This window comes from Lissotriton vulgaris, chromosome 2_1 (assembly GCF_964263255.1).
Source record: "Lissotriton vulgaris chromosome 2_1, aLisVul1.2, whole genome shotgun sequence".
Taxonomy (NCBI): domain Eukaryota; kingdom Metazoa; phylum Chordata; class Amphibia; order Caudata; family Salamandridae; genus Lissotriton; species Lissotriton vulgaris.
The window spans coordinates 2,035,712,410-2,035,784,498 of NC_141687.1; the positions used below are offsets into that span (position 1 = coordinate 2,035,712,410).

The 72,089-nt window shown below is 43.2% G+C and overlaps 1 pseudogene; it reads right to left on the minus strand.

Moving 5' to 3' along the window:
• Window positions 1-18,261: 18,261 nt before the first annotated feature.
• On the minus strand, window positions 18,262-58,144 carry LOC147733697 (3-hydroxyisobutyrate dehydrogenase, mitochondrial-like; annotated as a pseudogene).
• Between the last annotated feature and the right edge of the window lie 13,945 nt (window positions 58,145-72,089).

Below are 72,089 nucleotides of genomic sequence, written 5' to 3' on the forward strand. Positions count from 1 at the left end.
GGATCATCCAGGTGGACGTTAAAATCACCTAACCCTGTGAAAGCACTTTTCTCTATGAGCATGCTTGCCAGCAGGTCCGGGGCTGATTCTAGAAACTGCGTACTAGGTTCTGGGGGTCTAAAGATCAGTCCGCCTGAGAAGGAGCATGACGGAGAAAGGAAAATTCCAAAGGTGAGGGCCTCTGATTTGACGATATTAAGAGGAGATATGGTACTCCCTAGCTGAGCCTTATAGATAACTGCAATACCTCCTCCAATGGCTCCAATTCTATCAAGGCGGGAGGTTTCATAGCCAGGAGGTAGAGCCTCTAGCATTTCAGGGGCTGAACTTTCCTTGAGCAAGCTTTCGGTTAGAAACAAAACCCCCAGTTCCTCTTCCTCTATTATTAGTTTAATTTCCACAGCATGCTTGTGGAGGGATCTGCTATTGATTAGTCCCTTTTTCACAACTTTGCAGTGGGCAGCCCTATCATCCGATCTCTGTACGGAAGGCACCCTAGTCACTTCCATGAACCAACAAACCGAGCAACACAATGGCTGTTCTGCTCTCAGAGCATGCTTGCACAGTGGATGGGCTGCTACCTTTAAGGTTAGAAGCTCCGTATTGGTGTAAGTGATTGCTTTTCCAGGGAGGATGGTGATTTGGGCAGGGTTCCTGGCCCCTGGTCACAGAAGGTCGCGGACAGGCACAGACAGGCGTGCCTTAGGTGTGCCGCTGCACGTGTCCGTCGCATCGGTGCCATGCCCAATTTAAGTATAGTCTGACCACTAATTGTGGTGAAAGACTAGAGTGCCAATTTCCATAATGCCAGTTACCTGCTGGCCACTGGGAAGTATGAATGTTTGGAGTATGATCCTCCCTCCACAACAAGCAGCTATGGAAGCTGTGGTGAAGGAGGAGTCACAGAGCGGTTAACCGAGCCAACTGAGGTATTTAAAAGCAAGTTAACAATTTAAAACGAGTGTTTAACAAGCCTTTCTTGTGGACTGGACATAAGATAGGGCTCTACCAAGATGGTGTACTGCAGGTTTAATATAGTGAGAATTATACATTGTTGTATGACAGAAAGACCCTTATTCATAATCGGATTTAAAGAGATCCACCCGGATGAGGTGCTCTGTCAGTTCTGTTCTTCTTTATTAAGAATGGACTCTGTCAGTGGCAACCTAATTCGGTATTTACAGCTTAGCACTTATGGGAGTTAGTGAGTCCTTTGAATTAATTTAATTGACTCCTTCATTCGATTCAACTGACCACCCCAAACAGCGGCCAGCCAATTTTCTGTTTGTTGTCTGAGGTGGTATGGTGGGCAAAAAAAGATGCGCTGCAATGCAATCACATTTAAACATCAAAAGGTAAGATACATTTGAGCATTCCACCAGTCACTTGTTGTATTCCTCAGTCCGACACCCTAAATGCAACAAATATGGTCAGACATGGGTCCGAAGCTCACTGTGTATATGACTTAAGCATATATTTCCTCAAGAAGATTACCTTTTTGGTATAAACGACTGCCAAAAAGCACTCATAAACGGAAGCAAAAAAATTGCTCCAGACATTGTTGTTTACCACATTCTCCATCTTTATCAATTGCTGGGTTACGGAAGGACAGCAACTTCTTATGTATAGTTTTATCACTGCATTGGCAAATGAACTGATTCCTAATAAACTAATCACAGAAATGTTTCAAACTCACATTCAGCCACCAGTTTCCGTAGAGCAGAGCTATTTGTGTCCACATCCTCTTCACATCCCTTATTGGGAACCAATTAATTTGTCAATGCACTTAGAAAAAAACTATATGCCAGAAGCTGTTGTCCTTAGGTAACCCTCCAGTTATTGAATCTATTACAATTTTATTATCTTGGCACACTTTCTGACTATCTTGGCTCGCCTCTACCCTTTCACACTCAGTGTGCACTTATAGGAATGCATTTTGGGCTGATCCCCCTAAGATGTTACTGGAATGGGCAAAGCAAGGGGGTAGCCGACAGACGATGCAAATAGTACGGTAAAACAGAAGAAACTTTAACACATGTCAACTGCATATCTGAAATCCTGAAATCCCATGTGAGGCGGCTGAGATTACCTGCCAACTAGGAAAATCATGGCAGTTATCTGGACACTTTCAATAATTCATGAAATCAGAAACAGAAAAGCTGAAAAATCCATGATGACCACTGACGTGCAGGAATATATTGATGACAAAACCTGCATGAAGAATAATTATATGCGGCTAGAATCATCATAAAAGATTGACTGATGCTGACCTGTCATGTCACTATTCCATGTTAAGGTGGACATTTTAATAAAAAAAGAGATAAAGCATATGCATTTTAAAGTAAAATGAATTATAAACTTGCATCAAAATCCATATTTTACCAATGAAAGCACACGGCACTTTTTTTTAGTCATTGTTGATTGCACATACTGGTCCACAATACTGCAAGTTTAGTTTGTAGGACAGTGCTTTCTGCCTCAGTGGTGTAATTAGACCTTTTTCCGTCCGGGGCAGCCCCTGCATTTGCCTCCCTATGGCGGCCATATGTAGGGGGGAGCGCTGCTTGCGAATCCTGCAGCTGCCACCCTGCAACACCTGCAAGTAAGGGGGTGGAGGCTGCCGTCCCAAAACTCGTGCCTAAAAAACACCCCTCTGCCCGCCTTGGCTGCGCCACTGTTCTGTCTACTGTGTGATTGTGTGACTTTTCTTTGTTTTTATTTCCTTTTTTCGTTCTACTCAAGATGTAACAATTTTAATTATTTGAATATCAATAAACTAAACTTGTGAGTTTGAACATTTCAGTGATCAGCTTATTATTTTCCAATGTACTGATAAAACTATATGCCAGAAGCTGCTGTCCTTAGGTAACCCTTCACTCAATCATTGGATATATTAGACTAGCCAAAATTATAGAAACCTCTTTTTTAAGTCAGTTCATGCACCCGAAGATAAAAGGTCAAAGGTCAATTGAACAGGTCAATCCCATTCATTATAAGGAAGATAAGTAAGATCTAATGAAAGTGTCACAAGAAAATGGTGCAAGTCATTTTTTAATCAGACGAATACATGTTTCAGATGTGGTAATCCATGTCATAAGAAGAGGGGAGACCATGTCCTGCCAAGAATTTCAATTGAAGGTTATGCAACAAAATTGGGCACTTTGCTAAAGTATGCCAACGTACCAAATATACTAAAATTAAAGTTAATAGCAGTGTCTGATGAAGGGGGAAAATTGCCTAAAGATCTTTTTTCTGAAATGCAAGATATGGTTCTAGTAGTGGGTCATAATGAATCCAAAAGTGGTGACCTTTCTGATTGTGTTGACACTTCTGTTGTTATGAAGGTGGGAGACAAAGCAGTGTGTTTACGTGTTGACTCTGGTGCCTGCATTACCATGATTACTAAAGAGTTGGTCCATGCTATCTGGGACGACAAAACACTATTGCCGCCTGATCGCTCACCAGCATCCTACAAATGACAGAAAATCGATTTGTTAGGCTACTTTGAAGTTGTAATGTGTTTCAAAGAGAGATTAATTCAGGGCAAAATTTATGTAGCAGTCAAGGGACTAAATACCCTGGGTTGGTCTCACCAAGGTTTGTTTGGTATGGTGTTGAAGCCCGGGATCAGAGGACAAGTTGTGGTCATAAGAGACTCTAAAGTAGTTGAGCATTTGTTAAAACTTTATTCCAGAGTCTTCGCCAGTGAACATGGAAAGAACAAAGGATTCAAGTGCACAATTAAGGTTAAGGAGGGTGCTATCCCTATAAAACATAAATTCAGAGGAGTGCCTCTCAGAATGAGTAATGATCCTGAGAAGAAACTAGAAATGTTGGCGAAAAAAGGGATTATTGAACAAGCTGAGGATTCACTGTGGTTATCTCCAATTGTAGTCACATGCAAGAGGAATGGGGAGTTGTGAGTTTGTGCTGACCTTCTTGCTCTTGACAAACAGATTTGGGTTGATTCGCATGCTCTTGCTAAAATCAATGAGAAGATTTTTTGGGTTGTAGGAGCTACACTTTTTCCAAACTAGATTTAACTTCAATATATCACAAAATTGTTGGCGTTGGAACCAGAGTCCCATGATTATACATTGTTTGTCTCACCATGGGGTGCTTACCAATACTGTCGGATGGAATTTGGTTCGGCATCAGCAGCTTCAGTTTTCCAGAGAGTGATGGTGACACTTCTCAAAGAAGTAAAAAATGTGGCTATTCTCCAGGATGATGTGTTTGATATTTGCTCATGATCGCAAGACACATAAAGACACACTCAAGTGTTTTCACTCTTCCACGAATTTAGAGTTGTGTTAAAAGAGAGAAGTGTGAGTTTTTGAAAAATTGTGTTGAGCACCTAGTCCATGTGATCTCGAGCTCTGGCATTAGTCCCAATCCACGGCTAATCAATGCTATTTTGCAAGCACCCCCACCCTTGCACAAGAGTGGTCTTTAAGGTTTTCTAGGGTATCTGAATTTTACTCGCAGTTTATCAAGAATTTTACATCTAAGGTTAGACCTAGCCCAAATCTCCGTAAGAGAGTGGTGGAGTTTTGTTGGAGTGAGTCCTGTGTGGTAGCTTTTGAATAGATCAAGTTTCAATTGACAAATGTTAGGATTCTCAGACAATATGATTCTTCACTCAAGTGTGTGCCTGCATTTGAAGCTAGCAATGTAGGCCTGGATGCTATTCTTACCCGAAGAGCAGGAAATGTAGAAAATGCAATTGGTTTTACCTCAAGGGTTCTTCGTGATCTAGAACATCACTACTCAGTCATAGAGAAAGAAATATTGCCGTGCAAGTGTGTTATTGACAAGGTTTTCACCTACTTGTGCTTCAAACTGATCACAAGCTATTAGAATTGCAAGATTTTCTGCCGGATTGATTTGATTTGGAGCATATACCAGGAGGGACAAATGGGAAAGCTGATTATCTTTCTCACTTTTTCCTATCAAATCTAACACAGTGGGTGCTGAATTATATTACCTTGTGGATGACAGTTGCTTGTTAGCCTCAGTTGAACTGGGTAAAGGGGGACCATTTCCTGAATGGGAGTGGAAGGCAAGCACTCATGATGATGTGGTGTTGGGTGAAGTTTCTAAGTTTATCAAGGAAGGTTGGCCAAAGAAATACATTTTGGAGCCAAGTATGCAATCCTTCAGTAAAGTAGCTTAAGAACTGTCCCAAGAATTGTGCTAGATGGGTTGGTTATGAGACTAGACAAACCTTTGCTCCCTGTCACTATGAGAACATACATTTTGGAATAAGCCCATGAGCGGCTTTTGGGAGCCACTTTTACAAAATGTGTGTCATGGTCCACCTTCCGGAGACCACAAACGGACAAAGAAATTGACATGTTTGTCAAAGATCGTGTTGTGTATTCCACCAGCGACAAGGCATTGAAAACAACCACTCCTCCCTTAACTCCCATTGAACTTTCTTCTGGACCATGGTTAAAACTTGGATTTGACTTGATGGGGCCTTTTAATTCTCTTCCTTCTCATTCTAGGTTTGGTGCTTATTGATTATTACACAAAATGGCCAGAAGTAAGATTCATTGGGAAACCTGATTCTAAAACAGTGATAACATGTTAAGAGGATGTTTGTATGAGAGGGGTTTCCTTGAGTGTTTAGTTTCAGATACTGGTGTTCAATTTGTCGTCCCTGCAGTACATGAATTTTTTGATGCTAGCAGCATTAAACATCTCAGAAGCCCACTATACCACTCTTAAATGAATGGACTTGTTGAGAGTATGAACAGTGTTTAGTGAGTGTGTATGTTGGCATTGCACACCATGTGTGTTGTCAGTATGGCTATCCAAACCATGTTGTGGTTTTAAAGGACTACACCTTAGTCCTCTACTTTGGTTTCTCTTTTGAGCTTCTGATGGGCAGGAAACCTGCTGCTGATATCAGGCCTGCAAGGATGTCAAGATGGTTGAAACAAAAGGTAGATGTGGAAAGCAAGGATGCTCTGGTGAGGAAGAATGTGTCCTTTGCTCAGCATAAACAGAAAATCTATTATGATACTAGGGAAAACATTTTGGACAAACCCATTGTTGGTGGTGCCCATGTGAGAATAAATATTGGTTCCCAGGTACAGAAAAAGGAGATTCAAAATTTACCACACCAATAAAAGTTCACAGGGTTTGGTGCAAAGCTGTCTGTGTGGAATGTGGTCATTGGTGGAATTGATCTTGAATTGTTAAGGTCTTTCTCCTACAGTATAGTTCATATTCTAATGCTGGTCAAGATACTGCAGTAAAGCAGTTCCAAGCACAGAAAGGCAGTGTACATGATGTTTCCCAAAGTGTTCATATTGAATCTTTGCCTGTACTGAGGAGTGTATGCCAACATAGAATATTGGTTAGGTAGAGATGAATTCTTCAGATTTTATAATTTGCTTTAGCAAAGATAATAGAAATGTTCTTGTTTTGTAAGCTTGTTATCTGTATCTCATATTGACTATAGTTGTTTGTCAACTTAAGCCTACAAAGCTGTATTAGGAGAAGGCTATCTCCCACTGCCCCGTGGTTCTCTAAAGCCCTTAGGGAGCACAAGAGTAGGTGCCAGAAGTTGGAATGCAAATGGAGGCTGAGTTACTGTGAAAAAATGAAAGCAAACTATAAAGAAGCCTTAAAAGTGTTTCATAAGGAGTTAAAAACAGCTAGACAAAATTATATTGCGTCAAGCATCCGAAATGCTAAGCAGTAGAGCAGTGAGATCTTTAAGGTTGTTCAATTCTTTTTTAAGCCCCGGGTACTGGAGATAGAAGTTACTTCATCCCCAGCCCTGTGCGATAGAATTGCGAACTATTTTAACCGCATCGCTGCGGCGGCTTTTCCCGCTGTGTGAGTCAATTTTCAAAAAGCTGCGTTACATGACGAGCTCAGCTCGTCATCAGCATACGAGCGCCGTAGCTGATGACGAGCTCAGCTCAGCTCGTCATCAGCAGCGAAGAGGTTAACAACAAGATCGTAAAGGTCTATGAGTCGTTTCGGGCCCCAGAAGCCACTGTGAAAGAGGATAAATCTCCACTCCGGTGGGACCTACTTAGGCTTAGCGAACTTTCTCCTATTATGCCACAGGATGCTCAAATTGAAATTCAGAGATGCCATTCGGGAGCCCCAGATTAGCCATGCCCGCCCAAATTATGGAAGGTGCTAGCACCCTCGTTGGTGGATGGGTTGCTACATATTTGGAACACCTCCTTGAAAACTGGCATCTTTCTAGATAAATGGAAGCATGCAACACTTCTCCCACTGAAAAAATGGAAAAAATGGAGACCCGGGCGATTTAAAAAACCTGTGTCCTATTTCTCTTCTACCTGCTCCAGGAAAAATGCTGGAAAAACTTTTCAACGTCAATTGACGAGCTTCATTGAGCAGAATGTGATTTTGCATGATACTCAATCAGGCTTTCAAGCAGGGTTTATCACAGAGTCTGCGCTGTTGGAGGTGGGAGAGTCGATTAGATGGTCACTGGATTCAGGAGCACGGACGCTGGTGGTGCTCCTGGATCTGTCATCAGCTTTTGATACTGTTGGCCATTCTATCCTTGGTGAGCGCCTAAAAGAAGCCGAGGATCACTGACAGAATATCGAAAGTCAAAATATCGACTTGCCAAAATATCGAGGTAAAAATATAGAATGCCAGAATATCGATTTCCTATCTACAAACAGGTAAGTACAAAAATATCGACTCCAAAATATCGATAGGAAAAAATATATACAGGCAAAATATCGAATTTTTTAAATATCTTAAAAGTAATATAATAATAAATATAATTAATTTAAACATGCTTAAAATACTTAAATAAACTCAAAATTAATAAATAATTAATGTAACTTTAAAAAACAAAATTAAAACATATTTATATATATGTATATATATATACATATTATTAACAAAACCCATACACTATTACACAATTTTTTCCATAGAATAGCGAGAGGGTTAAATTTACTATTCACACTCCAGAGGGTGCAACAGTAGGGAAAGCGTTGGATAGCGTAGGGGTAAAAATTACTATTCCCACTCCAGAGAGTGCAACAGTAGGGAAAGCATTGGATAGCGTAAGGTAAAAAATTACTATTCCCACTCCAGTGAGCGCAACAGTAGGGAAAGCGTTGGATAGCATAGGGGTCAAAATTGCTATTCCAACTCCAGAGAGTAAAACAGTAGGGAAAGCATTGGATAGTGTAGGGATAAAAACTACTATTCCCACTCCAGTGAGTGCAACAGTAGGGAAAGCGTTGGATAGCTTAGGGGTAAAAATTACTATACCAAATCCAGAGAGTGCATCAGTAGGAAAAGCGTTGGATAGCGTAGGGATAACAATTACTATTCCTACTCCAAAAAGTGCAACAGTAGAGAAAGCGTTGGATAGCGTAGAGATAAAAATTACTATTCCCACTCAAGTGAGTGCAACAGTAGGGAAAGCGTTGGATAGCGTAGGGGTAAAAATTACTATTCCAACTCCAGAGAGTGCAACAATAGGGAAAGCGTTGGATAGCGTAGGGGTAAAAATTTCTAATCCCACTCCAGTGAGTGCAACAGTAGGAAAAGCGTTGGATAGCGTAAGGGTAAAAATTACTATTCGTACTCCAGAGAGTGCAACAGTAGGGAAAGCGTTGGATAGCATAGGGGTAAAAATTACTATTCCCACGCCACAGAGTGCAACAGTAGGGAAAGCGTTGGATAGCGTAGGGGAAAAAATTACTATTCCCACTCCAGTGAGTGCAACAGTAGGGAAAGCGTTGGATAGCGTAGGGGTAAAAATTGCTATCCCCACTCCAGTGAGTGCAATAGTATGGAAAGTAAATACTTCATATATAAATATAAATAACATAAATATTAATACCAACTACAAAATAATTAATATATTTTAAAAAAAATGTAAATACATTAATTAATCAATTAAAATTACAAATAAAAATGAACTAATAATAAAAATTACCTACTAATACTAATTATTTACCAATTACCAATACATTAATTTACAATATAAAAATAAATAAAATGTAGACACAAAAAATATTTAAAAAATGTAATTACTTACAATTAAATTACTTCCCAAGCTATTCCCCTATAAACACACAACCCACTACAGAAAATAAATTACTAAAATTAACATACTTATCAATTAATCAATTAAAATTAATTGCCAATTATATTTTAATTAATTACCAATTAATAATTAATTAACAATTAATTCTAAATAAATACTAATAAATAAAATAACATATTTAATTATAATTAAATTATTTCCCACCCTATTCCCCTATAAACCCAAAACCCGCTACAGAAAATAAATCACTAAAATTAACATATTTAATAATTAATCAATTAAAATTAATTACCAATTATATTTTAAATAATTACCAATTAATAATTAATTAACAATTAATTCTAAATAAATACCAATAAATAAAATATCATTTTTCATTAATTATAATTAAATTACTTCCCACCATATTCCCTATAAACCCACAACCCGCTACAGAATTATATTACACAAAAATTAAAAATTAATATTAACTTACCTTAAATTCGATATTTTTGTTGTCTATATTATGTCTAGTCGATATTATGTCCATTCTATATTTTTGATTCAATATTATGTCTAGTCGATAATAAAAACTCAATATTTTTACTTTATACCAGAAGCCGGACTGGAGGGAAATGTTTTCACATGGTTGACCTCCTATTTGAGTGGACGCACTCAGAAAGTCGCCCTCACGCCATATGAATCCCAACCGAATCAACTCTTGTGTGGGGTACCCCAGGGCTCAGCACTTAGCCCTTTACTTTTTAACCTTTACCTAGCTCCTCTGTTTTCTCTGATTGCCAACTTTGGGGTGAAGGCTATTTCCTATGCTGACGACACCCAGCTGTTATTTTCCTTTAAAGAGCAGACCGTGGATGGTTTAAAAAATTTCAAGGGGTGCTTACGCGATATAGCTATATGGATGAATTCTAATAAACTAAAGCTAAAGGCAGAAAAAACAGAGGTTCTGCTTTTTTGGCAAGGTAATGTGCCCGAGTCAGAGCTTTGGTGGCCATCTGAAATGGGCACTCCTCCATCCCTAGCCACTATGATTCGAAACCTAGGAGTGAAATGAGAAGCAAATCTGACCTTCTCTGCCCAAATACAGCAAATCTCTGCGACCTGTTTTAGTAAGTTAAAAAATCTCCAGAAAATCCTGCACCTGTTACCGGAAGATTGCAGCAAAACAGTTGTACACGCTACAGTTACATCAAGGTTAGATTATGCTACTGCGTTGTACCTTGGCCTTCCTAAATATGCTATCCATCGCCTTCAAATGATTCAAAATGCGACTGCAAGACTGGTTTGCCGGATTCCATTCCGACAACATGTATCTCCGCATTTACACAAACTCCACTGGTTACCAGTAGCAAAAAGAATCATATTTAAGGCCATGACAATGGCCTATCGGGCTCTAAATGGAAACTGCCCGAAGTATCTGAAGGAAAGACTCTGCCCCTACAAACAAAACCGGGTGTTGCGTTCTAACTCCTTCAACTGGCTGCAGACTCCGCGCTTTGAGAAAGCACGACTGGGTGGAAGAGCATTCACGGTAAAAACAGCCGTATTGTGGAACACCCTCCCAGCCACTCTCCGAAGTGCCAAGTCAGAATTCTGTTTGAAGAAAACCCTTGAAGACATGGCTTTTCAAGACATTGTAGACCTAAAATACGCACTCTTGCCTCTGACGCCTATCTACCTAGTGTTTTTAGCGCCGGGACACCCCTGTGTTGGGGGTCGCTGTCGCGCTTAATAAATCACAGTGTTATTATAATTATTATTATTATACTGTTGCTGTCTTGATTTCATTTTGTTATTGGTTTCAATGTCATTTTTAGACTGCATAGCTGTATAAGGGGAAGTATTTATGATTATGTTTATTTTATTATATATGTATATTTATTCTTTGCTCATTTCTTTTTGTTACCTGTTTGCTTAGTTTTGTTTAAAAAGAAAAGTGAATGTAGTATTCAGGACTTCACACACGCTCGCTACACAGCTTGTAGGCTTGCAGCACTTCTTGTGGAATGCTATTGTGAATTCAGTATTCTGTTAAGGACGGTTAGAACCATCACTCCGCCCGTGATCGTGAGGCTGACATTGCTGTAGTGAAATAAACGTATCACTCAATAAATCTGACTCCAGCATTTTTCTTTACCGCAAACAGTTACTGCTAATCCCACTAGATACACCGTTGAAGACTATACTTTTTTTGCAGTAAAAGAAAAGATGGGCAATAATAATAGTTTCTTCCTAGAAATTCTGTTGTCATTCATATTCTCTACACCAGTTTCGCAAGGCGGAAGAGCTTTTCAAGAGAAAATATTGTCAATTTGGTTTGAATATATTCTTGATATTGCCCCTTTGTGTTCTTTCCATGTATCTTTTTGATGAAGAATGAGCTTTTAGGAGATCATATATGTGTTGTATGCCCTTTTCTTTCCATAGTGGCCAATCAATTTCTTTTCCGCCTGGTAAAATGGCTATGTTCCTCTACAGGGGAGCCTTTGAATGCATAGTTCTTGGTATTGTTAACATTTTATGTGCCCTTCTTCATACATACTGTGTATACACAAGTCGGGAATTATCATTGTGTTTATAGCATGCATATTTCAGTATCCAGTTGGTCGGCTAACTGATTCGATTCCAAATGTGGCAGTCCTCCTGCTGTAAATCTTATAACAGTACCTGAGCATTTAATTAGGTGCAAAATCTTTTCTTTAATCTCTTACATTTCTTCATTTCTACAACTTTTGTAGGTACACATGTTGTGGTGTTTCTCCTTAGACCCTGATTCCGATCCGGTTGGGAAAGCATTCCCACCTAGGGCCCGATTATGATCTTTTTAGGAAGGCCTCCTAACGGCATTTGGTCCTTCCAAATTTGATCAGGAACAGGTCTTCCCGACAAAGGGCCAGATTATGATGCGGTAAGAAACATAGGCTTCCATAGAAGTTAATGGGAGTCCAACCAAATCGTATCTGGAAGCATCCAGATGCATCATACTCGGTCGGTCGGACTCTCCCGAGCCGAGTCAGTCGGGAAAACATTTCCAAACCGATTAGATCAGGAAGATTTCCTAACCGCATCAGAATCAGCCCTAAGTAGTGATGAATAGTCAAATAATTTTGTTGACTAGGTCATCCGTACAACTCACAGTGTATGGGACTGACTCAGAGGTGGTGCTGTGTGCCCAGGAGAAACGGGCATGCGCCTAACACAAAGTAGAAAGAACTGTTTTTATCTTTATTCTTTTTAGTATAATGGTGTATCTATCAGATTATTCCCAAAATCCATGCAGTTGCAATTGAACATGAAACAAAACCTAATTATCGTATGTAAAAAGAATTCTTTTTATCTTTTGGGCATCTGGCTTGGAGCCATTGGTTCAGCTCCAAAATATTGTCACATAAATAGAGGCACTGGGTGTGTGGGTAAATATTTATATCTTTCAAACTAAGGAAATAATTTTGAATAATTTGTTGTGATATATTTGATGTTGTTCAAATTAATCATGTCTGTTTATATTTGTAAATGTGATTTATTATTAACTGTTATCAGTTTTTATATCATGAAACTATTATAATGAATTTTAATATAAATACAATACATTCTCGAAGTGACTTTACTCAACATGTTCAATTAATCATTTCACTCCAGAAACAAGAAATGATAGCTTAAGAGCTTAAATATCTAAGACCCCTACATCAGGCAACACTCTGAACTTCACGTTAAAATATTTTTTTATATTTTAGCTGTGTATTCTGAATATTCAGCAATTTTTTTTCACACTTTTTATTTATGCCTGATTACTCCAGACCAGCGCTACATCAGAAACATGTTGCTGAAAGTTTTCTATTCAAAATCTATACAAATGATTACAATTAGATGTCTGCTCTCAATGATGCATGTGTAATTAATTATTTCTAGCCTAGCAAGGAAGACCAGGATTACCTATACGATCGAATCGCTGATAGTTTTGTAGCCCTCTTCTGGAGCATTCATCATAACGTAAAAGATATTTTTTTCAAGGTAAAAGGAAGTTATTGTTTACATTATTCAAGTACTTTTTTTAAAATGTATGCAGTTAATTCAAATGTCTTTCTATATTGAAGTTTAATGCCATTCTACCTCGCCAATATGTGACACAAAGAAATGAAATTGTACGTCTGTTTAAATTTGTAGATAGTCCTGCTATTCATTTTCCAATTACAGGTGCTGGAAGATTACGGAACATAACTGTTCTAAGAAAAGAGTGTCACTATTAATCTGTCATAGTATTAAACAAGCATTGGAAATGCAATCAGTCTTGCATTTGTTTAAGTTAGCGGTATTGCCATTGTAAATTGCAGTCTTTTATTTATGTGTTACGGAGTGTATGCATGTGGTGTGTGGTGGAATTATGTGGGTTGGATTAATTAGTTAGTTGTGTAATTGTGTGGCATGGAATTGTGTGGAGTGGAGTGGATGTGTGCAGTGGAATTATGTAGCGTGGTGTGCTGTGGAAGGATGTATGACGTTACAACGCATACTATTACAACTACCTACCGTTACAACGCGACCATTACAACGCATACCATTACAACGCATAGCGCTTTGAGGTGCTGGATAGTGGTAAGTATAATTTACTATTCTAACTCCAGTCCCCGTGGACCCTAGGGAAGGTGTTGGATAGTAAATTATACTTATTCCCTACCCTAGAGCGCCCCCCAGCGCAATGCGTTGTAATGGTATGCGTTGTAAAAGTCGCGTTGTAATGGTAGTGCGGAGTAAAAGATGCGTTGTAACGGGTGTATACCGCTGTGGAAATATGTGGATAGTAATGATGTGGTATTGAGGGGAGTGGAAATATTTGGAGTGGGATTGTGTGTTATGGAGTGTAATTATGTAGAATTAAATTTTGTGTTGTGGAGTGGTATGTAGTGGAGGTTAATTATTGGTGTACTGTTTTGTGGCACAATGTGAAATTGCGTGGTGTGGATTGGATGTATTTTGTGTAATTGTGCTGTTGAGTGTTGTATTATGTGGTTTGGTGTTGAATTAGGTGGTGTGCATTGGAAATGTGTCAAGTTGATTGGTGTTGTAAATGCAAATGTGTTTTACCTGTGTGTTATGGAGTGTAGTGGATGTATGTGGTGTATAGTGGAATTATGTTACTGTTTTGAAATTGTTAGTTGTTGAATTGTGTGGCATGGAATTGTGTGGTGTAGAGTGGATTTGTGTAGTGGTATGTACCATGATGTGTAGTTGAATTATGTGGATAGTAATTGTGGTGTATCTGAGGATATTGTAGGTATGCTCAGTGGCGTTGTGTACTATGGGGTGTAATCATGTGCTATGTTAGTTTGTGTTGTGGAGTAGTATGTAATGTTATGTAGTGGAGATTAAATATATGGTGTTTTGTAGAATTTTGTGGTATGATGTGTGATTATGAGATCCGTATTGGATGTATGTAGTTTATATTATTGTGCTGTTGATTAGAATTATGTGGTTTGTTGTCAAATTATGTGGTGTGAAATAGAAATGTGTTGAGTTGAATTGTGTGGCATGGAACATTGTGGGATGGAGTGAAAATATGCTAATGAGGTTATGTGGCAATGAAGTGTTTTTATGTGAATTGTTTCTATGTGGTATATTTTGATTTATGTGGTGTATAATTATGTGGTAGTGCGTTGAGTGTTATTATGTGGTGTTGAATTATGTAGTGCTGAGTGGTATTATGTGGAGTGTAAATATGCTGGGTTGTGTTGATTTGTGTGTTGGCGGATCTCGGTGTCATCAAGCAGTAAGGTGGCATAACTAGTGGTGTGGTATTTACAAAAGCGCAGCTGCCTGTGGTCAGGCTCTGCCTCTTTTTAAGCCTCATTTAAACTTCTGATCTAAATAAGTGGTAAAACCCAGTATGATGCTTACAGGACAACAATCGGACATACAGTATTACGAATAATTAGTGTATTCTACACATGGATTGTGAAGAACTTGCTCAAATGATTTTAACTACTAATTTTCAATAGGACCATAGAGAACCATAACATTTTAGTATTTTTGTTGCAATAAGTGCAATATTCTAAGGCAGCAGAACTCAATGCTAGAGCGGTACTCCAATTAACCCTAGCTTTCCTTCATTTTTCCAGCATTAAACATGAGGGTTCTCTGTCATGGGTGATCTAGCATTGTAGTGTAATTCCTATATCCCTAATAGGCTCTGCTTATTGGAATAACATACACTATAGATTTGACATAGGACTGAGGTCTGTATGTCTCTATCGAGTATATTAAACTTAATTGTGTGTGTGCCAGCTAACTCAGAGGTGACTTTCTTGAATAAACAAGAAGGGATTAGTCGCTGACAACCGCAAAAACATGACAACTTTATTTCCCCTAGAATCAGAACAATACCTTCAGAGTCGCGGAAATAATAGATAACTATTTAACTCAGTCAATCGTGCATGCTTCATTTCTACAGAGTTGCATAGAAATAGAGAGACGGGCGTTTCAATAAAAGGGGTTTATTGAACAGTGTTATTTCTCATGCAAGAGCTATGAACTGCTACAATCCTTAGACAGAATGTAAAGTATAATACGTACAGCGTAAACAGTAATTTAAAGTAATACTATAATAGCATTGTCTGTTGTTATGATATATATAAAAATACATACATAAATAACTTAGGCTAAAATACTCAACTGGTGCTTCTAAAATACGCCTACCCCAGTGTACCTAACCTAGGTCTAGTACGAGGGAAGAAGTAGGTGCTGCTTTAGCATAAGTTAATTTTTGCCAAGATTTGCCAAAGGTTTCTCTAGGTTCTAATCAGCTCCATACCTTAGAATGAGAGAGGTTTGTATCTCTTTCCTGGGACTCGATTTCCCAACACCCCACAAGGGGAGTCAGAAACACTGGAGCTGGATTCTCTGCAGGAGGATGACAGCATCTAGTCAGTGCGTCAGCTGGGGAGTTGGCTTCCTTCGGTACTTGCTGTGGTGAGCTGCGTCGTGCATAGCAAGTGAAGGTATATTTATACCTTGAAGGTGTTTAGGAATGCCGATATTGACGTAAAAGTCGGGCATATGAACGTCATGAATGAACCCCTAAGGAATAGATGTTCATGCATAATAAATGAGTTCTTGGAGTAATCAATATACAAGCAAGGGGAAGACCCTATCGGCTTAATAGTCTGGTTTTCCAAGAACTCGTTGTGACGTAGATGAACGGATGGATGTAGCCATGCCTGTATTTGGGTAGCATGGACTATGCCTAAATAAGGACTGGATTTCTATGCCTATATAAGAGCAATGTGAATTATACCTATATAAGGGCATTAATCGGGAAATTCCTACGTAATCTAAAACGATACACAACAGCCTGAGCAACATACACAAGCACTGAAAGAGATACCTGGTGGCTGAGGGTACAAGCAGTTGGGAGCAGTCTTAGGATGTACTACAGAATGCAAAAAGCAAACACAGCACACATTCTAAACTGAATCATTTAATTGAATTATTTTAAAACAAATGTGATTATCAAGGATAAGTGATGTGTTAAACATGCATTTGCACTGAATATTTTTATAAGCAGATCCTGCTCTGTGAAAGGCCTGCCAAATGCTAAAATCCAGGGTATTGTGCTCTCTAGCCACGCATTGACACTGGCATAGTGACCCAACCCCTTGTGTCACCACTCCTGAATGATCTTCCCCGTCTCCTCTAATGACATTTTACCCTTTACTAACAAACGGTGGTGCTTGCATCGGTATTCATAGCCTAAGCACCCAGAGCAATGAAAGGGAAATGCTGAGGACCCCTCTCCTTTAACCAGCATGTTGTGTTACACCCTCTATGTGTGCTGCCCATGTGTGTGGTGAGTGAAAGGGGTGCAAATAGAGCAACCGTAGGGAAGGAGGAGGAAATATTGGGTAGGGGGGGGCTGGTGGAATGCAAAAGGAGAGGAGGACATCAAAAGGAGCAGGTGGGAGAGCAGAAAGAGGCAATACATTATGAAACAAGTGGGGCTGCTGTAGAGTGAGCAAGCGCGCCGTGCAGCACTAGGCAGGGTTGCACCCCACAATAGTGAGCTTGGTGGAGCAGGCAGCTCTAAATGACAGACACTACCTAATGCAGCAAACTGCAGAGACTAGAATCACGGGACAATAAGGGAAACAGTAGCACTGCAAGTGATTGTCAATGTACTGCAGAAACAAAAGTTAGAGAGAGAGGAAAAAGAGCAGCGCCGGAACCTCCTGCTGGTGAAAGGAAAACCGGTATCAGCTGAAGTGGTTGACACCATTGGGTCATGTGATAATGTGGGAAACAGAAGAGCTAGACTGCACAACACCGTCTGACAGCCCTGACATCAGAGGGAAGCTCAGAAATGCCGCTGATGTCCAAACGTAGAAAATAAGGCAAGCTCCTATTTTAAGGTTTCGGCACTCAGCTCATCTGCTCTGAGGTTCTGTAAATCGAGTCCTATTATTCCGTCAGCGGAGGGCATGGGTGGCGTCTTGGTATCGACTCTCCCTTATAAGATGTAAGGTAAAAAGATGTAGGGTAAAACATCCCTCTGTATTACAAGTGCACAGTGGTCAGGAGATAGGAGAAACAGTAGGTAAAGTGTCTATGTAATTCGATATTCTTTTCTAATATTTCTTTATTAATGTTGACATTTTCTCCATAAAATAGAAGGGAAAAATTTATGTCCCCCTTAAGGAGGCAACTTAAGAAAATAAGGCTAGTAAGAGAAATGCTTATATATATACTGCACCTTAACTGACCACCCCCAAATAATTGGACTATTTTGTAATGATCACATAAAATACATGTGGCTAAAAATACACCAAATAGGGTGGTCTTCGATTTTTCACATTTTTGTCCATGATTCAACCAGTTGTGAGTGGCTACCATATTATAAAGTGGAGGGAAAACACGTTCGTAAACAAAAAAGGACAATCATTTTGACATATCATTCCTAGTCCTTTCATTGTTATTTCAAAGAATATGATAGGTGCATTTGCAACAATTCAAGACTGAGTCTTTCACAATTGTCACCACGTACCATTTATAGTGACATTAACAAATAGAAAAATATTATTTTAGCTGTGATGAAGACACATGGGTCTTACTATAAAACCCTAAGCCTTTTTATAGGCATTGAGGAGGGTCCCAAAAGGAGGCAAAGATTCTAGGTCTAACAGTGTCTTTCAGAAAAAAAACGCTTACAAATTCTTTGCTTCACATAAAAACTGGAAATAGCTGTAAAATCCTTCTGGAAATAGCACTTGGCGCACATATTTCTGTATATCTGCTGTGCTACGAAGGCCAAATACATTGCTATTTTAGTGTTGGTGTTAGAGTTGTGTGCCAAGCCTAGGTCCTTAGCCATCCGCATTGTCCCAAAGCCACTTTGGGAATTATTGCTGGAGGGAACCCTTTCATCATGCCTGCAACAGGATTATAGGTGTCACTTGACCAGCAATGACCTGAGCTCATGTTCAGAATTTTGGACAAGAGCTTTGGGTTACTCCCTAACCTGAAACCGAGTTTCATTGCTTCCGCTGTTCCAGTCATACAATGGCTAACAGCATGTTGTTCTAGATGTTGTCCAGTTTCAACTTATCCGCAATAGACGCATTCACTCCCATGCAGCTCAATAGTTGCTAAGCAGCATAAAACTCCTGCTCAGCCCGACCAACTATAAATGTAAGGTTTCCAGCTGCAACTCCCCCAGAAACAGTATCATCAATTTCAATTATTTTATTATGATTTGTAACTCTGGAGAGTTCCACATAAAACATATATCCAAGTTATCAATACAACCAACACATTAGAGAGGAAGGATTTTTTTTCGTAAAATAAAAAAAGATTTATCATTACACAATAAAAACAAGGAGAAGCAATGTAGACACGAATTCGGATTACAGAGTCCTTTCAAATACAAAGCTAGCGGGGCAGAATTAGAGTTAAAATATAGAAAAATAATAAATAAATAAGAAATTCTGGCTTCAGAGTACAATAAGAAGCAGCATACAAGAAAACGAGAAAGTGCTCGTGCTCAGATATTAAAAACATGGATTGATAGATATACAATTGTATTTGACTGTAGCTGTATACAAAGAATCAAGGAGCAAGGACGCACTTATAGCACACAATAGCTAGCAGCACACAATAGCTAGCAGCATAGAGGGAAACATGAAAATGCAAGTGCTCAAATATCAAAATCTTGGATTAATTGATATACAATTGTGCATGACTACAGCAGCATAGGAGGAATCAAAGTGTAACTATAGCATCCATATTAGAAACAAAGAACAAAAAGAAAACCCTTTTCAGATGCAACCATGACAAAATGAATAACAGACATATTATAGCAATAACACTTTAACAATTACAACCCTCTGTTAAAGGCTAGCCAGAAACCCTACCTGTAAAATTCATGAGGATTCAAACTAAAGGGAACCTTTATGGCCTTCTACGGTTAAACGAGGCAAACAGGTTTCTCCGCTAGTATATATTTAAGAATTGTTTAAAAAAATGAACATTTTTAAAACAGACCTGTTTAGAGGGGGTTTCGGGGGAGAGGGCAGAACACAGTTACGGGCCTCCTCGGCTGTGAAAATATTGTACTTTAGGAAAAAAAGGTCTTAAATATCTACGATATAAAGGTTTTAGTGTCGTAAATGTAAATGTAGTGTATTTTGTAAAGCGCACAGCTGCCCCAACGGGGTGTCCCGGCGCTGTATAACGCTGTGGAACCCTTCCTGGCGCTCCCTGTGAGATGCCCCTCCTGGGCACCCCCAAGGTGTAGCCAGGCATCCCAGTGTTGTGGAGGCCGTTGTGGAGAATAAGCAAGCTATTGCCCAGAGTTGCAGCATGGGACCCATGATTAGAGTTGGCGCTGAGGCAAGAATGATCAAATCCGCGGACATTGAGCCCAAGACCCTGCTGCGTCGGGACTTGAACCTTGGTCCCAGGCCTGATCTCTGCTTCAGAGTTTGCCGCTCTAACCAGTGAGCCACACTTCTCCATCTCGTACAAGCAAATAGGACGTGATACAAGTCCTGTACACAAGTACCACATAAGTGACAAAGTCTTTCCTTCCTAGCAAGACCCTCCCAAGCTCCCATTACAATTCTTAAGGGAAGTAAATTCAACCGGAGCAGCAGGTTATTCTGCGCACCCCGTGGAGTTTCCATATAAGGTAAGGGTGAGGCTTTTTATAAGGTCATTATTGCGATGTTCTGCGCACAGTGCTGTATCTCTTTTGCGTGATACGTCGTAAATAGTTTTTTTTATTCTAGATTTCAAAACTTTTTTAAGAAGAACACCAGTTCTAACAGACTCAAAATCGTACAATTTTAAGGCTTTCTGGAAATTCCTAAAAAATATACTTTTTTCCTTCATGGTGTCAAAACTTTCCTCACGCATTGCTACCCGTAAGGGGTTCTCAAAACTGTTCAATAGTGCATTGCTCCATCTTAAGCATGCAGCCACAAAGAACAGGTCAGTGTTGAATAGCTAAACTTCGATCTGAATCGCCACTATGGTGCTGCGTGATTCAAATTACACATTTGGTGCCAAATACACCCCTCTACTTTCTCAAAGACATCACACTGCTTGGCATCTACTGTTCACAGCTATAACTCAATGCTGTAGGTATTTTAATTTTATAAACTGATAAAAACATATGAAAAATGTATTTTCCCGCAATGCTTATAAAGTTTGGTAATTGCAGAAGCCTGGGAGATTGCCTTACCTCCTCATCGGTTAAGGGGATTGCTAGTGGAGCACGTGTTTGTGAAAATTCTCCCTAAATATGAGTATTACTTCTCGACGGAAAGTTTATCTTTCCACAAGAACCAGTGCATATTTTTCCTGGCTTGGCATTCCAGATACTTAAAAAACATAATTTTGCTTTTTGAGATATATTTTTTTTAAAGTAATCTTCTGAACAACTTACTAACTCAGTGAGTCGTCTTTGGAGTCCAATGGGAGTTAAGTCTAATAGAATGGCATCATCTGCATATAGCAGGCAGCTCAACTTCATGGTTCCTAGTTTTGGGGGGTCCCCTTTACAAAGCCCTATCCTACTCTGCAGATCATTAATGTAAATTGAGAAGAGAAGAGGGGCCAGTAGGCACGCTTGCTTCAGCCCAATTTGGGTCTCTATTTTACTTGACAAACCCTGAGTTCCACCCAATAGAACCTGAGTCCAAGTGGAGGAATCAATGTGATAAATAATCTAAGTAGGTTCATGAGTATTCCCACTTTGGCCAATTTTTTTCATAGTGTCCCACGGTCTACCCTGTCGAAAGCCATGGAGAAATCTATAAAGGATGCATATAACTGCATACCCCTGCTCATTTGGGTATTTGTCAATTAATGTTTGCAGGGTAGTGATATTATCAAGGGTGCCACTATGTTTACGGAACCCGGCTTGCTCCACTGGGACAAAACTGTTTCCAAAGGCCCAGTCTTGGAGGTGGGTAAGTATGCTCTTGGCAAACAGTTTTCCGGTCGCATCCAGCAATGCGATCTGTCTGAAGCTAGCAGGGTAATTTTTTGGTCCCTTTTTATATATTGGGACCACAATACTACCCTTCCAGGACGAGGGAGTGAACCCATGTGTATAGCAGTAAGAGATAACCAGACACAAGAATTGTGCCCATACAATGCCAACCTGCTTAACTATAGCTATTGGTAGGTTATCAGGACCCCTTCCACCTGAATACCATGCCCTTTCATTGTAGATTTCTATTTCAGGACACAAAGTGGAGACATAATAGTTCTCCTCCGGGGAGTTGGGGACAGAGTCTAAATTCCACCCAGCCACAGGATTTGGTGCATATAACTGAGAAATGTATATGGTCCATTCTACATCAGATATCAAAATGGGTTGTGCCTTAGTTCTGCCGTCACAAAATGTAGCTATTGAAGCCCAATATTTGCGATTGGTCCCAGACTGTGCAGACTCTCTTAATGTTATCCAATTTGCATCTTCCACTCCTCTACGCTCCAATGCCAATTTTCTTTTTCTTACCTGTTTCAATCTATTATTTCCCTTTGTCTGGACATTGAAGACTCCTTAAATTGTTCACTTATCATGGCGTTGATCTCATGATTTCTTTTTTATCGCCCAAGATATAGCCACCAAAGGATTAGTGCTACAGACTTGCTTTTTGCTTCCGCACAATCTAATTAGGGCCAATATCCTCTCAAACCTGGAACTAGAGTTATCCTGACCAGGGCCAGAATATGCATTTTCAACAATCCTTCTAAAACAAGAACGTTTTTTATTGGACCAGAAAGTTCACCCATTAGTTCTATTGTATGTGATACTTTCATCCCTTCGATTCCAAGGTTCCAGCAACTCTAGTTCCAAGTTAACAACTACAGACAGGACTCCATGATCGCTCACGTTTGTAGGCAGTTCCTTAAATTTGCGTGCATGTACGAAAGGAGTTGTAAGATACCATCATATGGTCAATGGGTGAGTGCCCACATGGGCCATGAAAGGTGAAAGAGGCAGGAGACTTATCTGGGAATCTGCCATTCTGAAGCACAAGACCACGGCATCTCAGGTTATGCAAGAGAGATAAACCCCACCTATCAGACCTGGCAGGAACCAAGGATTTTGGGATGGACCATACGTCCTCCAACTAAGGGTTAGAAAAAAACATAGAGGAACAATTCGAGATTTTAGAGTTAAAATCACCCACCATCAGTATCAGGGTGCACTCTTTAGAGATACTGGTTTTATGCACTAAGGAAAAATTAGATTCAACCAGTAAGTCACATGCGCTCCCTGGTGGAATGTACACATTTTCCAGAAGAAGTGATGCGGTCTCGACACATGTACCTTTATCTAACCTAAGTTTCATACCCATGCAAAACTTGGAAGAATGGTGAAGAACTACAGGATTGCAATTTATAGTGCAGCTAAGGAAAATGGCTAGGCCACCACTAGTGCGACCTTTAGTTGGAGGTTTTGCTGCACAACAATATACAAAAAAGTTCTCAAAATTGAAATCCACACAGATCCATGTTTCCTGGAGACAAATTATTTTGGGATCGTGTTCTAGTAAGGAGTTCACCTTAAAATTGGAATTTCCGACACCCTCTAGGTTCGAAGAGCATATTTCACCCAAGAGGCTACCTCCGCAGCATGGAGCCAGCTACCCAACTCCACTTGGCCATCACTTCATCACCTATGAATTTGATAGATCTTTGGACATCGGGACTTATAATATTGATCTCTCTTTTTCCTGAAGAACTACCTACCAACATTTTAATATCTTTTGGATTTATGGCACCTGTAGTGTTGTGTTGAAAATTCTACTACCTGGCTCCTGCCAGTCTATCCTGTGAGATTAAAACGGGCCACCAACGGGTCCACATTTGGGAACACGTCTATCCTTCTTTTCCTAAAGGAATCAGCGTTAGCCAACACTAGCATTGCAATTATCCCTGAGCTAAATGTGACTCTGGTATTTGGAGGACCGCTACTGAAATCTAGATAGACCAGCTCAATGTCTTTGCTTATTACTAATCTTAAATCCTCTATTTCTGCAAGCAACTGCAGCAAAGAGCATCTACCGAATAAAGCTGCTTCAGAATAAAACAGGGAAGCAAAGAACAAACTTTTTGTTGCTTTCATAGATTTGTGTCCAGCAAATGTTGTATCACTCAACCTTGGGTCAGACCCCAGCACAGACGGCAGCCCAGTGCAAGAGTCAAAGTCAGAACCCCACTCCATAAGCCTCTCCTGCTGGGATCAATCTGTACTGGAACCGCACCCCAGCCGGTCGCGATGTATGTTTGTATGTATGTATGTGTTCTTATATAGCGCCCGACTTACCCTTGGGCATCTCGGCGCTTGCATTGGGAACCCGTCCTGGCTTTTCCCTGGCTTTCACCTTGGGGCATCCCCAAGGTGAAAGCCAGGCATCCTTCCGCGGGGGCCATAGTGGAGATTAAGCAAGCTATTGCCCAGAGTTGCAGAGTGTGAACCCGTGATTCGAGTAGGCACCGAAGTGAGAATTATCGAGTCCGTGGACACTTGGGCTCAGACCCTGCCGCGTCAGGAATTGAACCCTGGTCCCGGGTCTGACCTCTGCTTTAGGGTATGCCTCCTCTAACCATTGAGCCACACTTCTCCACTAATGGATGTAGGGGGCATTAGCCATGGCCCGACCTAATTCTGTCTCAACAGCATAGGTTTGTGTTATTAGGTTCCCTGAATTGTGGTCTTTAATAATCACTTGGTGCACTACATCCATGGTAATATGTATTTTAAAATTCTCTTGTGCCTTTTCTACTCCACCCTTATTAGTTTTGGAATCCCTCTAACTTCATCCCCTTCCAGCTCCCCTAATTCTTTCCAAGAGGATTCAACTACTATAGAGGAGAGGGTGGGGGTATTTATCTCTGACAACCGCAAATGTTGGCCATCCTCAAGGATTGTGGGTCTTGTATCCTTCCAACTTTGAGGCGGGATTGAGCTGTCTAGCACCTTGAGTGCTGAAGGAAACCTCAATTTTTTGTGCTTATGTTTGGGAATGCATTGAATTATATTCTTCTTCCCCCACCGACCTTTGAGACCACTACTTTCTTTCAGGGTTGCAACCTCCCCAGGGGGAACAGCAGCTAAACTGTCAATGGACTGTTTAATGTGGAGGGGGTTGGTTAATAATTCAGTAGAACAAGATATGTTCATGTGCCCCTTTTTAAAGATGGATTCATAAGTATGGTTGCAGTTGTATTGCCCCCAGGACTGATGTACAAAGTATCCCTTGTGTGTTCTTTTTTAGGGGCAGACCATGCCAGGGGACTTATCTTTGAGCGGGGAAATGGGCACCTCCTTATCTTCCTGAACCTCAACCTGAATTCCCAAACTTGACACCCCAATACGGGTCTGGCATACTTGCGATTTTACCTCAATGCCCTTTTCAGACTTGCTTATTCTGGGATTGGCAGAGTTGAGGTTTTGTACCCCCATTAAAATTGGTGAATGGACATCCAGTATTTGATCGGAATTCATAGTAGTTTTCTCCAATAAGTATAAAATTGACGAGAGAAGCCTCTCTAACACATATAATATCTCAAGATTGGCCTCCCCAATCTATTATCCGCTACATTTAATACTTGCGGAAAATCGTGTGCCTCTTTATCTGGGGACGCCTCTGATGCCTTCAGATTAGACAAATCTAATGAGTGCATATGACACACTAGAGGGGGTACTACTGAACAGGGTTGGCATGTAAGGGCAACCGGCATGAGGGTCCGAAGACAGTCTCTGCACACTCTCCCTGGTGCTTGGCGGTTTCAAATTAGCCTTAAAAACGTTGTTTTCGTCCAACGGTTGGGCAATGTCCGGCAGGGTGTAATCCTCCTGACCCCTGAGTTCAAGGCTGCAGTCTACATTCTGTAGCATTTGTTGACCAGAGCTCTGCTCAGTATTGCTCAAGGGGCTAGATTTACCAATCAAGGATACCAATCTTGCAAGTGGGGATAACCCCTTTCCGGTGACATTTGTTTCAGAAGGAACCTCAACATTTTCCAGAGGCATATTGAAAAGACTACAACAAGAGGTAAGTGGGGCTGAGTTTATTGAATCTTGCAACCTCCGAGTCCCGGCAGCAACTGCCAGACCAGAACACACATTGTACACTCCAAGTTGGAATCGAAACGATAAAACCTGACCACAGCACAGGCACATGCGCGAGACAGGAGCAGCTCCCAACACACACCGCTTCCTTCATAACAAATGACAAGAAAGCCACAAAGAAGAAATAAGCAAAGAAAAAGCAAAAAGTAGCCAGGAGGAGGAAAGAAGAAGCAGCAAAAAAATAAATTAGTCAACCTATAAAGAAGAAAATAGGTACAGCATGTAATAGTCAACCTGTAAGGAGGAAAATAGGTTACAGGATGTAATAAACTGAAAGAAGTTCAACAGAACAACAAATTACAACATTTTATAGTCTTGAAATTTAATGGGAACAGATCTCGCCCTGGAAGAAGTTTCCCTCAGCGGAATATGGTCAGAGCGTATAACACTCCTCCCATGGACATTAGTAGGGCTAACACCAAGAGGGGAATGAATGCCAAACCTCTTGTTGACACTTTCAAGCATGGGCTTGGGCACAATGGAAATAGTAGTCTTGTTCCAAATCCTCCCATCATCCAGCACAACAACATGATCTCTTACGTCAGACACTCTCTTGGGAGATGAAAACGAAGACTCCACCTTACGGAGAAAACCAGGCTTTTTGATCCTCAACCAATCCCCCACCTTGACTTTGAGCAGACAGAAAGCGGGGGGTCTGGTGTCATACTTAGCTTGGACAGCAGCCCTGACATCAGTTACAACAGATAAACTTTCAGCATTCATAACTCTCCTGGGCATCCATTCTTTGTTTAGTTTTGAACCAGCAACTCTTCCCCGCAACAGAGTAAATGGAGCAACCCCAGTTGAAAAATGTGGAGTGGGCCTCACTGCCCACAACATATCACTGACAGCCCGGCGCCAATGCAACCCATTCACTAAAGCAAGCTGAAGGTGTCCCTTATCAACACGGTTAAAGCGCTCAACCAAACCGTTACTGCTGGGATGATAGAGTGATGTAAGGATGTGTTTAATCCCAGCATCCTTGAGAAAGTTAGTCATTTCAGAAGAAACTAACTGGGTCCCGTTGTCAGACACAATTTCGTCCTGGAAACCCTCCCTTAGGAAAACATCCTGCAGGAAATTGATGACAGCAGAAGAGTTAATATTGTCAACAAACCTGATTTCTGGCCACTTGGACATGTAGTCAATTAGAACAAGGGCTTACTTGGGAGAAGTGCCGATGACTGGTTCAACAGGAGAGGGATGAGTCACTTGAGACTTGTTGCAGGTAACACACGCACAACAGTCGTGGACAAAATGCTCAACGTCTTTGTCAAGAGTAAGTATGGGCGTAAAATCCGCTCCGCTCGCGGATTTTGCGGATTTTCGGGAAATTCGCAACCCGCGAGATTCGCGGATTTCCTGCAAAATCCGCTAAATTCCCACGCAGCGGATTTTTTTTCTGGGTGATACAATTTTTGCGGCGCGCGGCGTTCATCAGCGTTTGCCGAGTTGTTTTTCTCGATATTTTGCGAGTGCTGCGCCATTTTGGATCTTGCTGCGGGATCCCGCGAGAATTTGGTGAGCGCGATTACGTAATCGCGGCTTGCCAACTTGCACAGCGAGAGTTTGTCAACGCGAGTACGCCGTGATCACGTATCGCGGGACTTCGCAATTGCGAGCTTGGAGATGCGGCGAGCAGCAACAATCTCGCATTCGCGAAAATATAAAATTTGCAATTCTGCACAAGAAATCCACCAGCAAGCAGCATAAACCTTCTGGAAATGATGATTTTTATCTGAATAACTCCTCAGGTTGACATTTGCCTGCACCTTTTTTGCGAGGAGTCCATTTTGGGGAGGGGGGGGGAGGAAGGAAGTGCCCCACAGTCTTTAACTTCCTATTCCTGTCCAGCAGGCTCCTCCCAGTGCTTTGTCCATCTCCTGGTCACTTTTCATTTGGATCTGGAGCTGGAAGGATTACTTTTTGTGGATGCTCCTGGATATTTGGATTTGAGGCCTTTTTGACTTTCTTTGGATCACTTTTGGATTAGAAATTTCACAAGTAAGTTTGTTTGGGGCATTACAGTTGCTGCAACTACAATTTTGGAATTTTCGATTTTTGGGCTGTTTTGGAGCCTTTTGCCCAGGGGTACTCAGTGGTGGGTGGACTGAGTCTTTCTGTGGGGTGTCTTCAATTTAAACATCATGGAGGGCATGGATGGAATGGGATTGTGCTGATTTTTCAGTGATTTTCGTTTTTTGGGGCTGTACGTGTGGCCTTTTCACCAGGGGTATTGAGTCTTGCATGGGCCTAGTCTTTCTGTGGGGTGTCTTGAACTTAAACATCATGGAGGGCATGGATGGAGTGGGATTGTGCTGATTTTTCAGTGTTTTTCGATTTTTGGGGGTGTTCATGGGGAGGGACAGGCCATGTGGCTGGGGGCCATTTTGAGTGCTGCTACAGGCCTTGGCCATGTGCTGGGAGGCAAGTGGCCATTTTGAATGCAGGCATTGTTGTTAGGCCTGCAACCATTTTGCCTACTTTTCAACCTTTATGCCCAGGGGTAGTGAGTCTTGCATGGGCCTAGTCTTTCTGTGGGGTGTCTTGAATTTAAACATCATGGAGGGCATGGATGGAATGGGATTGTGCTGATTTTCCAGTGATTTTCGTTTTTGGGGGCTGTACTTGTGGCCTTTTCACCAGGGGTATTGAGTCTAGCATGGGCCTAGTCTTTCTGTGGGGTGTCTTGAACTTAAACATCATGGAGGGCATGGATGGAATGGGATTGTGCTGATTTTTCTGTGATTTTCGTTTTTTGGGGCTGTACTTGTGGCCTTTTCACCAGGGTATTGAGTCTTGCATGGGCCTAGTCTTTCTGTGGGGTGTCTCGAACTTAAACACCATGGAGGGCATGGATGGAATGGGATTGTGCAAATTTTTCAGTGATTTTCGTTTTTTGGGGCTGTACTTGTGGCCTTTTCACCAGGGGTATTGAGTCTTGCATGGGCCTAGTCTTTCTGTGGGGGGTGTCTTGAACTTAAACATCATGGAGGGCATGGATGGAATGGGATTGTGCTGATTTTTCAGTGTTTTTCAATTTTTCGGGGGTGTTCATGGGGAGGGACAGGCCATGTGGCTGGGGGCCATTTTGAGTGCTGCTACAGGCCCTGGCCATGTGCTGGGAGGCAAGTGGCCATTTTGAATGCAGGCATTGTTGTTAGGCCTGCAACCATTTTGCCTACTTTTCAACCTTTATGCCCAGGGGTATTGAGTCTTGCATGGGCCTAGTCTTTCTGTGGGGTGTCTTGAATTTAAACATCATGGAGGGCATGGATGGAATGGGATTGTGCTGATTTTTCAGTGATTTTCGTTTTTTGGGGCTGTACTTGTGGCCTTTTCACCAGGGGTATTGAGTCTAGCATGGGCCTAGTCTTTCTGTGGGGTGTCTTGAACTTAAACATCATGGAGGGCATGGATGGAATGGGATTGTGCTGATTTTTCAGTGTTTTTCGATTTTTGGGGGTGTTCATGGGGAGGGACAGGCCATGTGGCTGGGGGCCATTTTGAGTGCTGCTACAGGCCCTGGCCATGTGCTGGGAGGCAAGTTGCCATTTTGAATGCAGGCATTGTTGTTAGGCCTGCAACCATTTTGCCTACTTTTCAACCTTTATGCCCAGGGGTATTGAGTCTTGCATGGGCCTAGTCTTTCTGTGGGGTGTCTTGAATTTAAACATCATGGAGGGCATGGATGGAATGGGATTGTGCTGATTTTTCAGTGATTTTCGTTTTTTGGGGCTGTACTTGTGGCCTTTTCACCAGGGTTATTGAGTCTAGCATGGGCCTAGTCTTTCTGTGGGGTGTCTTGAACTTAAACATCATGGAGGGCATGGATGGAATGGGATTGTGCTGATTTTTCAGTGTTTTTCGATTTTTGGGGGTGTTCATGGGGAGGGACAGGCCGTGTGGCTGGGGGCCATTTTGAGTGCTGCTACAGGCCCTGGCCATGTGCTGGGAGGCAAGTGGCAATTTTGAATGCAGGCATTGTTGTTAGGCCTGCAACCATTTTGCCTACTTTTCAACCTTTATGCCCAGGGGTAGTGAGTCTTGCATGGGCCTAGTCTTTCTGTGGGGTGTCTTGAATTTAAACATCATGGAGGGCATGGATGGAATGGGATTGTGCTGATTTTTCAGTGATTTTCATTTTTTGTGGCTGTACTTGTGGCCTTTTCACCAGGGGTATTGAGTCGTGCATGGGCCTAGTCTTTCTGTGGGGTGTCTTGAACTTAAACATGATGGAGGGCATGGATGGAATGGGATTGTGCTGATTTTTCAGTGATTTTCGTTTTTTGGGGCTGTACGTGTGGCCTTTTCACCAGGGGTATTGAGTCTTGCATGGGCCTAGTCTTTCTGTGGGGTGTCTTGAACTTAAACATCATGGAGGGCATGGATGGAGTGGGATTGTGCTGATTTTTCAGTGTTTTTCGATTTTTGGGGGTGTTCATGGGGAGGGACAGGCCATGTGGCTGGGGGCCATTTTGAGTGCTGCTACAGGCCTTGGCCATGTGCTGGGAGGCAAGTGGCCATTTTGAATGCAGGCATTGTTGTTAGGCCTGCAACCATTTTGCCTACTTTTCAACCTTTATGCCCAGGGGTAGTGAGTCTTGCATGGGCCTAGTCTTTCTGTGGGGTGTCTTGAATTTAAACATCATGGAGGGCATGGATGGAATGGGATTGTGCTGATTTTTCAGTGATTTTCGTTTTTGGGGGCTGTACTTTTGGCCTTTTCACCAGGGGTATTGAGTCTAGCATGGGCCTAGTCTTTCTGTGGGGTGTCTTGAACTTAAACATCATGGAGGGCATGGATGGAATGGGATTGTGCTGATTTTTATGTGATTTTCGTTTTTTGGGGCTGTACTTGTGGCCTTTTCACCAGGGTATTGAGTCTTGCATGGGCCTAGTCTTTCTGTGGGGTGTCTCGAACTTAAACACCATGGAGGGCATGGATGGAATGGGATTGTGCAAATTTTTCAGTGATTTTCGTTTTTTGGGGCTGTACTTGTGGCCTTTTCACCAGGGGTATTGAGTCTTGCATGGGCCTAGTCTTTCTGTGGGGTGTCTTGAACTTAAACATCATGGAGGGCATGGATGGAATGGGATTGTGCTGATTTTTCAGTGTTTTTCAATTTTTCGGGGGTGTTCATGGGGAGGGACAGGCCATGTGGCTGGGGGCCATTTTGAGTGCTGCTACAGGCCCTGGCCATGTGCTGGGAGGCAAGTGGCCATTTTGAATGCAGGCATTGTTGTTAGGCCTGCAACCATTTTGCCTACTTTTCAACCTTTATGCCCAGGGGTATTGAGTCTTGCATGGGCCTAGTCTTTCTGTGGGGTGTCTTGAATTTAAACATCATGGAGGGCATGGATGGAATGGGATTGTGCTGATTTTTCAGTGATTTTCGTTTTTTGGGGCTGTACTTGTGGCCTTTTCACCAGGGGTATTGAGTCTAGCATGGGCCTAGTCTTTCTGTGGGGTGTCTTGAACTTAAACATCATGGAGGGCATGGATGGAATGGGATTGTGCTGATTTTTCAGTGTTTTTCGATTTTTGGGGGTGTTCATGGGGAGGGACAGGCCATGTGGCTGGGGGCCATTTTGAGTGCTGCTACAGGCCCTGGCCATGTGCTGGGAGGCAAGTGGCCATTTTGAATGCAGGCATTGTTGTTAGGCCTGCAACCATTTTGCCTACTTTTCAACCTTTATGCCCAGGGGTATTGAGTCTTGCATGGGCCTAGTCTTTCTGTGGGGTGTCTTGAATTTAAACATCATGGAGGGAATGGATGGAATGGGATTGTGCTGATTTTTCAGTGATTTTCGTTTCTTGGGGCTGTACTTGTGGCCTTTTCACCAGGGTTATTGAGTCTAGCATGGGCCTAGTCTTTCTGTGGGGTGTCTTGAACTTAAACATCATGGAGGGCATGGATGGAATGGGATTGTGCTGATTTTTCAGTGTTTTTCGATTTTTGGGCGTGTTCATGGGGAGGGACAGGCCATGTGGCTGGGGGCCATTTTGAGTGCTGCTACAGGCCCTGGCCATGTGCTGGGAGGCAAGTGGCTATTTTGAATGCAGGCATTGTTGTTAGGCCTGCAACCATTTTGCCTACTTTTCAACCTTTATGCCCAGGGGTATTGAGTCTTGCATGGGCCTAGTCTTTCTGTGGGGTGTCTTGAATTTAAACATCATGGAGGGCATGGATGGAATGGGATTGTGCTGATTTTTCAGTGATTTTCGTTTTTTGGGGCTGTACTTGTGGCCTTTTCACCAGGGTTATTGAGTCTAGCATGGGCCTAGTCTTTCTGTGGGGTGTCTTGAACTTAAACATCATGGAGGGCATGGATGGAATGGGATTGTGCTGATTTTTCAGTGTTTTTCGATTTTTGGGGGTGTTCATGGGGAGGGACAGGCCGTGTGGCTGGGGGCCATTTTGAGTGCTGCTACAGGCCCTGGCCATGTGCTGGGAGGCAAGTGGCAATTTTGAATGCAGGCATTGTTGTTAGGCCTGCAACCATTTTGCCTACTTTTCAACCTTTATGCCCAGGGGTAGTGAGTCTTGCATGGGCCTAGTCTTTCTGTGGGGTGTCTTGAATTTAAACATCATGGAGGGCATGGATGGAATGGGATTGTGCTGATTTTTCAGTGATTTTCGTTTTTTGGGGCTGTACTTGTGGCCTTTTCACCAGGGGTATTGAGTCGTGCATGGGCCTAGTCTTTCTGTGGGGTGTCTTGAACTTAAACATCATGGAGGGCATGGATGGAATGAGATTGTGCTGATTTTTCAGTGATTTTCGTTTTTTGGGGCTGTACGTGTGGCCTTTTCACCAGGGGTATTGAGTCTTGCATGGGCCTAGTCTTTCTGTGGGGTGTCTTGAACTTAAACATCATGGAGGGCATGGATGGAGTGGGATTGTGCTGATTTTTCAGTGTTTTTCGATTTTTGGGGGTGTTCATGGGGAGGGACAGGCCATGTGGCTGGGGGCCATTTTGAGTGCTGCTACAGGCCTTGGCCATGTGCTGGGAGGCAAGTGGCCATTTTGAATGCAGGCATTGTTGTTAGGCCTGCAACCATTTTGCCTACTTTTCAACCTTTATGCCCAGGGGTAGTGAGTCTTGCATGGGCCTAGTCTTTCTGTGGGGTGTCTTGAATTTAAACATCATGGAGGGCATGGATGGAATGGGATTGTGCTGATTTTTCAGTGATTTTCGTTTTTGGGGGCTGTACTTGTGGCCTTTTCACCAGGGGTATTGAGTCTAGCATGGGCCTAGTCTTTCTGTGGGGTGTCTTGAACTTAAACATCATGGAGGGCATGGATGGAATGGGATTGTGCTGATTTTTCTGTGATTTTCGTTTTTTGGGGCTGTACTTGTGGCCTTTTCACCAGGGTATTGAGTCTTGCATGGGCCTAGTCTTTCTGTGGGGTGTCTCGAACTTAAACACCATGGAGGGCATGGATGGAATGGGATTGTGCAAATTTTTCAGTGATTTTCGTTTTTTGGGGCTGTACTTGTGGCCTTTTCACCAGGGGTATTGAGTCTTGCATGGGCCTAGTCTTTCTGTGGGGGGTGTCTTGAACTTAAACATCATGGAGGGCATGGATGGAATGGGATTGTGCTGATTTTTCAGTGTTTTTCAATTTTTCGGGGGTGTTCATGGGGAGGGACAGGCCATGTGGCTGGGGGCCATTTTGAGTGCTGCTACAGGCCCTGGCCATGTGCTGGGAGGCAAGTGGCCATTTTGAATGCAGGCATTGTTGTTAGGCCTGCAACCATTTTGCCTACTTTTCAACCTTTATGCCCAGGGGTATTGAGTCTTGCATGGGCCTAGTCTTTCTGTGGGGTGTCTTGAATTTAAACATCATGGAGGGCATGGATGGAATGGGATTGTGCTGATTTTTCAGTGATTTTCGTTTTTTGGGGCTGTACTTGTGGCCTTTTCACCAGGGGTATTGAGTCTAGCATGGGCCTAGTCTTTCTGTGGGGTGTCTTGAACTTAAACATCATGGAGGGCATGGATGGAATGGGATTGTGCTGATTTTTCAGTGTTTTTCGATTTTTGGGGGTGTTCATGGGGAGGGACAGGCCATGTGGCTGGGGGCCATTTTGAGTGCTGCTACAGGCCCTGGCCATGTGCTGGGAGGCAAGTTGCCATTTTGAATGCAGGCATTGTTGTTAGGCCTGCAACCATTTTGCCTACTTTTCAACCTTTATGCCCAGGGGTATTGAGTCTTGCATGGGCCTAGTCTTTCTGTGGGGTGTCTTGAATTTAAACATCATGGAGGGCATGGATGGAATGGGATTGTGCTGATTTTTCAGTGATTTTCGTTTTTTGGGGCTGTACTTGTGGCCTTTTCACCAGGGTTATTGAGTCTAGCATGGGCCTAGTCTTTCTGTGGGGTGTCTTGAACTTAAACATCATGGAGGGCATGGATGGAATGGGATTGTGCTGATTTTTCAGTGTTTTTCGATTTTTGGGGGTGTTCATGGGGAGGGACAGGCCGTGTGGCTGGGGGCCATTTTGAGTGCTGCTACAGGCCCTGGCCATGTGCTGGGAGGCAAGTGGCAATTTTGAATGCAGGCATTGTTGTTAGGCCTGCAACCATTTTGCCTACTTTTCAACCTTTATGCCCAGGGGTAGTGAGTCTTGCATGGGCCTAGTCTTTCTGTGGGGTGTCTTGAATTTAAACATCATGGAGGGCATGGATGGAATGGGATTGTGCTGATTTTTCAGTGATTTTCGTTTTTTGGGGCTGTACTTGTGGCCTTTTCACCAGGGGTATTGAGTCGTGCATGGGCCTAGTCTTTCTGTGGGGTGTCTTGAACTTAAACATCATGGAGGGCATGGATGGAATGGGATTGTGCTGATTTTTCAGTGATTTTCGTTTTTTGGGGCTGTACGTGTGGCCTTTTCACCAGGGGTATTGAGTCTTGCATGGGCCTAGTCTTTCTGTGGGGTGTCTTGAACTTAAACATCATGGAGGGCATGGATGGAGTGGGATTGTGCTGATTTTTCAGTGTTTTTCGATTTTTGGGGGTGTTCATGGGGAGGGACAGGCCATGTGGCTGGGGGCCATTTTGAGTGCTGCTACAGGCCTTGGCCATGTGCTGGGAGGCAAGTGGCCATTTTGAATGCAGGCATTGTTGTTAGGCCTGCAACCATTTTGCCTACTTTTCAACCTTTATGCCCAGGGGTAGTGAGTCTTGCATGGGCCTAGTCTTTCTGTGGGGTGTCTTGAATTTAAACATCATGGAGGGCATGGATGGAATGGGATTGTGCTGATTTTTCAGTGATTTTCGTTTTTGGGGGCTGTACTTGTGGCCTTTTCACCAGGGGTATTGAGTCTAGCATGGGCCTAGTCTTTCTGTGGGGTGTCTTGAACTTAAACATCATGGAGGGCATGGATGGAATGGGATTGTGCTGATTTTTCAGTGTTTTTCGATTTTTGGGGGTGTTCATGGGGAGGGACAGGCCATGTGGCTGGGGGCCATTTTGAGTGCTGCTACAGGCCCTGGCCATGTGCTGGGAGGCAAGTGGCCATTTTGAATGCAGGCATTGTTGTTAGGCCTGCAACCATTTTGCCTACTTTTCAACCTTTATGCCCAGGGGTATTGAGTCTTGCATGGGCCTAGTCTTTCTGTGGGGTGTCTTGAATTTAAACATCATGGAGGGCATGGATGGAATGGGATTGTGCTGATTTTTCAGTGATTTTCGTTTTTTGGGGCTGTACTTGTGGCCTTTTCACCAGGGTTATTGAGTCTAGCATGGGCCTAGTCTTTCTGTGGGGTGTCTTGAACTTAAACATCATGGAGGGCATGGATGGAATGGGATTGTGCTGATTTTTCAGTGTTTTTCGATTTTTGGGGGTGTTCATGGGGAGGGACAGGCCGTGTGGCTGGGGGCCATTTTGAGTGCTGCTACAGGCCCTGGCCATGTGCTGGGAGGCAAGTGGCAATTTTGAATGCAGGCATTGTTGTTAGGCCTGCAACCATTTTGCCTACTTTTCAACCTTTATGCCCAGGGGTAGTGAGTCTTGCATGGGCCTAGTCTTTCTGTGGGGTGTCTTGAATTTAAACATCATGGAGGGCATGGATGGAATGGGATTGTGCTGATTTTTCAGTGATTTTCGTTTTTTGGGGCTGTACTTGTGGCCTTTTCACCAGGGGTATTGAGTCGTGCATGGGCCTAGTCTTTCTGTGGGGTGTCTTGAACTTAAACATCATGGAGGGCATGGATGGAATGGGATTGTGCTGATTTTCTGTTTTTTTTGTCGATTTTTTTGGGGTGTATAACTGAACTGATGTTCCTCTGTCTTCCATTGCTTTTAGGTGCACAAGACTCAAGAGAACCACCAGTGCCAGGAAGAAGTCCTGCAGCGGTGTGTGTGTGCAGCATAACGTCACGCGACGTCACGTCTGGCCTCAGACAACTTTACAATTCGTGCAACTGCGGCCTGCTGTCTGACCTGCTCTGAAGAAGATGGCCCCAAAAAAAGGTCTCCGTAGCTCCTCTAGCAAGAAAGTTGCTAGTAAGGAGCAGAAGAAGCAAGTTACCAAGGAGGCTGGTGTGCCGCCCGCCGCGTTTTTTGGGAGCAATAAAAAAAGTACGCCTGCAGCAGCAGCAGGATCTGCTGGGGACCAAGCTGGGAGCAACAGCCCCGCTCCATTGGGTTCAGTGCCTCCACCACCACGCCAACTTAAGTCAAAGCCCTTGAGTGCTTTAGAGGCAGTCAGTGTACTTCTCCAATCACCATCGACCAGTGATGTTGGCTCATCGCAAGAAAGTAGCAGCAATGCCCCTGAATCAACACAGGTTGTTGTAACTCATCTGACAAGTGTTGAACAACCACAGCCGCAACAACAATACCATGTGCAAGTACAAGCCCAAGTACATGTGGAAGGAGAGGCAGCGCAAGGAGATGCGCAAGCAGAGGTGCATGGAGGGTCACAAGTGCCCACAATAGTTGTTCCTCCCGAAGTAGGGGCACATGAGGAAATCGACAATCAAGCCGAGGTATCATTGGAAGCCACTCCTCCTGATGATCATTCATTGTCTTCCGCATCCCTAGCAAGGAAAAGATCAAGGTTGGTGTCTACATCTTCTTCAAGCCCACCTACTTCTGATGAAACGGATCCCAATTGGGAACCAGCACCACTGCCGTCTGAGAGTGAGGCACACCATGATCTGACAAAGGTACCTAAGCGTAAAAGGAAGGTCGTCGAAAAACTCATAGCTATGGAGTGTGATGAGGCTCAACAAGAAGTGAGGGATACTGCTGCTGATGAAGCCTCTCACGATGACGACGAGCCAGTCATCATAAAGGTCACTGCAGCCCCAGCGGGCATGCAGCAAAGAGACATTTTGACCCTATCCCGAGAAGCTGCTGAGCGTGATGATGATGTCGACGAGGAGGCAATGGAAATGGAAACACAACAATCATTAGATTTGGAGTTAACTAGTACACCAACACCTACCGCTTCCATATTTCTTTCTAGCAAGAAGGGACCTCCATCCACCTCGACCTCAATCCGTGGTGGTGAAAGTGCAAAACGTACTGAAGTTCGGCAATCAACATCCTCCACTTCAACTGGCATTAGCAGCAGGACCACCACCACCAGTATCGCCACCTCCTCCGGCCCCCAAAGACATTTCAAGTCTGCAGTTTGGGACTTCTTTAGTGTTTGCCCAAAAAAGGAAAACGTAGCCATTTGTAGCATTTGTAAGCTTCGAGTTAGTCGTGGTAAGTTTGGTACCAACTATGGTACCGGAGGCCAGAGAGGTCATCTTGAGAGACAGCACGCTGTCCAATGGTTTGCGCACCTACAGGCGATCAAGGAAGACCGAATTGCATGAAATGAAAACGTTGATGTTTCATCTGATGATGACAAGGAGGAAGAAGACGTGTCAAACACTTCACTTACACCCAGTACCCCTGTCAGCAGCACACCACATGTGAGCCACACTAAGAGTGTGGGAGAGAGTGAGACACCAATGCTAAAAAGTTCATCAGCGAGTGTAACTGGGTCGAAGATATCATCATTATCATCCCGTAAATCCTTGGTCCAGGGCAACATTAACAAGATGTTGTTTACAGAAGCGCAATATGAACGCAACCACCCACTGACGCGTCTGTATAACACTAAGCTGGCTAAAATGCTAGCTCTGGACCTTCTCCCTTTTTCTTTTGTAGAAGGGGTTGGCTTTCTAGAATTAGTGGCAGCGCTCTGCCCTAAATGGAAGGTTCCCAGCCGGTTCTATTTTGCCCGAGTTGTGGTTCTAGCACTACATGAAGATGTTCTGGAGGTGATTGGGGCAGCTTTGCAGAAGAGTGCTGTTCACACTATACATCTGACAACAGACATGTGGACCAGTGGCGCAGGGGCTGATTACATGTGCATCACTGCACACTGGGTCTCTTTTTCAGGGGCTAAAGCAAAGCTAAACACAGGTGTTGACCCAGACATTGATTTTAAAGCTGCTCGGAAACATGCAACACTAGCCATGTTTGGTTTGGAGAAACGTCACACAGCAGAAAACATTTTGGATGTCTTTAACACAAAGGTCCTTAACTGGCTGTCCCCAAAAAAACGCCAGGTTGATTATGTTTCCATGGACAATGGCGCCAATATAGTTAAGGCCATGAGGCTGGGTGAGTATTTCAGAGTGCCGTGTTTGGCGCACTGTATAAACCTGGTTGTCCAAAAATTCTTGGGTAATAAAGACAGTGCAGCGTACAGAGTATTGGACACCTGCCGAAAAATGTGCAACCATTTCAGCCATTCTTTTAAGGCCCGGAAGCAGCTGAGGAGCCTGCTATATCAACGTCAAATGCCAGTGAAAGCACTCATCCAGGAGGTGGTAACACATTGGAACTCAACCTTCTACATGCTTGAGCGTCTGTATGAGCAGTATACGGTACTCGATCACTATTTCTTAACAGAGGAGGGTACAGCTCAGAAGGAGGACCTGAGGATGGGTGCGGCGCAATGGAACATAGTTAAAAGCCTGACATGCATGCTTCGTCCTTTTGAGTTCTTCATGCGTGCAGTCAGCAAGGAGGACTGTAATTTGGGAAAAGCTATCCCATTGTTGTACATGCTGGAGCACCAACTGAAGGAGGTGTGTTCTGTGTTTGAAAAAGATGTAAAAAACCAAGACTCTTTTGTTCTGGCTGAGAAATTATTAGAGCTCCTACAAGGTGATGAACGTCTTAAAATGATCCACTCAGAACAGCATTACATTTGTGCTACTATTCTGGATCCACGCTACAAAAAGGCGCTGGCAGGCCAAGCATTCTTTCCTTTTGCTGATGAAGATGTTACACGTTACAAATGGTGGATAGCCTCCTCAGCCAAGAGGTTTGAAAGAGAACGGCAGCAAATTGAAGGAGAAGGCAGTACATCAGCAGGCCATCCCCAGTCACAACAATCCTCTTCTGCACCTGTGGCTGCGGCACAAGTGACCTCTCAGCCGTTAAAGAGACCGGCAACCGGATCATCTGCACCACCAGACGCAACAGTAACATTGGAGGCTGAAGAGGATTGGCTAGCTCGGCTTGGGTTTGGTTCTCAAAAGGTCACAGCAACAGCTAAGCAAAGAGGAGGAACCTTGGAGGAGAACCTTGATTCGATGGTCAAGGACTATCTGAATGACTCTACAGAGGTCTATGTTAATGCTGACCCATTGGCGTATTGGCATGGGAAAAAAGAATTGTGGCCACAGCTCACCAACCTGGCTTTAAACTACTTATCTTGCCCACTCGCAAGCGTGTCTTCTGAACGTGTTTTCAGTGCTGCTGGTGGCATTGTAACTTCCAAACGGAGCCGCCTCTCGCCCAAAAATGTGGAGAGGTTAACAATGATCAAGATGAATCAGCACCTCATACCACCAGATTTCAGAGTACGAGAAAGCGCGCCGGATGAAGACGAGGTGGCCAGCAACATAGATGAGGGAATTTCTACTCTGTCAGGTGACACTGAGCTCACCCTGCCTGAATTCGCAGAGTATGATGACGAAGCCTTATTCTTATTCCTGGACTGTGATACCGAGCCCTGAAAATGAGAGAACGAATCAATAACTTTCTTTTTTATCCTTATTCACTTTTATTCCTGTGTGTCTGTCTTTCTTTGTTGTGCACAGTTAATATAATTCAAACTTTAATCAGATAATCACAAAAACAAGCCCATCAGCAGAACTGTCTTCACTTGTTTGCTAATTGATTTGAAGGTGCCGCAGTCTGCATTCCTCAGGTTCACAAGTTCAGAAGAACATGCTCCTCTATCCTCCTCCTCCAGACTCCTATTTCCATCAAAGCAGAGGGCTGGTTTTCGCCCAATGAAGAAAGACTCAGCACTTGTGGGGGTGTTGTTCTACCTCTTTGCAGGTGAGTTGACGGCTCTGAGGCCATTGCTGGGAAGCTCTAAAAGTGGTTTGGACCAAATCCGAGGCGCACTTTTTTTGTGTTTTTGCTGACTTGCTTGCCTTTGAGGTGCTCTTAGGGGGGGTTCTGTCTGTTTGTGGGTGAGTTTCGGGGTCTGTCAGCACTGCTGGGACACTCTAATCTTGATTGCATTTGCTTTTCAGGAAATCCGTGGTGGCAACCCCGACTTATGGCCTAGCTACGCAGCGCGTTTGGACCGAAGGCTGAGAAATATTGTAAGTAGGAGATGTTGCTTTTGGCCTGTTTGGGGGTGTTATGCTTTTTGGCGGGTGGGTTGGCGGGTCTTGAGCCATTCCTGGGAAGGCCTAATACCGGGTGGAAGTGGTTGGGACAAAATCCAGGCCGATTTTTTTTTTTTGCTATTTCTGACATTTTGCTCAATGTAGCATTTTCGGGGGCCCGTTTGGGGGGCTTCCTGGTTTTTGTGGGTGGGTTTCGGGGTCTGGGAGCACTGCTGGCTATGGATACTTTACATTGCAAGAGGTTTGAAGCAAATCCATGGTGGCAGAGGGGAGTTAGGGCCTAGCTGCAGAGCACGCGCGGGGAGTGATTTGGGAAATTTGGGAAAAAATGACTAAGTCCCCATTTTTGTACTTTTGCTCTTTGGCTGTTTGGGGGTCTTCTACTCGTTTTCTCTTGGGTTGACGGCTCTGGGGCCATTGTTGGGAAGCTCTAATACCGGATAAAAGTGGTTTGGACCAAATCCGAGGCGCAAATTTTTTAGTGTTTTTGCTGACTTGCTTGCCTTTGAGGTGCTCTTAGGGGGGGTTCCGTCTGTTTTTGGGTGAGTTTCGGGGTCTGTCAGCACTGCTGGGACACTCTAATCTTGATTGCATTTGCTTTTCAGGAAATCCGTGGTGGCAACCCCGACTTATGGCCTAGCTACGCAGCGCGTTTGGACCGAAGGCCGAGAAATATTGTAAGTAGGAGATGTTGCTTTCGGACTGTTTGGGGGTGTTATGCTTTTTGGCGGGTGGGTTGGCGGGTCTTGAGCCATTCCTGGGAAGGTCTAATACCGGGTGGAAGTGGTTGGGACAAAATCCACGCCGAAAAGCCTTTTGGCACTTTTTGTAACTTAGGGTTCGTTAGCCCTAGCAGCAGGATTGCATGTGTTTCGGGGTGTTCTACATTTTTGCAACTGAGTTCTGGGGTCTTAGAGCACACGTGAGAATGTGTAATTTTGGTTGCAAGTCATTTGAAGAAAATAATGGGTGGGAAAGGGGGGATTTGGCATAGTTAAAGAAAGCCTTTGTCACTACTCTTAACTTAGGGTTTGTTAGGGTTAGCAGTATTTCTATTGCATGTGTTTGGATGGGGGGGTTTTCGAGTCTTGGAGCAATGCTAGCTATGGATACTTTTACTTGGTTGCTTGCAAGTGGTTTGAATGCAATGTGGGTAAGGGGGTATTTGGGCCTACTTTTACTTTCAAAGTACGTTTTGTCACCAGTTTTCTGCTAGGCCTCGTTTTTTCCGATTTGATTGGGGGTCTTCTACATTTTTGTGACTGGCTTTAGTAAGGGTCTTGGTGGGAGCACTGCTGGGAAGATCTAATTTTGTTCTAAAACACAGTTTACAGTACACCTAGCTTGAGGGGAAAGATCCGCTACATTAATTTGCCCATACTTATTTATCCTTCAAAAGGTGACTCAGACAGAGTACGCACTGTCAAAAATATTGTACTGTCTACTAGGAAAAGCAAAGTGTGACTTTTTACACTCCACAGCCTACATACCTTATATTTATTTATCAGTGGTGTTGTAATATTATATCACTTCCTGTTTTTCGTTGAATAATTACAGGCCGGGTTTCAGTCTGTGCAATGGGGAAAAAAGGATGGAGTCAGGCTTCACATTAGCGAGCCGCAATTCAGCATCCGCCAGGCAGGCAGTGGACAGGTCGTCTTCTGGTCACCAACATTGATGGACGAAGCGTGAGATGGAATGGAGGAGTGCCGCTAATAAGAGGATTTTTTTTCTGCATGCAACTTACTTACCAAATTCAACAGGACAACTACAACAACATACAGATACAGTATCCATTGTGTTTTTCTAGGACTGTGACTGCATTTCTTGGATCTCTCTCTGCTTCTAAATTGATCCCTTAACACATCACTTAGTCCACTCCACTATCACATCTGCACCACACATAGTCATTTATAAGTGCTCCTACGTAATTCGCAAGTCGCAGCACGCCCCAGCCCGTAGAGGACAGGGATGGCTCCAATGATGAAGCATGTCACCAAGGGGCAACCCTGGTGAGTGAGGGGACACCTAGAAAAAGAGCAATTTCTCCTTTTCTATCTACTACACCTTCCAGAACAACCCCATTGAGTGTTGTGAGTGGATTTATAGTGACCAGCAAGGCTCTCAGGTATCTGGCAACAGAGACCTTATGTTGAATATAGTTATCAATAATTCCACACACGCCCTGTACTGTCGCATTCTTTCTTCCACAGTTGTCGAAAGTACTACTGACTTTTCACTGACATGCATGCAGTAGTGCATGCACTTTCAAAGATTGATGGATAGGTTTGTACCCAAAGATTTGTTTATGTTCAATTGTTTGTCCATGCTGTGCTTTTTTTACAGGGTGTCTTCTGGTGGTGACCAACATCGATGGACGAAGCGTCAGCTGCAATGGAGGAGTGCCGCTAATAAGAGGATTTTTTTTCTGCATGCAACTTACTTACCAAATTCAACAGGACAACTACAACAACATACAGATACAGTATCCATTGTGTTTTTCTAGGACTGTGACTGCATTTCTTGGATCTCTCTCTGCTTCTAAATTGATCCTTTAACACATCAATTAGTCTACTCCACTATCACATCTGCACCACACATAGTCATTTGTAAGTGCTCCTACGTAATTCGCAAGTCGCAGCATGCCCCAGCCCGTAGAGGACTGGGATGGCCCCAATGATGAAGCATGTCACCAAGGGGCAATCCTGGTGAGTGAGGGGACACCTAGAAAAAGAGCAATTTCTCCTTTTCTATCTACTACACCTTCCAGAACAACCCCATTGAGTGTTGTGAATGGATTTATAGTGACCAGCAAGGCTCTCAGGTATCTGGCAACAGAGACCTTATGTTGAATATAGTTATCAATATTTCCACACACGCCCTGTACTGTAGCATTCTTTCTTCCACAGTTGTCGAAAGTACTACTGACCTTTCACTGACATGCATGCAGTAGTGCATGCACTTTTAAAGATTGATGGATAGGTTTGTAAAAAAAGATTTGTTTATGTTCACAATTGTTAATCCATGCTGTGCTTTTTTTTCTTGTCTCACAAAACCTTTCCCAAAAACCCCCGTACCCATCCATTTTTCAAACCCTAACCCTCTTCCCCCGGGCTGTGTGGTTTTGATTGATGTGTGACTAAATTACAACAATAAATCCACACACTTGCTGGGGAGGATAAGGTGATACCAACAGGCTGGTGAAGAAATCCGAGGATATATTCTTACTCTGCTTGACAAAGACCCATGGCTAATGTCAAAGAACTTTAACCAAATTAGTAGTTATACTTTACCATTTGTTAGGCTACAATGTGGCACTGTTCTAGTGTACTGTCACCTGCTATATTCTCTATTGTACCGATGTATTGCTCAGGAGGACAAACCAGATTTCATTTTCTTTTTTTTCATAGGCATGCAACTGCCACTGTGTCACACCAATAGTACCACCGCTATGAGGAAATTTTATCCGCCCAGGATTGCCAACCTTATTCGCTGTTTCCCGTGGAGCCAGCCCTGGGCCTAGCCCTACTTGCAAACGGAAATTACAGGTAAGATAGGCGTTTGGTTGGAGGTAGTATAATGGAGTATTAGGAGAGACGAGAGATTGACGGTAGTACTACTAAAGTCACAGGACTATTCAGGAAAACAAACTTACTGTTAAACCCCCACCCACCAGACTCAAAAGCTGTAGAAAACAGGTATGGTCAGATAAAGTTTAAAAAATTATGGGGCATATTATCAAGGGGGTTTATCTCCGCTTTTTTGGCTTTAAAAGCCAAGAAAGCGGAGATAAAATTATCTCCCTATTACCAAGCTGTCGCTAACACCAGTTAGCGACAGCTAGTAGGAGATAGCGACCATCTTGGGCCCCACTTTGCATGTCAGTGATATTTATCACTAATGAGATGCAAAGTGGGCGTGCCAAGATGTTAGAGACTGAAAACAGTCGCTAACATCGCTATCTCCTATTACCAACTTTTGGAGATATTCGCGCTAAGCGGGAATATCTCCAAAAGCTAACACCTGCCCTGAGGAGTTCTTAGCCATGTTATCCAATGGGAGGTGGATAACATGGCTAAGAGCATTTGCTCGATAATGCATGAATATCGCTGACTTTTCAGCGATATTCATGCATTTCGGCCGTTTTTTATCGCATTTGCGATAAACCTTGTTAATAGCAAGGTTTATCTGCGATAAAAATCGCCGATGTGCGCCGATAATTTTTGTCTCTAAACAAGTTAGAGACAAAAATTATCGCTAGTTGTTGGTAATATGCCCCTATATTTTTATAGCCCTAACAAAATAATCTCCCGCAAGACCCTCCCTAACCCCAACGATTGTCCTTCAAAAGTCCCCAAAAAACCCAACTCCCAATTCCCACCCCCCAAAAGTCTCTAAAAAAGGGGCAAGGGACACTATGGCAGGGTGCTGTTGCCTTTAGCAGCCAGGGCATCATGCTCCTTGCGGAGGGTGGCAAGTTCGAAGCGGAGGCCCTCCACCAAGTTCTTATAGTTCAGGACCTCCTGCTCTAGGTAGGACAGTCTGAGGGATAAGCGGCGCCGGTGTGCCTTGCAAATCCTGTGGGGGGCAGCTGCTGTCTTTGCTGCTTGGCGTTGGCGTTGGGCTTTGGTAGCCCGGCTCCGTACCGCTGGAGCACTGCGCTGCCTGGCAGCCCGCACGGAGGAGGATGCAGCTGTCCCCGTGGACGTTGTTGTTGTACCAGACTGCGTCTCCTCCTCCTCCAGGGCCACCAGCCGCCGATATTCAGCAAAAGTGGCATCCAGCCTCCGTTGCCGGGCCATTCGAGCCAGCTCCGTCCTCCTTGATGGTGTCTTGGATTTGGAAGGAGCAACTACATGAAGAAAGAAAGACATAGTCTGTAACCAATGCTCCTTAAGATTATCACAAAATGATTGAGCAGAAAGTTGTCACAGTACAAGTAGCAAATTGAAAGCACAGTACATAACTATTGAGGACAGTATCTATGTAACCTCCGACTTCTTCATCCTTGCTCTAACATTAGTGGGAGTTTAAGGGACAAATTCTACAAGCACTATGGACTTCCATTACAGTCGACTATGACAGCACACCAGTCTTATTCCTCTTCTTCTCTCTTGTTTAGGAAAATTGGTACGTTATCTTATGCAAGCCGGCATAATGCCAGCGCAGTGAACTTGCATCCAAGAAAAACAGACACACACCATGGTGAGTGAGACAGACTTGCGTTACTGTACCGGTCCAGTACATGCAGGTGGTGAAGCTCTTACTTTTCTATTACGGGTGGCACTGAGAATACTCTGTTAAAAGGGCTACTGCTTAATTAATTTAGCTTTCACCCTACAGTGCAAATGAGTATTAGAAAAGGAAAATAAAGAAGCTAAATAATCTGATTATCTATCACTTCACATGGGATGTATTTGATGACATATGGGATGACTTTAGGTGCTTTGCTTATTATGGAGTGAACAGTGATACCCCCACACATGAATGACGTACTACTACTAAACTAAAGTTATTAAGAGAGGTAGGGAGTGTCCACCGTAATAACCGGATATATGCTGTGCTTGCAGTTGCAATACAAACTACTGCTACTATTCATGGTAGTATTTGGACAAAATTACAACTTCTTTTCCTTTCCTTTCCTACACTGGAACGGACGTGCGGGTGCGGTGTTACATGCTCTTCAAAGTAACACTTAGTTCATCCAGTGACCGTCTACTCTCTCTAGATACACATATGCTATCTAAGAGTCAGATAGTACCATGAATGATCCAGGCATCCATCCATTCAAAGTATATGCACACATACAGTTTCTGTTTCACCCACCCTGGCTGTTCTCCTTACACCCATCCTTGCTTCATCATTCACCCAGCCATGCACCATACCATATTCTTTCCTTCCCAGCCACCTCGGGGACCAAGCAAACACATATCATTCTTCTTTGCTAGTCATCATTACATTTCTCGTCCTTCCACACTTACTTACACCCTTCTTTCGCTTTTCGTTCAGCCCTTCCATCAAGTTCACCTCAGATCTGATTGGGATTCTTCTCGCCAAAAACTTCACAGCTAAGTCGAAGTACATTTAGAGGAGCCTACTACCTGGTTTATTTATATAATACACCCGTGCAGAAAGCACACTCTGCAGTCTTCAATCTCAAATGAGTAAGGAATGTATAGCTTACCTCTGCCCGCCACCACCGTGTCATCCCCCACAGATTTGTCCGGCACTTGCACCACCTCCTCCCCAGAGTTGTCCTCCTCGTCCAATGCCACCACCACCTCGACGCTGGCCCCGCCTCCAGATGTTCCACCTACAAAGTACATTTAATAATGTTAGAATACACCACTCACTACTATATAATATTTGGTCTAGGAGGAAGAAAGAAATGTGAAAAAAAACTGTATACAATTTAATAATTTGTGACTGTCTACTGTAAAGTAAAAATGTCCCTTTTTCCATGGAAGGCTGTTGTCTTGCTGCACTTTTTGGCACAACTGATGAATGCTTGCTTTTTATTTTTAACACGCACCACTTTTTCTCCTAACAGACAGAAGCTTTACTTCTAAGAACACGAGCAGGATCAAGTTCAAACCAGGTGAGAGCTCGGCTCGACCACAAGAAATGCATCCAATTAATCGTCAGCACTAAGCACTTTTCCATTTCCAGTTAAACGTTTACTTTTATGACAAACTTGATTTCAATAAATGTGTTTACTTTTAATAAAGCTTTTAAACTCAAATAGACTCTGTGGTTTTTGGTCCTCCAGACTAGAGTGGATGAGCTAAAGGTTTTGGAAGTTTTGCAAGCATGAGTCTGTGCCTCTGCCATTGGTGACTTTGGGAGCTAAATGACTCTGCCACACTATCTAGTCAGTAAGGAGATTGGGGGTTCAACTACAAAGTCTGTTATCACTGAGGTATGTGGAAAGTCTAACAGCACCTATTATAATTTATAAGCTAAGCAATGCATTTTTTGTGTCCATAGTTCTGTTTGTGCAGATTTGTCCTGGCAACAGTAGTAGAATGGATTGTCCTCCTATCCAAACTAAAAGTAAAGTAGTATCTTATTCTTTCTTGGTGGTCATTCACCTTTTTATTGTTGGCAATTGTCAAAGTATAAACATTTAGAATACTTGAAAAGACATTATGGACAATCCCAGAGGACTGCACTCAGTGCATAGAGCTATTGCTGACTAGAATGGGAGTCCAATGGAAATGCCAAATGTGCAATCTTAGTTAGCTACACAGACCGACTAATAAGAATAATCTAGTAATACTACACGGAGTCATAGTCGAGGCAGGATAAGAATTTAGATCCTGTCTACAAGAAGATCAAAGACGATTTAGAAAAAATTGAATGAGGAACGCTAGGAAAAAATAAGTACTCTATATTAAAATGAAAACTTACTGGGGCCAGCAAAGGAGCCCTCGCCTGCCCGGTCCTGGCCTGCATCGTCAACAGCACCCTCCTCCTCCTCCTCCTGTGTCCTCCTCTTGCCCCTGGGGGAAGCTGATGTACAACATGAAAGAAAGAAAAACAGAAAACATGGATGATATTTGTCAAACAAATCAAACATTTCAAAAGAACTAACAAAATATTTTTGCGAAATAGCAAATAGACAACTACTCCACGGGATATATTATTGACCAATCTCATGTGGTCGACTACGTTATTACTTTAGTATTGCTTGATTTGCGGACCGTCGAATTGGAAATTACCTTATGTAACTCACTAAACAAAGTACTAAAAAGGTTTGCCTAGGATTGGCAGGCAGCAGTCCGCAGCACGCGAAGTGACAGCCAAAGTCCATCGTGATTGAAGATCAGCGACAACACTAAAGTTTCCTACTACATTAACCAGTCATTAAAATACTCAAACTATTAATCCCCCACCACTATTTCTTCTTATCACCATGTGTACAAAGGAAGGACTGGACTTGAGTCTGTAGGGGCTGATTTAGAAGCCCCTTGCGGCTCTTTTGCTCCATTGTTGCGTGACTTTTGTGACGCAGCGACAGCACAAAAGAGGCGCAATGGTGCGGCGTATATTAACAACGTGACGCATATGGGAGATGCATCACGTTGTAAAGCTCTGCGCCAATAAGGGGCGTTCCGGCGCAAGAGAGGGCGTTCCTGCGCAGGAACGCATCGTAAAAGTGGCTGAGGGAAATCTACAAGATTTCAATCAGTCACTTTGAGGACAATGATGCATGACTCACACCCTGCGCCTGCTTGAAGCAGACGTACGGCTTGACGCAGCATTGGGGAGATAGGGCACCCCAGAGCATTGATGGAGCTGCACCATCGTTGCGACGCAACTCCAGCAATGCGCCGCCTTTACGGCACAGATGCGTAACGCTTTGGTGACGTTTTGGGCCCATGGTGCACCGCATTGTAAATACGGCGCACCATGGGTGATGGTGGCGTGACGCACAATTACTGGCGCATCCCTGCTACTTTGCAGGGATGCGCCGGTAATTAAAAATCTGAACCTTAGTGTGTAGCATTACGCAGTTCTTTAAACTACACTCATACATAATTTCACAGGCCAATGAAATGAACACAAAATCGAAAACAAATAAGCATAGTAGCAACACTACTGAGAAGAAGGAGAGCAGTGTACCTGAAATGCACAGAAGATTTTGAAATATAATTTACCTACAATGTAATGAGCAGAATTATTGCTCTTGGTAAAAAACAAAAATTTGCAATATAATAACACAGCAGGAGAAAACATAGTAGTAAAGAAATAGCTACTACTACTCACCAAGCCCGGGGATCTCAAGGCCAAGGAGGTCGAGCAGATCTCGCTCACGGGTCAGGACATCCGTCCAGCGGTGGGTGGCCTGGTTGTAGGTGCGCCAGACCCGAGAGTGGTGGTAAATGGCCTGGCACACCTTCTCCCACCGCTTCCGGCGCTCCCGGACCCCGTACCCGGCTCTGATCTTGCCGCCTCCCATGATGGTCCTGGGGAGGCGGCGCTGAACATAAAAAATGAGTTGGCCCACCTCCTCCGGGGTAAAGATCTCCCTGGGTACGACCTCCTCCCCCCTCAAACGCCTGCAAGGGAGCTGGACACGGGGTGCGGGACCCTTCCCCTTCTCGGGATGCTTCCCGGCTCCCTTCACCATGGTCTGGGCGGAAAGGAATAAAGAAAATAGAATAGGGACGAGAAGAAAAGAAAAGAGTTTAAAAAACTAGTTTAAAATTAACCAAAAGTAGCAGTAAACACAAAAATATAGGGCTAGAAAAATAGAGGGATAGATAATAAGTAAAATAGATAAAAACACTACAAACAAGCAAAGGATGGCATAGATTTAGAGAGGATACAAAGACCATGCCCAGAACCATAGCAATGAATGAGAAACAAGATGGCCGCGCCCGTTCACGACCGTGCGGGTAAGTTTGCGCGAGATTTTCCTTGCGAACACGCGCGAAACTGTACTGGCAAGCCGCAGACTTTGCAAGATTACACTTGGCGCCCGGAAACGGAAATACATCAGGCAAACAAGATGGCCGCGCCCATGAAGGCCCGCGAGGGTAACTTCGCGCCTTGCGCTACGAGCGGCTCGCAAAAACGCACAAAACCTTGCCAACTAACACGCCGCAAAAAAACAAATTGCATATTTGCACGAATTTGCGGCTTCCGAATCGGATCTCGCGCGTGTTCGCGCCCCGCGAATCCCGCGAAATTGCAGAAAAACTGGTTTTTCAAAACTGAAAGCACTCGGCAGGGGCAAGAGTTCAAACTCATCATTAGTAACAATTCCCTGTAGTGCTTCCTGACTGGGGCCCCTCCAGAATTCAGTTGCTAGTTGCAACAATTGTATGACCCTGCTCTGACCCTCACAGCAGGCTCATAGAATAGCTACAAGTAGGTCACAAAGGTCCTGGGGAAAAAAAATGCACTGCAACAGAAAGCAAAATGACAGATAAGGAAGCAGGTGCCAGACTGGAATTTTAAAACAGTGACACATTAATAAAGTAACCCCAAATGAATTCATGCCAGTTGAAGCAGGGCTGGTGTGCTTGCTTTTCCCCCCCATAATCTACAGTGATGATGAACCAGAGGGTGTCATTGATGTAACAGAGGGTTGCAGTGGTGAAACAGAGGGTGCTGGGAACCTGTGATGATGAACCAGACGTAGAAACCACATAATCGCGACCGTTGCGTGCCGAAATGTAAGTTCGCAATTGCGAACTGGTACGAAAGCCTCGCGAACTGGCAGGAATCCTTGCGAACACAAAAAAAAAATCTGCAAATTCGCTAGAATTCGCGGATTTTGCGGATTGCGAGTTCGCAAATCCGCAAAATTCGCGAACGCGAGATTCGCAAAATTCGCCCATGCTTAGTCAAGAGCTGGCCACCAATAATCCTGTCCCACCCTGTGTTTCATTGCTCCAAATCCTGGATTCCCTTTGTGTGCTAAATTTAAAATCTTTTTGCAAATTGGAAGGGGAACTACCAATAACCCCCCTTCTCAATATTCCATCCACAACAGATAACTCATCTTTGACCCTCTTGTAGGGTACCAGCTCAGAGGAGCAATCCTTGTCACAGGGCCACACACCACCTAAGAGATTGATGACTCTTACAACATCGGCATCCAACCATTCACGTTCGGAAAAGGTCACAACCCACAATATCGTCCAAAGAGCCAACAGCACAGACAACCTCTAAGTCATCACACTCAGAATCATCATCAACATCAGTGAGAGGGAGTCTGGACAGGCAATCAGCTACCAGGTTTTTCGCTCCAGCCACATACTCGAGCCGATAGTTAAATTCTTATAACCTAAATTGCCATTTTGAGGTCCGAGGAGTAGCTCTGCCACCACCTTTGGAAGTGTACAAGTCAACCAAAGGTTTGTGGTCAGTCCTTAAGATGAATTTGTCCCCCCACAGAAATTTTGTAAAGTGTAGGACACCCCACCACATGCCCAGGGCTTCCTTCTCAACAGTGGAATGGGTGCTTTCAGCACCCCTCAAGGTTCTGGAGGCAAAAGCTATAGTTTCTTCCCAGCCATCGCTCCTCCTTTGCAGAAGGACGGCCCCCAAACCCACATTACTAGCATCAGTGGATACAATACATGAGTCATTGATATTGAACAATTTCAAAGGGCAAGCACATATAATTTCTTGTTTGATGGTTTCAAAATTACTATTGCAGTCATAATCCCATACAAATTTGACATCTTTTTTCAGTCAAGGGTGGCCAGCATCTTGTTAATATTTGGAAGTGGTTGACAATCAATTCAGATGTTCACATTGAGGTCCCTCAAGTCAACACACATCCTGAGGCATTTATCGGATTTGCGTGCCAAAACAATGGGGGCAAGCCACTCGGAACCCTCAATGAATTCGATAACTCCTGCAGCACATAGACATTCCAGTTCTTTCTTGAGTTCAGGATGTAAACTCAAAGGCACTTTACGTACCTTGTGGGCTACAGCTTTAGCATTTTCCTTGGGTGCACAGACATAATATCGACTCCAAAATATGGACTGGACATAATATCGACTTTTAAATATAGACTGGACAATTTATCGACAGGACAGAATATAGATGACCAAAATGTCGTTTTTAAGGTAAGTGATATAATATCGACTGTTGAAAATATAGATAGTAAAAAATATCGAATTTTTAATAATATCTAATATTTTATAGTGTATTTTTATGGTATAATATGGTTGAAAAGTGTGTATTTATGTTATAATTAATTTTTATTAATGATTTTTGTTTTTATAATCATTGCGTAATTTAATTCTGTAGCGGGTTGTGGGTTTATAGGGGAATAGGGTGGGAAGTATTTTAATTATAATTAATTAAATATGTAAATTTATTTATTGATAGTAAATTTAAATTAATACTTAATTAATTTATAATAGTTAATTAATTACATTTTAATTAGTAATTAATTGTTATTAATTGATTAATTGGTAATTATGTAAATTTTACTAAATTATTTTTGTAGCGGGTTGTGAGTTTATAGGGGAATTGGGTGGGAAGTGATTAAATTATAAATAATTAATTAATTTCATTTATTTATATTTATTTAATTTCAAATAATTGTTAAAAACTTTTTCATTATTAAATAATTAATAGTAAATAATTTTATTAATTAGTATTAATAGGTGATCAATAGAAATAATTATTGTTAATTAGTAAATATAATATATTAATTAATACATTGTATACAAATAATAATTATTTTTAATTAATTATTAATAGATATTCAATAATACATTTTATAATTATTTATGAAGTATTAATGTTGTATTCTCTGGAGTGGGAATAGTAATTTTAACCCCAACGCTATCCAACTTTTTCCCTACTGTTGCACCCACTGGAGTGGGAATAGTAATTTTAACCCCTACGCTATCCAACACTTTCCCTACTGTTGCACCCACTGGAGTGGGAATAGTAATTTTAACCCCTACGCTATCCAACGCTTTCCCTACTGTTGCACCCACTGGAGTGGGAATAGTATTTTTTACCCCTACGCTATCCAACACTTTCCCTACTGTTGCACCCACTGGAGTGGGAATAGTAATTTTAACCCCTACGCTATCCAACACTTTCCCTACTGTTGCACCCACTGGAGTGGGAATAGTAATTTTAACCCCTACGCTATCCAACGCTTTCCCTACTGTTGCACCCACTGGAGTGGGAATAGTAATTGTTACCCCTACGCTATCCAACGCTTTCCCTACTGTTGCACTCTTTGGAGTGGGAATAGTAATTTTAACCCCTACGCTGTCCAACGCTTTCCCTACTGTTGCACCCACTGGAGTGGGAATAGTAAATTTTACCCCTACGCTATCCAACGCTTTTCCTACTGTTGCACTCTTTGGAGTGGGAATAGTAATTTTAACCCCTACGCTATCCAACGCTTTCCCTACTGTTGCACCCACTGGAGTGGGTATAGTAATTTAAACCCCTACGCTATCCAACCCTTTCCCTACTGTTGCACTCACTGGAGTGGGAATAGAAATTTTAACCCCTACGCTATCCAACGCTTTCCCTACTGTTGCACCCACTGGAGTGGGAATAGTAATTTTAACCCCTACGCTATCCAATGCTTTCCCTACGCTTGCACTCTTTGGAGTGGGAATAGTATTTTTTACACTTTTGCTATCGTACGGTAATATAATAGTATCTTATTTAATTATAGTATGTTACTATATATATATGTTTTAACAAATATGATAGTAAAAAAATATTTTTATTAATTTCATTTATTATTTAATTATTATAAGTTAATTTAAGTATTTTTAAGTATATTTTGGTAATTAAATTTTAATATTAATTTAATTTAACACTGTTTTTAATAAAGTCGATATTTTTTAAAACTATATTATTGTAAACGATATTTTGTACTCAATATTTTTGTACTTACCTGTTTGTAGATACAAACTCGATATTTTGTCTGTCGATATTTTGTCCACGATATTTTTGCAAGTCGATATTTTGTCCCTCGATATTATTTCAGTGATCCTTTTCCTTGAGTACAATACGATGCTGAAAACCTTTAAGCTTTCCAAGTTCACAGTTGAATACCTCAGGAAACAGTTGTGCCCACTTGACATTGTATATCTGGGTAACAGTTTGAGCAGAAGGTGCGCTAGAAGTGGAATTTTAAAATTGCCATAGAGCACTGCGGGATACAACCATTTCACGATGGTTGGGAGCCAGAACAATGTTCAAAGCTCTTTGTTCATCCCAACCTAATAAATTTGCACCTTCTTTGACCACAAATACAACTCAAGAGGTGTGGTCAGAATTGAAAACTAACTTGGCAGAGAATGTTCCTAGTACCTCTACTCTTTTGCCACCATATGCAAAAATGTTAATGTTGGAAGGTTCTAAATGTGCACTAACAAATTTACCAAAAATGATAGAATTGATGAGGGTAAAAGGAGAACCAGAATCAGTGATAAATTTGAGACTAATGCCATTGACAGCTATACAGCAAGAAGGGGATTTTCTCTTGTGGAGTCCAGCCAACGAGGATAGTTCATTAACCTCTGTGCTGAGAGACGAAGGAGGCAACATTAACAGATCATAACACTCTTCGTCGGAATCCTCAGTAATGGCTTTCACTGTTTGAGTAGGATTTCTTTTGAACAAAAGCAGCTCTACACATCCTGGAATAATGACCTTTGTTCCACACTTGTAACAGGTTTGGTTGTGAGTAAAACAGAATTTGGCATTGCCTAAATGCGACTTGCTCCCACAGTGAAAACACATAAGCTCATTTTGCTCAGGCTTAACTTTGGTCGGGGGAGACGTGGTAGAGTGGGAAACACTGGTCATGGGTACTTTGGGTTTAGGTTTAGCAGGTGGTCTGGAGTTTATTAGTTTTACTTCCGTGGTTGAAAAAGTAGAATCCATTTCCTTAACACAAAACTGCGAATGCTCAATGCTTTTAGCTAATGTAAGTGCACTCTCTAAGTCAGGATCACTAGAGGAAAGAAGATTTTCTTGAATCTCTCTGTTGCATGTCCTTTCAATTAGTTGATCACCTATAATTTCATCCCAAAACTCCCTATAGTTACAGTTGATGGCAAGAATCTGGAGAGTTGCAACAAAGTCATCAATAGATCCGCCAGGAGTTTGGGCACGTTGATGGAACTTGCGACATTCCAGTACTACATTCCTTTTAGGACAAAATCTCTTATCTAAAGTTTTTACAAGAGAGGCATAATCATCAACTAAAAGTGAATCACAGATGTCACCACCGCTTCCTAAAGTACTCACAACTTTGAGCGGTAAAGTCTTCAAAATGTTCCTGCCTTCAGTACCAAGATTGTAAATTAAGAGTGCTCTTTTTTTCTTGGAAGTGAAGGTTTCACCATCGATGGCCTCTAAATATGCTTCAAAAGTGTCTTTCCACTGCTCCCATGGCACAGGTGGTGTGCCAGCTGACTGTAAAAAAGGAGGAGGTGCCAAGACATGATCCATGATCGAGCGTGGGTGAGTTGCTGCCCCACAGTGATACAAGTTGTGTTGTAGTTGTGTTTATAGAAAAATAAAAGAGAAAGAGTGTAAGAAACAATGGAGCAAGGATTCAAGAGCTGGATGAGGTTAATAGTAAGATAAACAAATGGTCATTAATGGTAATTTGGAGTCAAGGTGTACACCACTTAATGCCCAAAATTGGAGTCAAAGTTACTGTTATGCAAACATCTACAAAGGTGTGCGCATCACTGAATGCACAAATCAGAAACAAAGTGTGCGTGTCACTGTAAGGCAAGCACAAGAACAAAAGGTGTGTGTATCACTGGATACACAAATACGAAGAGCGCTTATAGTGCAAATGGAGACAGTAGGTTTGAATTTAAAGGGTGTGTGCATCTCCGGTGATGCGCATCTCCATGGAAACAAAATGCCAGCATGAACATCGAGGAGGATCAAAATGGCCACCGCGTAGCGTGATGTCGAAGTCACGTTGTGTGAAGGATCATCAGATGGGAACGCACCGATTCTCAAGGCTGGGCAGCGTTCGCACGTGTAGGACGCAATATAAAGTAAGAAACTCACAGTTGGCGAGTAATGTAACAACACCATCGGCCCCAAAACTCTGGCGATGGAAAACCACACCTCAAACCAGATTAGAGTGAGAAGCCTTGAGAGTGAGACAACGCCAGTGCCAGGAAACAGCAGACGGCGCCAACACCAGGAACAGCAGACATCAGGCGGACCACAGCACAAGACTGGCCCCCAGAAACAGGACGTCAGGAAAAACCAGGACATCAACGAGGCACATCGAGGGAAAACAAAGGTCCAAGACCAGCTTGTAGCCAATGAAAAGACTACAACCTCCGAGTCCCGGCAGCAACTGCCAGACCAGAACACATATTGTACACTCCAAGTTGGAATCGAACCGATAGAACCTGATCACAGCACGGGCACATGCGTGAGCCAGGAGCAGATCCCAACACATATCCATTTCCATCTCGATATTTTCCACCACTATTGGTAGAACACTTCCATCGATGACCTCTGCTAATTGAGATTTGGAGGTTACTCCGCCAATGTTCTGATGAAGAAGTTTAGGGGAAAGTGCAACTAACTGCTCGGAAAGAGCAGGGCAAGCTCCCACCTCGACCTCACAAACTACTCTGGAGGCTACTCCCTGGGCCTTATCCCTTGCCAATGTGCCTCTTAGTAAACTCCTCATGCCCTTCTTGAGAATTGACATCACGGAGGGATAGTATTTCTGGTGTGAGCGGTGATCCCAGGGTTTACTGCGCCTGATGGTCTTAAGTAACTTGAGAGGACTAGTATGATCTGAGGTGCGACTCGCTGGCCTTAGGTGGAACCCCAGCGATCCTGCAGGTGTTCCAAAGGGAGCGGTTGAGCGCCCTGAAAGCAGGCCCCTAGAGGGCATCACCAGCAAGTAGATTGAGGAGATTGAGTTTGTGGGCTTACATCCAAAGAGGGAATGCTACAGCGCCAAATAGGACTGTCCAACTGGGTGAACTCAGCTGAATATACTGATTGTGCTGAATCAACTTGTCTCAGCTTGCCGGATGACCCCCTACAACCGAGTGGGAGACATGCCGGTCCAACCCTCAAGCTGCACCCAGACCTAGCTGGGAGGCTTCTGCACGGGGCCTGGGCTCACACTTTACAGTACAGGCGCTGCGCCCCCGCACTCAGTGTGGTCTCAGCTCACCTATTAGGTGGTTGCTCTTCTTTTTGTTTTTGTGACCATAAATATCCCCGATTCCTGGCGACTAAAGCTGTATCTACACCAGGCCTGTCGCCCTGTATGCTGCATCACTGTGTCTCACCTTTGACACCCATGCCGGTATTGGAGCATTAGACTCCTGACCCTGAGCACCACTGACACAACCATCTGTGGTCCGGACTTGCTCTGAATTCAGTGAATGGCAGCAGGGCTCCCAGGTGGAAGGCTTGCCATGCCACAATCCCACTCTTATTCTACCTCCGGATCTGTGGCAAGTGGTGGCAGGTAAATAGTGACAGGCTTTTTCCAGGCAAGACACTGTGCCCCTTATCCCCCTCTCACACTAGGCAATGTGGAATGGCGGGCCGTGTCTCCTGTCTCCACTTGCAGCCCTCCTGCAGCTGCAACTTAACAGGAGCTCGCTGGCAGATTCAGGCAACGAAGCGCTTTGCCGCCCCCCTGCTTGCAGATCAGGGCAGTCGGTAGGCCGCTAGCAGGAAAAGCCGGGTAAACCGGCAAAGCCGGAAAAAAAGCGCAACACAAACCTGCGGTACAGAGCCGAGCTGTGCTCCTCCGTGGCTCCTCCTCCTCCTCCTCCGTAGTGCGTTGCACGTTCATGGGCTTGCTCTCATACCAGCAGCCATAAACACAGCTCTGGTTTTCTCCAGTGCTCTTGACCGTTCTTTAGAAATTGCTGAATCAATTGTAGTAGAGTCTATGAACAACAAACCTTTCTTCAGGTTTTTCAGAATTCCATTCACTTCTGTATATACTTCAATTGCTTTTAGCTTTCTGGAAGTTTAGTAATAATCCGGTCTGCTGAAGAATCTGTAATCTGTTTTCTGGAATCTGGGTTTTTCATGCAAGCCACTGGTAAAACATGAAAAGTGAAAATAGGATGTCCATGCTTCAGAAGCTTTTTTGCCATGGGGTTCCCTGTGGCATCAAGTCCAAATAAAACACTGCAGTTTTGGCACCATGGTCCTAGAATGCACCATTGTAAGGTTGCCATGCCGGCAGTAACTGCTGAGTACACCAGAGGACCTTCTGATTAGAGCAGCCATGGGTTCGAGAAAGATAAAGTTGGAGCATTCGTACTGTGGAAAACCTGTGCCGCTCTGGTACAATATCTGTTATCCCATCTATTGTTTTCAACTGGCTTGAGAAAATACACTCTTTCCTTATCTTAGCGCATACAAGCAGGTTTTTTCTAGGCTGATCTTACATCTTAGCATCCTTTGTTGGAGTCATTATGAAATGTTTAATGAGTAACACTGCATTTATTTTCAGAATTTATTTGACCACTAAAACTCATCATCTTCAATGAAAACTAAGATTTTTCTGTGTGCTAGTATATGATGAAGGATCCAGGTTTAATTTACACATATTTATGTTTCTTATCTGTTATTCTTGTTTTCTTTTCACGTATGACATTAAGAAACAAGCATTGGCAACTCCAATAGGGGACTTCTTAGTTCATTATTAGAATTCAGTGGGGCAACGATGTAACAAGACTCTACTGCTATTACATGGGAGAGAGGGGTGGCAAGTGCATAGGGGAATGGTGCCCAAGGGGAAAGTTCACACAGTAATATGTTTAGTGGTTAATCAAGTATAAGTAGCGGTGCTTATAGAGGTAGAGAGGGCCCCCCTAATAAGCAGTCAGAGAACATTATATATCTAGTCCCACAGCACACGCAAATAAATTCAATCCAAGGTATACAAAAAACCAATTAGTTCTTTTCGTTGTCTTTTGTTCTTTATTGTTCTTGTGTTCAGATTTACTTCATATTCAAAATCACAAATTCCTTAACCAACACGTGTTTTGTTGCACTGAAGGGAACGTTTTCCCGCGACTTCCTCAGGGTTAAGAGAAGTATAGAAAGCGAAAATGCTATAACGTATTATTTATTTATTTTCGATATTTTTATTGCGCATACAATTACCCGAAGGTGTCTCGGCGCATGTGGAGGCCAGAAGGACCGAGCAACAAACTTACTGGTTAAACAACCATGTCTTTAGGAGCCTACGAAAGCTCATCAAATTGGGGGCGGTTTTAATCATGAGTGGCAAAAGGTTCCAAAGCTTGGGCGCAGCAACCAGGAAACGTCTGTCTCCGCAGGTTGCTGTTCCCGTGCGGGGTACCGGTAGGAGGCAGGTGTTGGCGGATCTCAGCTGCCTTTTAGGGGTGTACAGCTGAAATGCTTCAATCAGAAACTTGGGTCCAATGCCATGCACTGCCTTATAGGCAATGCAGAGGGCCTTGAATTTAATACGGCCCTCTACTCTCAGCCAATGCAGATGACGAATGGCGGGAGTAGTAGGCTGGCGGCGAGAGATGTCAAGAAGGATTCTAGCAGCCGCATTCTGTATGGACTGCAACTTAGATATAACGAGTTTCTGAGAGTTAAGAAAGAGGGCATTCCCGTAGTCAATTTTGGAAAACACTAGGGTAGAAACCAAAGTCTTCCCAGCTGAAGTAGGGAGGTAAGGCAGCAGTTTCCTAATTTTCTTTAAAATAAAGAACGCAGATGACACAACCTTGTTGACCTGAAGGTTAAATGACAGCTTGCTGTCAAAAATAACTCCCAGGTTTCTAGCCTTTTCAACTGGGACAGGTGGAGAGCCCAGCTTGTTGGGCCACCAGATGGAAGACCATTCCGGGGAGAGTTTACCGAAAGTCATAATCTCGGTTTTGTCCGAGTTAAGCCTCAGACAATTAGAGGACATCCAGGTACTGACAGCAAGCATGGCCCTTTGGAAATTGGCTGCCACCACTGGGCTGTCCTTATGGATCGCCAGAACCAGTTGGGTGTCGTCTGCGTAGGATGTAAGTCGCAACCTATGGGCCTTTATTACCCTTGCTAAGTCCGCTACATAGATATTAAATAGCGTAGGACTTAGCGAGGAACCCTGTGGGACTCCATATGGGAGTGCAGAGACGGGAGAGTAGAAATTACCCAACTTCACTGTCTGGGTACGGTTGGCCAGAAAAGATGAAATAAGATCTCTAGCCATGCCGTTTATCCCCAGGGCTGTGACCAAAATAGCATGGTCGACCGTGTCAAAGGCTGCGGACAGGTCCAAAAGGATCAGGACGGCCACACCTCCCTGGTCCATAATAGCTCTGATCTCATCGGAGGCCTTTATTAAAGCGGTCTCGGTTCCATGCCCTTTTCTAAAGCCAAACTGCGTTTCGTCGAGAAGTTGGTGAGTATCGACGAACTCTGAGAGTTGTTTATTCATCAGAGCTTCGCATATTTTGGCGGGAAAGGGGAGACACGCCATAGGTCTATAACTGGCCATGGCTTCAGGATCCAGGGAGGGTTTTTTCAAAAGGGGTTTAATCACTGCCTTCTTCCACGGGGCAGGATAGTGACCAGTTTGAAATGCGGTGTTACAAATGTCCATAAGTGGGCGAGAAATCACCTCACTTAGGTTGGCCATCACTGAGGGGGGACAAGGGTCCAAGGGGGAACCCGACTTGATAGTAGAAATGAGTCTGCTAATTTGATCATGCGTAATGGGGGCAAAGGAGGAGAAGGGGTCATGGTCAATGACTAGTTCTTCCCCGGTACAAACTCTGGATCTTGACCCTACATCCCCTGCAAAGGATGAGTAGATATCTGCCACCTTAGTAATGAAAAAACTGGACAGAGGGTTGCAGAGAGACTGTGAGGGTTCAGCCCCGGGACCCGAAGAAGGAGTGGACAGAGTGGTGACCACTGAGAACAGTTCTCTGGCAGAGTTCCTGGCATTCTCTATTTGGGCCGAGAAAAAGGTAGTTTTTCGGGCAGTGATAGCCTTTTTATATATTATCAGGGCATCTTCATAGGATTGCTTAGCTATGGGGCAGTAAAATTTCCTCCAGCGCCTTTCTAAGTTCCTACAATGTTGTCGGTGGAGCCTGAGCTCCTCAGTATACCATACCGCCGATGGGGATATTCTGTTGGGTCGCGTAACCTTCTCCGGGGCCACCTGATCAGCAGCATTCCGAATCCAGTCTTGGAAATCGGAGGCTGAGAGAGCAGGGTTGGCTCCTCCCATGGGGGAGGATAGTGTCAGAATGTCTACCATCTGAGGGATATCTGCATTTTTCCAGGCACGGGTCCCTATCCTAATTCGTGGCCTGGAGGAGGAGGGGTTAACAGGTTGAGTATGTATGCCAAAGATAATGGCCCTGTGATCTGACCACGTGAGGGGAAGAATATCTAATACAGAAATATCTGGGTTGTTGGTAAACAAACCATCCAGTGTATGTCCCACCTGGTGAGTGGTTCCCTTTACCAGTTGTTGAAGTCCTAAAGTTAGGAGATCAGCAGTAAGTTGAATGGTGTCATGATTGCCCTGTTCTTCCAAAGGGAAATTAAAATCTCCCAGTATCATGTATTTCGTGGAGCTTATGATATGGTCATTAAGATCAGAGAGTGTAGCAAGAAAGGGATTTTGAGGCCCAGGAGGTCGATATAGCAGTATTATGTTGTAGTACGATCTTAATAATCACCACATAGTGACCCGGTTTGTGAAAATATCACGTGTTAAGTACACTCTAATAATTGCGTACAGTGGAGACCCATGTGCATAATCAATGATTCATAGTATCAATATATTTTGCAAATATTCTGGTTATAACAATTGTGACAAGTACTCATGCTTCATAGGTTCAATATAATCTGTGAGCATTTTTGATGAGTTTCCATATTCTACGTTTAATGCGTTATAGTCGTAAAAAGAACATAATATTTACATTGGTTCACCCTCAAAGTGTCAAATACACTGTGCAACCTTAGTCAGAAAACCGATATTTAGTGTAATGGACTCTATTGGTATTAGAGATTCCCAGAGTTCTAATACAGATCTCCGCTAACACCTTTCCCACATGGTTGTGACAAAGCTGAGACCAATGCATGCATGGCTGCTGTTTGGCACTGCCAGGGGCTGAGATTAATCGGCTTGTTCAGAGAGCAATTATAAAAAAATCCTGTCGTCATGATGAAAGAAAGCCTGTCAGCCGTGTGTTGGTAATGCATGGCACTAGCAGCTCTGAAGTCCGGTTTTGTCACGTGGCTCTGGAAACTGGAACAGCTTGGCTCCTGCGTTCTCCTCAGCAGCAATTATATCTCTGGTTCAAAGACAATAAAGACAATATCATCATTAGTATCCCCAACTCATCAAGAACTATCACTTTAATACTGCCTTTACAGATATTGTGCAAATGCAATAATTTTTTCACTAGGTATCAACTTAGCAGTTTTTTTAAAATACACACATTTTACTGAGTCATATTGGCTCTTTATTTTTGGTAAAGGTGTGCAGTTCTCATAAGCAAAGGTTTCTCCCTAAATACCAGCCTTTCTTTTTCAATAAATTCTCATATTCTGCCCATGAATATCAGCTCATCTTTCTTTTTCAAGTACTTCCAGGTGTAGCTGCCTCATATAACTGACTCTACCAGACACACATACATTAGATGCCAACTTTGCTCCTCATAGACAGTTCGGACTGGACTGTCCCCCTGAGAAGCAGTGACAAAACTGATTGCATATGACTGATTCCAAACTGGGGTGGTGTGGTGAGCAAAAGAACTATGGATTGAACCCAGATCTTTTGACTGGGGGTGAATGTTTGCAGTGTTCAGCAGTCCATCCCTTGTTCCTTTTTCTTTTGTTGCCCTAAGTGAGAAGTGTATGCCCAGGCGTGGGTCCTATGTACACTGCGCCACTGGATTCAAGCTAGCCTGGCTGATAAGGGGTGATGTCCCAAAACTGGTCCCAGAATGCTTGTTTCGGTCTAGGGAGGACCTGGCTTAGCAGTTAGTATATTTGTTAAGCTCATAGCAGGAGTAGGAGGAGGTTTGGGATGAGTAAAGGGGAGATGAAAGAGGGAGGAGTCAGAGGGAAGGGTTTATAAAGGCTTGTTTGGGAGATCTGAATAGTAAAAGAGGTATGAAAGGGTTCAAGGAGGGGTAGAGGCGGGGGTAGTCTAGAAAGGTTTATTTTGGGGGCCTTAGTAGTAGAATGGGGTTTGGGATGAGTGAAAGAGTGGAGCTAGAGGATATATTGAGAGGGGTATAGGGTGAGAAATAGGTTAGTGCATTGGAGAGGCTAAATTAGAAGCAAAGTAATAAATATAAAGATACATAAGTTCATGGAGGGTATATATATGTATGAGGTAGATTTAAGTTGTATTTAATATACTCCGACTCTGAAGTGCTGCTGTATTTAAAGTTATTTATTTTTCCTTCTCAATTATTACAAATCTTTTTATATTATTGACAGAGTAATACCAGGATGGCCATACCATGGCATGGAAGTCCCTTATGCTAGGACTGGTATTATGTCAGAGCTGGCTGCAATATTGTCAGAGCAGCCCACAGTATGTCAGGTAGGCCACTGTATGTCAGACACAGAAGTGTGCCAGAGACGTCCAGAGTAATCCCAAGAATACCCGCAATGTAACAGGAAGGATTGCCTTACACCGAAAAATGTCAGAATAACGCCTGGGGAGTGGGGCTGCGGTATAACATACTAAGAAGCTCGTCCTTATAACAAGACCAGTATTGTGCCATAACTAGCCTCCATATTTAATGCATGATGGGATGACCACCAGATTTGCACAAAGAGAGTCTCTCTCTCCTATCTCTCTCTATCTCACACTACATAAGTGACTGACAACAGAGGCCTGCAGTGCTTGGTCAATCAGAATTCAGCTTTACATTCAGCCACATTGTGTTTATTGAAGTATGTCGAACCTTGCACTGTGAATCACACACACAATGTGTACTCTGTGACGAAGTCTGAGCGATCCTGCTGCCAAAAGTCATACTCTACACATGACTTATGGGATGCAGTACTCATCACACAGGGGCATATTATTTTGACCATTGAGTTTTAATTAGGCTACAGCTATCTGGCAGTGCAATTTGTAACAGTGTACAGATGGCACTGCTGCACATTTCAAACCTTTCTAAATATAAAACTTTGGCTTGAGATTTCTCCTGGAGGTGCTGGGGGTTGCTGGTTGTAGGGAGGCCTTAGTGTCGTCCAGGTCTCTTGGCCAGTCTTGTGTGGGCAGGCTTGCTCACGCACACCTGGGAAAGAATATTAATTCCGAACAAACTACAATTTGTTAAAGGACAGGCACAGGCAAAAGGATGCAATAGCTTGCAAATGCCTAGGTAAAAACAAGATGCTTCCTGGAGATGTAGTGTTGCATGTAGTAGCTGTACTATCTTTCGGTAGCGTTCCAGCTACAGCATATGACAAATGTGGGTCTTTTTTTTAGGTCTCGCGTACACAGCGCGCATGCGCTGCATATGAGATAGACCAAATGCCATCGGCATAGCTTTGGGGGCAAAAATGTGCACGCGTTGCATTGCTTGCAATGGCAACGCATGCACGTCTGGCGATTTCCTTGCAGGAGCGCGTGCGCCATATGGTGGCGCCATATTGTCGCCCGCTCCCGCAAGGGAATCGCGCAGGCCTCCTCTCCCTGCTTCCGCGCGAGGCACGCGCTTGTTTTATCCAGCAGATGTTATCATCACTTTGCCGCAGTGACGTTTTACCTACATAAATGCTTAACAAAAAATAGATAAAGGAAATGATTACAAAGTTTTAATTCAGCTGCTACTTCACAAACATCTGCCACTTCCTGGTTTTTGTAGTCTACGGTAAAAAAGAACCATGTTGGTTAACGTTCTTTTGATTTTGAACAATGAGCACCTGCTGGCATTTTGCCTTTAAAATCGTAGGAAAATAACACCATACATACACATTTCGGAATTAAGCCACAAAAGCCAGACAAGCAGGTCTGTGGCCAATACACAGCAACCTTAGGCATGCAAAACAACAACTAAAATGCTGGCGTTTTAATTCGGCCCGATATGCTCACATTCAGCTCGCGTCGTGCACAGGTGCCATTAGCGGTCTTTGGAGGAAGATAAAGTCGTCCGTGGAGGCCAGCACCATTCCCTTCACTCGAGTACCCTTTCAGAGCTCACTTCTGCAGATGCTAATGGCTGCCGGATTGACAGAGGAGCGTTCGGAAATTTTCATGGGTTCACGGCTCACCAGCCAAATAAAGGAAGGAGTTGTGTCAGACCTACTGATCAGTTTAACTGGCATCCTGCATGCTTTCCACTCCCTGCACTAATCCATGCATTTTACACACAAACCCTTTCCTTTCATCTACTTCCCATTCACCTTTCTAAACTATTTATGCAGTGACCAATGGTTTGAAAGCTACTGTTAGGAACTCTGCGTTTTGTTAATGCAGGCATTCTGGCAGGCAGCCTCTATCCACTCCCTTCCGAAATACACAGCTGTGTAATAACTAGGATCATATTTCACTACCAGGTGCCTCTCAGTATGTTCAGGTTCTGCTAGGCCTTTTCCTGTTTGACAGAATAGGAAGTGGCAAAACCTGCAGATTTGGGCTGTCTCGTCACAATGCACGAATCACATAGGTCTGATAATGCATACAAAAAGCAAAGGTTTTACTCTGAGTGAGAACTGACACGCAGCCTGTAAAGCGGTAATTGCCCCAAAAGTCAAGCAATCCTTGTGGCATGCTGTGATCAAACAAGAGCTGCATTTTAATAGCAAGTTTGTCCGCCAGCTTTTGAAATTCAGTTCAATCTAATGAACACTATCTAATCATGAGCAGAACATTGACCAGGAGTGGTATGTACAGAATTCTATATTTTCACTATGAAGGTCAAGGTATGCACATATGTCTATGTTACAAAGGACTACTCTTAGCAAATAAGTGTGATGCAAATCGGTTATTTAACGATCCTGTAGCTTCCACCTATTGGATGTAACACTTTAGCTACATTACCTCCCGTCCCTCCCTCACCTTCCTTCAGTACAAATGAGGCCCCACCTCCCACCCAGACCCACCCCCAGCATAAAAACTCTGCCCACCCCCACCTCCACCGGTTTTTTTCTGTCTCACTAGTGAGACTTACCCTTTCAGTTCCTCCCTGTGGCGGTGCCGGGGAGTCTTCGGTTTGGTTCTCTGCTGCGGCCGTGCCCTCTACTGAGTTCTCCTGGAGGTGCCTCCTCTCCTCGTCTCCCTAGTGGTATGGGGGCGGAGCGGCGGCTCAGGAATCCGCAGCAGTGTTTTGGCGGTCCTCCTGTGGCTGGGGCTGTGTTTCCAGGTCGGGCTGCGTGGCTGCCTCCTCCCGGTATGTTGTCTTCCTGGAGGCCAGGTAGGACGGGGTTTTGCCCTTTTTTTGTGTATTTTCCCCTTCCTGCTTGGGCGTTTCTCTTGCCCTGTGGTACAGACCTTGGGGCTGTACTTCGGCGGATCTTCTGGTGCCTTTGTTGGCGCTGTTTTCGCTGGCTGGCGTTCGTTTTCTGCCTATGCTCCGTGATTCCATTGGTGATGGTCTTGGCGGTCGTCTACCTCTGGGTCGCGTGGGGTTGTTTCTGATGTCATCTTCCTCTGTGGCTGGGTCTCCGGTCCCCTTGGGGTGCCCTGGTGTCCTGGGCTCCGTGGGGTTTGTTCTGCCTCTCATGTCCGTGGATGGTGCTGGACTTGGTTGAGGCTGCTCTTTCCTGTACTCATGGGTTCTGTTGGTGCCTTCTGCATCCCCTCTTCGTCCTGCAGTTCCTGTGGATGGCAGGTTCCCTTCTGGCATCTTTATGTGTTGTGGGTCCTTCTCCCGCCTCTGGCGCTGCCTGAGGCTCCGGGGTGGTGGGCGTTTGGGACGTGGGTCGCTGGTCTCCTGTGCTAGTCTGCAGGGATGATGATGATAAGTAATACTTTATTTGATTTGGTTTAAATCATACAAAGAGCGGATTAACCGCTAAAAACACATAAACACTTGCGATTTAAAATTCATGTATAAACACTAGTTAGTTGATAAAATTCCAATTAAAACATTTGATTGTTAAAACATGGATAAGTAAAGGAAGATAGTACGGTTAATGCCTATTTGTCTTATGGAGTTGATCCGGCTTGAGGAGTCTGATTCTTTTGCTTATGTTTGCTTTGGAGTGAATGTCTGAGCATTTTCTGAATCAAGCTCTATATCTTTCCTTTCTAGCGCTTTTGCAGCGAGTCTTAAAAACTTTAGTGATTTACATGCCAGTTGCACTGTTGACCCTCCTAAACATTTTATTACTGCAGATCTGCATGTCCTTATCTGCTCTTTTTTCAGCAACGGCTGCAGCAGTTTTTTCCGTTCGGGTAATAGTGCCGGGCAAATACAGAGTAGGTGGAGCACTGATTCATCACCATGTCCGCAAAGGCGACAATCCATTGAGGGCCAGGTGCGTTTCCATTTAGGAGTTAAATCTTTGGTAGGGTACACTCCCAATCTCAGTAGAATTAATTGCTGTTTCATTCGGTTTGCGAAGTGTTCCAGAAGGTATGGTTGGAGCTTTAGCTTTTTATATGTCGGGAGCACCGTCTATGCGTTTGTTTTCTTGGACAGCGTGGCTTTATCCTGGTTTAGGGACATTTGGTTAACTGTTTTGTTGACCAATTGTTTAAACTCTGAGTAGGACGGTGTTGTTTGCCATACTTCCTCTAACTTTAAAGCCTCAATTGATTTTTTTAGGAACGAATGAATCGAGTTGGTCAGTTTTGATTGCTTTTCGACTTCCAGCCAACAGCAATGTACCAGGGAGTCGTCCTCTGCTGCTCGCATTCTCCAATAATATTTGACCAGTGCTCCCTGTCTTGCCATGGTCTGATTCTTTAGCCCGAATTCAAGTCTTATCCGGTCTTGTGAGATATGGCGTGGGATGTTAAACAGTTTTTTGAAGAGACTTGTTTGGGCGATATTCAAGGATGTTGCATCCTTGGCATTTAATAGTTCAGAGCCGTATGTAATTGCAGGTAAAACTTTTGATGCCACAACCTTTAATAAGTGAGTAGTGGAACTGTCACTGAGTTTTTTTTGCAAGGTTTTAAATGCAAACAATAATTGTTTAGCTTTTGTTTTCCGATGTTCTTGGTGTTGCTTGTAATTAAGATGACTATCCAAAGTCAGTCCCAAATACTTGTATGTCTCCTCGCGGTCCAAACTGTTGCTGTTAATTGTCCAAATGAATTTTGGTATTTTTTTCTTTGGACTGGAAAAACACATGACCTTTGTTTTTTTAAAGTTTATCTGTAGTTGGTTTACGTCCATGTATTCTGCCAATTTATTTATTAGTTGTTGTAGGCCGCGGGGCATTTGGGAGAGCAACACTATGTCATCTGCATATTGTAAACTTGCTATTCTCACATTCCCCAGTTTAGGAGGGTCCCCTAATGTTGAACGTAGGAAGTTGTCTAGGTCGGCTGTGTATATATTAAATAAACAGGGGGTCAAAACGCACCCTTGTTTTGGGCCGTTGATGGTAGTAATTTTGTTTGTTATGCTTCGACCATCTCCCATTTTTATTTGAACCCATGTTTCCGAATAGAGGTCAATGATTGCATTCAATAAATTTGTTGTTATGCCCCAAGATTCCATTTTTTCCCACAAGGCTTGTCTAGGTACCTTATCGAAGGCCGCCATGAGGTCCACATAACATGCATACAATACTTTGGAATTTGTGATGGATTGACTGGCCAGAAGTGTGATGGCGGAAATATTTGCTAAAGTGCCCATTCCGGCTCGAAAACCTGTCTGTGTGTTGGGGATCAGTTTGTTGTTATCCACCCAATCTTCTAGGTCCTTAAGCAAGTTTGCTGCGTAGATTTTTGCCTCAACATCTATAAGGGCTATCAGCCTGTAATTTGAGGGATTTTCATGAGCCCCTGATTTGAATATTGGGTGCAATATGCTTCCTCGCCAGGAGTCGGGGATAGTGTGGGATTCCAAAATGTTGTTGAATAGTATGGCCAGATGTTTGGACCAAAATTGTGAGTCTTTTTTAAATAGGGCGTTTGACAGACCATTGGGTCCCGGCGCCCCGTCTGAACTTTGCTTTTTTATAATATACATTATTTGTTTTTGTGAGATCTGGCTGTCGACAACTGATTGGTCTGACCCTGATGTTTCCAGATGTTTTTGCTGCAATTTTCCTTCCTTATGTTTTTCTTGTGGGTTGCTGTGATGTTTCTGGTACAAGTTGGTGGTCATATAATGTGGGGCCTGCGAGGTTCGTTGCGGTGCCTTTACCTTCCTCTGCTCTCTTGTTGGGATCTCGCTGATGGTACTATGGTGTTTTTGTATCGCCTTCCCTGTTTCGGTTTCTGTGATTATTCTGGGGGCCGTTTGTCAATTATATATATTTTCTATGTGATCTCGCCATGCATGCTCGGTTATATCAGAGTTGAAGTGCTGATTTATTCCGTTAGATAGGACATTAATCTGGGCCCAGAACTGCTTAGAATTTTGTTGTCGGCTTGCATGGAGCATTTTGGTCCAGAGCTGCTCATTGTGTTTGCGTTTGGCTTCTCGAGTCTCTTTTTTCAGGTCACGTTTCATTTGTTTAATTGTTGTCAGGGCCTCCCGGGGGGGTTGTTGACCGTGAGTACGCAGTTGTCTCAATGCTTTATTTAATTTTTGTTTTTTTGTCCTTAGTGCTTTTGTGTACCATTCTGACACGTTGATCCGGGCCGCTTTTTGATTTATGAAGTTCTGTATAAACGTTCTGTGCAAGCTGTCAATTAAGGACTCCCAAGTCTCTATCCCCATTGGTTTTGCGCCAGTAGTTGTCAGGTAATCTATGCAAGACTCCATGATTTTATCAACACTTTTTTCATTCCATGTTAGCCGATTTAAATTTTACAGTCGAGTAAAATGCGTCAGCGCATTTGATGGCAAATACTTTTCCCTGAAATCAATTAGTGTGAATGATTGGGGATAACCGTCGCTTTCTGCTCTTTCTATTATGTGAAAGTTTGTAATACTGCAGAATAAATCTGGGTCGGCTAAGGTGAAGTCGATGGTTGCTGCTGATTTTGCCGTCACTCTTGTGAAAGCTGCAGGGCTATCTTGCGGGCCTCGATCGTTTAAGGTGTATAGTGCATGTTTATCTAACAATGCAGCGCATTTCTTGCCCAGTGTGTCACGTCTTGTTGTGTTATTGCTCCTATTTGTTATTCCATTTGGAAGGTTTTTCTCGTGGGCTTGCATCAAGTTCATATTAAAGTCACCGGACAATATTATTTTGGCGTGTGGTTGTGATGCTTTTAGGATTTTGATGGCGGCGGCCAGTTGTTGGATGTGTCTCCCCTTATGCTTGTGGGCTGGGTGGATGTAGATGTTCATTATTATTAAAGTGCATGTGATGTTAACTTCGAATTTAATGCATTGCATCCAGCTCGAGTCTAAGTCGATGTTTTCTTCTTTCCATCGGATTTCTGTGGCCGTATATATTGATAAACCACCCTTGGCTCTTCCGTGTGCTGACTCCTTTTTAGCTGGGTTTAAATGTTCTTTATAGCCTATGATCGGAGTATGTGTAGTCTGCCAGGTTTCTTGCAGCAGCAGCATGTCATACTTTAAAATAAAGTCTGCAAAATCAGTTTCCCCTATTTTAGATGCTAGGCCGTTCACGTTCCAGGAACAGATATTAATGTCCTGCACTGAGTTTCATTTTATTTGGGATTTTGTTCATGCGGCTCCTAGTTGTGAACTTGGTGACCTCCAGTGTTGATTAACCTCTTGTCGGGTTTTGTGTGGGTGTGAGATTGTAATTGTGATTTGTCTTGTGAATTTAACATCGTCCTTTATTTGATCATAAGTCTCTGGGCCTTTTGCACCCTTTAGCATGCTCTCTGTACAGTGATGGTGTTGTAGGGGACTTGGGTAACGGAGAGGTTCCACCATTTTTAGTTCTATTCCCCATTCTGCAAATACCTCCTTATACCTCAGAATCTGTTCTGCGACTGAATAGTTTATCCAGGTGGCTATTGTTTTTTCGACTCCTATTTGACTAATGGTAGGTTTGAATTCAATTCTTTCCAGGTCACTGGATGTTATATGGCTCAGGGCTGGTACGGATTTGAATAGCTTTAGAATTGTGCTTCGATTTAGTATATCGTGGGTTCCTCTCGATTTGTAGTGTGGAATCAATTCTATCTGACTTTGAGCCATGAATGATTGTTCTTTATTATTATCGATTGGAACCCCTGATAATGGTTCTGTTAGGTCTTGTTGGTGTACATTATCGAGCTGGGCTGGTTTGACTTGATCTTGTTGTATCTTTTCAATGTGCTCTGTTGTGCTTTGAAGCTTTGGGTTATTTTGCGTTTCGTTATTATGATTTCGTGTCCACATTTCACCTTTCCCACTTGTTATTTTATCCTGTGCCTTGGCTTCTTTTTCTTTTATTGTTTGGTTCTTTGAGGGTTGCGTTGTATCCGATTTTGCAAGTTCTTTGTTTTTTTCTTTGTCCTTTTCCTTCTCAGCCGATGACTTAAATATGTCATAAATTTTGTTAGTTGTCAAATTTCCATTTTTTGTTTTATTTTTACCGTCATGATTTCTTGTGGTTGCGGATTCTTTTGATGCCAAGTTTTTATGATTCGTCGTGCTGATTGGCTCACTGCCACTTTCGTTATTTTCGTCAAGTCTTTTCTGTGGTGGTGTCAGTAAAGCTTGCGTGGTGACTTTAATTTTTTTGCTTTTCCTTGCTTTCCTCAAGCGTTTGCGTTCCCGTTTTGAAAGGGGTTTTGCAAAGCTTTCTTGTTCCTTGCTTTGTATTGGTTCCTTCATTGAAATGCTTTGATTTGGGGAAGGTGTTGAGCTTTCAGGTTGTCGATGTACCTCTGTTCGTTCCCAGTCTTTCTCTATGGCTAGCGGGTTATTTCCCTCTTTTAATGGTTTAGTATTAAGAATTAGGATATCCTTTTTAGTTCCGTCTACCTCCTTAAACTCTCCTTCCATTGAAGTTGTGGAATTTAATTGAGTGTCCCTTACTGTCCCCAGCAACTCTGACATTATGGTCGGGACGGTTGCAAGCTTGTCTATTATTTGGTGACAATGGCACGTGTAATAAGTGAAATCCCGAGATTGTTGTACCTTTGTTATCATGGCATTTAAATCGTGTAGTTTTTGAT